The following is a 72,089-nucleotide window of genomic DNA, read 5'->3' on the forward strand; positions in this document are numbered from 1 at the left end:
GGAGATGTATGGTTATGACTCATTTAATTGCCCAATAGATAAGGCACTGGTCAAAGATAGGATCATTAAGTTCTGTTGCTCATACTTGGGTCTTGCTGATATCAACATATTAAATCAATTTTCCCTTTTATGTTGAAAGCTGTTCAATGTTAACCCGCACTTAGCTTGCCAGTTTCATGAGTTATGTTCTTAGCTATTTCATGTTTGTGATTCCTGGTTGAATGTAGAAGATTTAAGGGTTTTATCTGCTTCATATTAGATTCAGTGTATGCTTTGACAACTGGTACCATATAAAGAATCTACAGGTCTACCCGCCTAGGTTTTGCAGAGCCTGAAGTAGAAGAAGGGTCATGCCTTATAGTTGGCCTGGTGTATGAATGGATGTGTTGATAATGGGAGTTAGCTGCCCCTAGATGCATCTTGTTCTCATCAGGGTAATTGGAAATGGGTAACGTTTTCAAACACCAACAGTCAGAAAGTTAATTATGAGACAAACACATTTATTAAGTTTTTTCTTGGATTTTCTTCTTTAGTATGGTACTTTTTTTTGTCAAATCCAGATGATCTTGTTTGCCTTCCAGGGGGCGTAATTTGCTCATTTTAGCTCCATTGTTTAATTTTTAAAAAGCATCAAAATGCTCTTCTTGAGCACTTTCCAGATTTTCTTTTCTTTTCATCAGCAAGAATCTTAGGTACACATGATCTAAGTTTGAAGCTTTTATAGCTTTTACTTTCTTTTCTGGCTTTTAGATTGTACTCGAGTTTGGTTTCTTGAATTGCAAGGGAGTGTTTCTTTGTTTCTTTCTATCATTTGTATCAGAAAACCAAATTCTACAAACACAAAAAAAAAATCCCTTGATGCATCTTTTGTCTAGTTCTGGAAGATCACTAATAAATAATAAGAAGTTAGAGCAATTGAGGCACAACTCACAATATGGTAGACTCATCTTTTGTTGAGTCATTTTCTCCACACAATTATCACCTCTAGAAAGCTCGTTTGACAAGACTTCTTAGGTCACAAGGGTTATGGTCCTATTTAGATGAAGCTCAACCTTAGTTAACACACCCTTTTGAGGTTATGCAACATATGAATAATATGGATTAGGATATGGGTTTGTTATCTTTACATGCTATAAACAGTCTTCACTTTCATCCCCATGGTTGTATCACTCTTTAGGCTATATTGCTAAAGTTTCAAGGACATTTTGGCACCATCAATGAGTTTTGAGCACTTTAGATTGAGGAAGAGTTGACTTCATTAGTACCTGATTCCTTTCCCTCTATTGAGGACTTTCAATTGAAATTCAAATAACAAAGATATTTTCTACAAGGTTGTGGCAAGAACAAAATTGATCAAGAGTGTATTTACCTGATTCTATCAAAGTTTTAAGGGAACTTTCAGATTTTCTCATCTACTTTTCACTCTACTATGGATTCTTTGGGTCGTAGATTCACCATGCCCACATTCGAGGTTTTTTTTGTATGATTGGTTGACTAGAGAGAAAGCCAAGCTTATATAGTTGGAATCTCTATCGGTATCAAAGAAGGAAGCATTGGTTTCTTAGACATCTATTTTGGGGCTATGGGTGACATCATCATCTTAGGAGATTTTAATACATGGACTAGAGATCTCTAGACCCCCTAGTATGACCGTGGGTCCAATTTGATTTGTACTATAGAGAGGGATCCTACTAGTATGGAGCTTCAACAATTGTCCAAGGATCATAGTGGGCCTCTCTTGCTATGGTTGCCACCTTCTCTAGCTCTGTGAGTCCTATGCCCTAGTGATTCTGAATGGCCTCTCTTGCTTCTTGGGTTTTGAGCTTTTTACATGTTGGCCTCATAGTGGGGGTGCAAGCATGGTTGATTACATCATCATTGTTGCTTCTTTCCTCCCCTCCATCCACAAATTTACTATCTCCCATCTTTCCTTCGCTGATCATGCCCTTCTTAGCCTTTCAGTTTGTGTTTCTTCCCACCCTTTACCACCCATCTCTAGTCACCCTACTTAGATCCATCCCCTTACCCATTTCTGTTTTGAGGATAGTGATCAAGATCTCTTCATTTTTCATTTGAGAAGATTCCTTTATCCTGCTAGCTTCACAGATCATAGTCAAGTGGCCACTATGTTTCACTCACTAGCCACCATGATTTGGGAGTCAACTCTCCTCTCTATCCCCCACCACTCCATTCCCAACATCCCCACATCTGTTCGATGAAAAACTTGCCCTATGAGCCAGTGGTTTGATGATACCTGCAAAAATTTCCACCATTCCTTGTGCTTGGCTTTCAATAATCATTCCCCCACTTTCACCAATTTATGACTCTCTTACAAATGCTTTTTTCGCCATAAGAAGCGATTATTTATTGCTTCATAGGGTAGATCACTTTGCAACACACTTATTCAGTGTCCCAAGATGTTTTGGCGCATCATGTCACCCAGTGCACCCAACCCCAGTCCACCCCTAACCTTTGCTTCCTTTCGTCCCATGCCTCCATGTTTTATGACATCCTGGGTCAGCTCACTCCCCTTCCTAGCCCACCCCCCATTGTCACTTGTTCTCCACCTCCAACATTTACAAGGCCATCAGACTTATGAGATGCAATAGGGTGGCTGATGAGGAGGGTTTTTAGGCTGAGCTCTTCAAGCTCGGTACCATGATCCTAGGCCCTTATCTCTCTACACTCTTTAATAGAGTGGTTTGTTTTGGTTTTTCAGACTCATGGTCGAGACACATTATTCACTTGATCCATAAATCTGGGTTGGCCTATGATCCCAAAAACCATAGGACCATCATGATTGGGCATACATTTGCCAAACTTTATGCTACAACATTGAATACTATTTTATCCAATGAGCTTGACAAGAGGTATTGCAGGGCTAAGGGTTAAGCAAGATTTAGGGTGGACTACTAGACCATGGATCATACCTTAACACTACAAACTATTATTGAGGATGCTTGACACCACTCAAAGAAAGTCTACTATTGTTTTGTGGATGTTTGTAAGGCTTTTGATTCCAACCTCAGAGCAAACCTTTTTTAGAGACTTAGAGATATTGGCATTTTTGAGATCTTACTGACGATTATCATGAGGTTATATGAGACACTAGTTGGTAGACTCAGGACCACAGAGGGCTCTCTAACCCTATCCTGAGCACCAATTGGGGTGAAGTAGGGCTGCCCTCTCTTGCCCACCTTCTTTGGGATCTACATTGATAAGCTCGAGGCTTTTCTTATTGACTCCATGCTTCCGAGTGATGGTTGTCATCTACACTAGGTATTGATCTCCATCCTTCTCTTTGCTGATGATGTGGTTCATCTTTCTTCTTCTCCTGAGGGTCTCTAGAGGCTTCTGGATAGACTTGCATCTGTTTGTGACATGAGACAGTGGGTCATGAATGTTGGGAAGACTTGTGTTATGGTCTTCAATAGTCTAAAGACCTCGCATCTCCATTTTCACTTCTAGGATCGGGAAGTTGAGATTACATCATCTTACACATACCTTGGGGTTAAGCTTTTTGGATCTCATTTCAACTTGAGATTAGCCATTCCACCTTAGATTAGTAAAGGGTTGGGTTCCCTTGCCATGCTTGAGAGATACTACTTCAGACACCACTTTCAAGACATATCATCTAAGTTATCCCTCCTGGATTCCTTAGTAAGACCCATAGTGCTATATGGTTCTGTGGTATGGGGTCCTTCCCTTTTAGACTTGGATTGGGTCATGATCGAATGCACCCAGACTTTGCTCCTCTGTCGGATTATCAAATGTCATAGATCTACCCCCCATAGTGTTATTTTGACTGAGTTTGGAGCTCACCCATTTAGGCTTGCAACCATTTTGACTTGATTTGTCTTCTTCATCATTTTTGTGGCTTTGCAAACTCGGTTGAAGGCCAACATAGATACCCTTACTTAGCCTACTACTCTTTTGTTGCTATTGCAGACTCTAATCCAACCACTAAAGCCCACTATTGGTATGCTCAGGCTACTATCTTGCTGAGTTTAGTTGGGATCAACATCGACCATCTCCCTCCCTAGCAGTTCTCATTGGACACGCTTGCTCATCTCCTCCCATCTTAGTAGGAGTTGAACAGGCATGTCAGACTTGACATCTATAGGTAGTATATTATATGGACCTAGGTTGATCCTCTAGGGGGACTACGACCGAGGATGGCTTTTTACATCGAGCACTTCTTAGATATTCAAGATGAGATTATTATATGCCCTAAGTACTTATACATATATTGCATGCACGCCCTGCGTATCTTGCTTGGTTCCTTCAGGGTGGGCCTGCACTGACTCCAGATCTAGGTCGATCACCATATTGCTAGAGAAAATAAGGTGTGTAGACTTTGTACCTTAGCAGAGGCAGAATTTGAGATCCATTTCCTTTTCAGATGCCCCATATACTACAATATTAGAGGCAGATTCTATTGTCTCTCTAGAGATTGCAGATCCCTCTTAGATTTTTTTAGGTACATAGATCAGCATTGCATTGTGCTCTATCTCTGTGAGTCCTTATAGCTTCACGACCATACTTTTTAACTATAATTTCCCAGGAGTCAGAGTCGGGCATAACTTATTATGACCTTCTTCTCGCCCTTAGCTCTGGGTCAGGGTGTGAAGTGACCATGCAATTTCCCTAACATGGGCCATTCCGAATCGGTGAGACCTTGCAGGGGACCATTTTGCCAACAACACTCCTTTCATAGCACGTAGCCTCACCATAGGGCCTTTGGTAGTTGCTAGCCATATCGATCGTTGTTGGACTTTTTACCTTCGAGGACAGATACCTAATCTTTTCCATGATATCTCCTGCTTTCTTCTTCATTTATTGTACTTGTTCTTTTATGCACCGTATGGTGCTCTGTTTGTTAACTATCTTCTTGGTGTAAGCTTCCAGTCCCATAGACCCAAGTTATGGTCTTTTGTTAGACTTTAATAAAATTATCTTATCTATCTTATCTTATCTTATAAGAAAGAAAGAGCCAAAAATGAAGCCCAAAAAAAATTCAGCTTGCAGTGAGCATTCCTCCAAGCCTCCTCGAAAATTAGATACCAAGAAATCCACTCTGAAAGGTAAATCTTCTAAGTCTAGCGAGTCTTCCTCCAAGACTAAGAAGTTTACATGTTGTTACCACGTATATTTTTCTTGTGTCCTAGGGCGATTCAATTGTGAGTCTTTTCTTAATCATGAAGTTGAACTTGAAGTTTCAATTAACTTCAATTTCAAATTCGAGCTCCCATCTGTCTCCCATATGTTGAAGTCCATTTTCTTACCCCGAATTAGTCTTGGTGAAGTCGAAGTCAAAGTTGAAGCTCGATCATCTCAAACTTCAACTTCAACTTCGATGTCAATTTTGTATACTAATGCTATGTTTTCATGCAGGCTTTCAATCTTTGAATTAAACAGTAAGGTGGGTCCCAATAAAGACACTTCCAAAGGCATGCAAGATAATAAATAAGAATATTAAGGTGGCAAGTGTTCTGATACGACAAGATTTGACAAAAAGGAAAATTTGTCATTTCATGATGACATGGAGTATTAATAGGCATGCAGACTTGATGGGCATTTATAACAAATCACTCAGAGGGTCTTTTTCGATGCGTGGCACACAAATAGTAATTATTATATTTACTTACCATATTTGTACTGCAATTTTCTTTGTAAGTTATCCCTTAAATGCATTTGTTTTGCCATTTCACTTCTCGTTTCGCCATTTGCAAAAGAAATTCCAATGCCATATAGTAGGTAGAACAAATTGTAGGCTATAGCTCTATCAAACTGTAAGTGTGCCATCATAACCCTCTGTAATTTCATTTGTGCTTGCTTTGTTTTAAAATATTTCCATTTGTATCTTTTTGACCTTGTTATTCCATAGTGAGCCATGACGTTATTTCGTCCCAAGATGCCCAAATTTGAAAAGCCATTTCTGTTTAGCTCTTTGCCTAAAATTTGTGACACATTTCTGGTTAATAAAAATTTAACCAACATCATTGAAAGAGCCAGAAACACCCAGTCAGGTCCCATTTATCAAAGACTAGCTAATAGTGGGTTGCTTGAAGCCGCTGCCTTTCCTATAACATTCACATGCCTAGAGCTAGTTATTGAGTGTGCAAATCATTATGACCCTAGCACAAGGTGTATCAAGAAAATTTTAGGGGAAGTCATAGTTAAGATTAACAAAACCAGTGTTTATTTGGGCCTTAGGATTCCTCACAAAGAACCCTATGGACCATGGACGTTTGAGGAAGTAGAATGCCTATATGCTGAAAGGAAAAGTAGTTATGATAGTAAGGTAGACTAGGCTTGGCTTCTAAAACTGGTAGAGGGTGGTTCAAGGTTGCCAAAACCTTTAACCATTAAGCATTTCATAAAGGAAATTGCAAACATTGTGCTTTTGTTGAACAAAATTAAGGGAAATGAACATGCATTTCATTGAAAGTCTTGAATGTATTTCTTCATCCAAAAGATTGTTGAAGGAAATAAGTTCATTGATTGGGCTGACCTGATTGCTGAGAATTTGCACAAGGGTTTAGTGGCCGTCAACAACTTTGGTCCATTTTTCTTGTCCTCCTATTTGATTTAGATCCTAGCAGTGTCTAAAGAATGGGAGAACCTCCGACATTCACCTTGGACCGATGAAATGCCCATTTACTAGTATTATAGTGATCTTCAGGAAGCTGCTTTGTGTAAGGAGTTCAAAAGGGTAAATGACGTCTTTCTGGGAAGGCTAGTCTTTGAGCTTTAGGGTGATGAAAATGATAGACTATCTGAAGAAGCCATGCAAGCTATACAAGTCTATGGCTACTGTTACATTCAATTTCCTAGGTTCACATATTTCAAGATGGGGGGTTTTTCTGGTGAACCATTGAAGTTGCCTCGCTACTTCTTAGGCTCTATAGTTTTATCTGAAATGTGCAAACAATTTTTCTCTGTGGTAGAGTCTTTTGAGATTTCTAAGAGGTCTTCTTCTGTATTCCTTTCTATTGAAATTGGACATTATAGATGTCTTAGCTTAAAACAAGCTATGTTAACAAAAACATCATTGACCCGTATGTGCTTTAAACCCTTCTCCCCTCGGGAAGATTTTGATTATATAGGTTTTGTTAGGAATAATGTTAAAAATGTAGTCTCTCTTGTTCAATTTCCAAAGTTAGAAGACTCTTGGACAAATTGGCCTAATGAATTTGAAGTAAGGAAAAGACTGTGGTCGGGACTAACTGTTAAACAAATCAATATGTTTAATGTGGATCTTGATACATGTGGGCTGAAAGAAGAGGATTCTGAAGAGGTGCTTGACCTATTTTACATCAACCAAATTGAGTGCATGCCTATTCCTGAAATTGATTGGGGAAGAAGAGAAGAGGATGATGTATTCTCTCACACTAAGGATGTGCTGGCAAAGACTGCAAGTGGGTTAAAATTGAAAATTATTGCCATCTCTGACTCGACTCAGAAATTTTCAAAAAGAAAAAGTAAAAAGGCTCCCCAAAAGCAAAAAGTGATCACTAATCAAGATATTCATGATCCTATTGCAGGTTCAGTTGAAGTTGAAGCTGAAGCAGTTCTAGAACCACTTCAACTTCAAGTTCAAGAACAGACTCCTAAAACTAAAAGGGTGACCTATTCAAGCACAAGGAAGGCATTGACAACCAAAGGCAAGAGTTTAGTGACAGTTGATCTCGAGGTTGTAGAAGAACCACCTATGGCGGACAATGTACTTGAACCTCAGAAGTCACCAGTGAATACTGAAGGCCAAGAGAGTAATCTCACCTTAGCTAAATTCTCCCCTACCACCAATAAAGAACCAGTCACACCTAAATGGTTAGAGACCTCTATTGAGAAGAAGCGAAGCATGGTTCCTCTTTCCATGCTGATTGATGATTTAGTCAGTAAATGTTTGGGAAAAATACCTAAGGTGAAGAAAGCAAGGACTAAATCAAGGATCAAGTTTGATAAGAATTCATGGCATTGTTCAGCTGAAATAGCCATGCCACCGGATGGAAGCTCACACGAATCCCTAGCTCCTCAGGACTACCAGATAACAAAGGTTGATTTGGGAAAGGGAAACTGTGAAGTGGATATGGAATTCTTTGAAGCCTCTAATAAGAAAATTGCACACAGAGTATGGAAGGATGGACAAGACAAACAAGAGATGAAGGAGACAATTAAGAGTATGGCATAGTATATCAATGCCATCCTTCATCCTGAGGCAAAATCGATCAGTGAGATGTCAACAATTGTTGGTGTGTCCTCTACAACCAACCGACAATCTCTTGAGAACCTGCACAAATGCAAAGTAGTTGCAAAAACAATAGGGGAATGGGTGCAAGGCGTCCCAGATGACACCGTGAAACATATAGGTCTCCTGGATAAGGCTTCAAAAGAAATATCAATCATTACTAAAAAGGTGGAAATGAGTAATGAAGGATATGAGAAGAAGAGAAACAATTGGGCAAAGGTAGTGATATGGCTAGAAGATATCCAAGAGTTTGGATTACAGAAATTCTAGGCCAAATGTCTTGTGGCAGGTTTAGATGAAAAAGCCTTGTACGTGATCAAAGACTGTATTGAATGAAGGAATGAAGCATTAATACAGGGCGTGAATGAAATCAAAGAAACACTACAAGAACTTAAGGTCATACACCAGATAATTCAAGCAGACCTTAAGTGGTCTGTCAAGTAGTTCATAGGTAAAGAGGAGGATTCTATTGCCCAATATGAGGAAGTGATCAAGGAGGTTCAGAAGAAGTTCCAGGAACTTCAAGACAAGAAAGTACCAAGCAAGATTTTTCAAATGTAGCACACATTGAAGCCATGCTAATAATTAATCTGAAACACTTGGAAATGCATCAAGAAAAAATAACAGAATTGAAGAAAGAAAAAGAAATCTGGAAGCAGCGGCTTGCCTACATCGGTCTGCCATATCGGTCTATTATTTCAGCATTCTCAAATGCCTACGAAGCATGGAAAGTGGCAAGAAACATGGCTAGCAGGGATGGTGCTACCTATTAAAAGAAATAGTTACACATAGTCGCTTAGTGGTTTTTTTTTTTTGTTATTTTACCTTTCTTGTATTTTGGTTAGCACAGTTGTGTTAACCAAAAGACTATTTTACTCCTAGCGGGGTAATTTTGGCAATTGCCCAGCCCCATGCCTTATAAATATGTAATAATTAGTATGACATAGGGTTAACCTCTAGCAGACTGATAGACAAAACTATTTTTGTTTTAGGTATAATTTTAAGTTTTAGAAGTAGCATTTCAGAATTCTACAAATACAAAGAAAACTCTGCAGTTTGATTTTGTTAAGAGTTTTCGAAGTAGATACTGCTATTTGCTTTTTTGAATTAGTATTTCTATAGATACTATTTATATAAAAACTCTGTTGTGTTTGTTATCAATTTTGAAGTTGTTAATTCAAAATTTGGGAAGCTATGAGAAGTGAGTTTTATTGAATCTGCCTGCTCGATTTCTTAATTTTCAATTACGTGGATAATATTGATAGTTAAAATTGAGTGGTTCATTAGCATAAAAATCTATTTTATATTGATGAGATAGAATAAGTTGGTTTAACATTGTCAGCAGATTGTATTTTGAAAAGATCTTTCTGTTGAGTTAAAAAATAAAAAATCTTTATTTGCAATAAAGGTAGTTGCGCCTATTTTATTGAAGAAACTTCAAGCAGAGAATTCCTTAGTCTTGTATAGGAATTCATTTGTTGGTATACTTTTTCTCTGTTTTGCATAGAAAATCATTTGAGAAAAATTGTTTACTAACAGTTTTTGGCGACTCCATTGGGGAAGACTAGAAATGGTTTTACCTCATCATGAAATTTTCCTAGTACTTCAACTAGGCTTAGGGTTTGACAATACTCAAGAGGACATTATTTCAAATCTAAGTGCACAAGCCTGGAAACTCAAAACAAGCCTAGACCAGTTTACACAAGTTAATGAAGTACTTGAAAGAGAAGAAGAAAGGGCCGGACTCATCAGAGGTGTACCAGTTGCTAATGAAGAAGCAATAGTCAATAGACTAGTTCTGGGACCTTTTTGAGTGTTGAATGTTTGTTCTATTGTGATAAACTGGTTAGTAAGAAATACATTCGAAGTGAAGAAAGGGGTTTATTGATCAGTCTTACGAATTTGTAAAGAGTCTTAATTTTGCTCCTGATCTCTCTAATAAATGCAAGAAATCGATTAAAAGCAAAAGTAGGCCAACATCTCCTCAAAAACCTACCCCTGTAAATCTAAGCCTTCAAGCCCTAATCTTACCAAGGACATTAGTACATTTGAGTTTCATCCCACCAAGAATGGTTGCTAACCCGTGGGGTGCACAAGTAGGTCCCTTGACCCTTGGAGCTAACATTAATCCTCTTCCGAAACGTGCTAGAGAAGTATTACCCGAATTCAATGGAGATGGGAAAAAATCTACTGATGAACATCTCAATGCCTTTAACACTACATGTGTAGTTCTAGCTGTTGCTCATGAAGATGTAGCTGTAAGGCTGTTTGTGCAAACTTTAATTGATGATGTTGCTAATTGGTTTCACCATCTCCCACAAGGGTCCTAGGGTGAGATGTGAAATGCTTTTGAAAATAGGTTTAAATTTGCTGATGATGAACATACTTTGCTCCTCCAATTGACCTAGCTAAAGAAAGAAGTACATGAGCCCATGAGAGATTTTGTAGGAAATTTGAATTAAATACTGCATAAAATCCCTGCCACTAAAAAACCTAATGCAGAGAACCACAAAGGTTTCTTTGTTAATGCAATGCCTCCAGATATCAATTTTCATTTAAGGAAAGACATGGTAGCGGATGTTGATGCTGCTCAAAGATTACCTGTTGAATTAGAGGATGACCTTTTAGCCCTAGGAAAGTGGAAATGAGAAATGTAGACTTAAAAGTCACAACCATCTACTTCAGAAAAATCAAACCCATTAGTTCAGAAACTCATGAATGATGTGATGACTATTAAGAAGAAAATTCCTAAAATGAACACTCAATACCAGGATATTCCAAGAAAATATCCAGGTCAAAGTAGTGCTCAATGAAACAAAATTAATTTGCCCCCAAATCAACAAAGATTGCAGATTGAAGCTCCACCTAATAAAAATAATGTGTGTTTTTCATCTTACAAATGATCATGAGGGGAGTTCTTGTCCTAAGAATATAAGATATCAACAACTTGAAGTAGAAAAAGCGACCTTAGCTAATGTGAAAATAGAGGAAGAAACTTCTAAAGAACCTGGCAACTCCATAAACTATTATCTTGAATATGAATTTGATTCTGACAGAAGTGGTGATATCCTTTTAACCTTAGAAGGAACTGCATGTTCAGTTTGAACCCGTGGGTAGAAGGCTGCTAAAGCTGATGATTCTAAAAATAATACAACCCCTACCCAGACAAAGGAATTAAAGACAAAGGGGGAAATTGAAAATAACTCATGACCTATGCAATCAAAGACACCCCAAATCTTGAAAAGGTTTGATCCTGATTCCTCATTTGACATTGTTGAGTTTTGTAAAGCATCTAAAATACAGATTTCCCCTGCTAAAAACCTAAGAATGAATCCTGGAGAGCTCAACAAATTGATTGAATATGTTCATCAATCCTCCCTTGACTTAGCAACTAAACAAATAAATGAAACCAAGGTCTCAGAGAACAATGAAATGTCTGCTAAGAAAACAAATGAAATTCCTTAGGCAAAGAAACGAGAAACCCAAGCATCTAATAACCAAGAAGGGATACTTGAACCAAAAAAAGTCAGCGCTAAAGCCCCTTTTTCTCAAAAACTTGATCCCTTTTATGTATCCCTCTTCCTCCATGGTTCTAAGCTAAATAATTGCATCATAGATTCAGGTGCTTCTGACAACATAATGCTAGCTGCAGTAGCAAAAGCTCTTGATCTTCCTTTAACTAAAACCTTTGGTAGTGCTATTCCATGGATTCCAAGCATGTCCCTTTAATAGGTTAGACTAAAGATGCCCAAGTTTCCTTAGTAGCTTATCCTCAGAAAAGAATTAAGCTTACTATTTTAGTGGTAGATATTCCTACCAGTTATGGTGTGCTTCTTAGCTGAACTTTCTGCTGAGACTTGGGAGAGGAAGTTAAAATGGATTGGTTTCAAGCTATTATATCTGTGGGGAAAAAAAAAAGTAACCTTGTTACCTAAAGCCAAATCCAAATATACAGTCTTTCCATTTGATGATCCTAAATCTCAAATCCTTTATCAAGAAACTGATTTTGCTAACTATTTGATTTTGTCTGAAAATGAGAAAACAGGTGAGAAAGTAGAAGTTGAAGACTCACTATGGACTTTAGAGTTTGATGGGAGCTGCTGCTCTAATGGATATGGGGCTGGCATAGTACTAATATCTCCTAATGGTTAGAATTTTCCTTCCTTTTACAAAATTGCTTTTGAAAACACCAATAATACAATAGAGTATGAAGCCTTGCTTCTAGGAATAGAAGAAGCCAAGAGAAGAAACATTAAGCTACTAAAGGCAAGGGGAGATGCTGAACTAATAGTAAAGCAAGTTAAAAACATGTTCTTAGTAAAGAATCAGAGACTGAAACATTACAAGAATCATGTGTGGGATGAGATTGAGGATTTTGAAGCCTTTGGAATTGAAGCGATTCCTAGAGAACTAAATGATAAAGTAGACTCTCTAGCAGTATCAACCTCTTTACTGATTCCTCATCCGGACTCCATAAATAACAAATATTCAGTTGAGATCATCCATAGGCCCAGTGTCCCAGATGATAACAATTCATGGCAAGTATTCAAGGATAATGCTCACATTAATGCTTTTTTACAAAGTATTGAAAAATTCTCTACTAATTATTTTGAAGGTTCAGATTCTGAATGTAGAGAGTTTTGTCCTGATCTCACTGATGAAAGTGATGTATTACAATTAAAAGGAAATGTAATACCTAAAGGCCTAGTTGAGCTTGAAAAACTTTTTGACAGGCGAGACACTTTTTTCGTCCAAAACTTATCACCTAAAGAAGATAGAGATCTAGATAAGTATAAACAATAACATAGAGATCTAGATCCAAATACTGTCAATTATCATAATAGAATTATAAAATTTACATCTAATATGCCCCACTATAAGGCTTTCCTGGTTACAACCAAATACATAAGCAATTACAATAGTAATTTAGCAAGACCTCACAAGATTCAAATCCTAGCTAGCCCAGATCCACAACCTAGTAGAAAACCCCAAGAAGAATCTTAACTTAAGCTCACAAGCCACCAAGCAACCTTCTTGTTTCCCAAGCTCCAACTACTAGCTTTGCTCTGCTGAGCTACTCCTCTCTCTAGCTGATTTCGTTCATGCTGAATAACGAATAATGAGAAGATAAGATCCCTACTTATACCAAACCAAGCCACTAGTTAGTCTAGCAAGTTACATTAAATAAATCCTCACATTAAATAAATCCTCAAACCACAAATTACATTTAAATATAAAATTTTAAAATTATTATTATTATTATAATTTTTTCTTCCAATTTTTGTCACTTTCTCTCTCCTCCAATTTTTTTTTAATTTTTAATTTTTAATAAATAAATCATGCCCCAGTTTATTTTTTGATGCAAGATGCTCCTACATCAGACTCCCTAGGAAGAGGGTATGTGCAAGATCATGGTCGACCAAACTATGGCCTTAAGTGGCAGTGAAAAAATAGCAAATCAAGGTTATGTCAACTTGATGTGTAATTTTAAAATGGTTATGGATTTTATATTAAAAATTTGTAAGAAAAGAATTTGCAGGAAATTGAATTTAATTTCTAAAATACTAGGCCTTATTTGGAGAAAAAATTATTTGATTGGTCAAAATTTCGGATTTTAGTGCAGTACTAGAAAATTTTCAAGGCAAAAATAAAAAGTAGCTGTATGTCTAACCACCTTAATCAAAATTAAACGATAATTAGAGATATAAAAAGTAGGCTCACGCCTAAATGTGATAGATATTTTTGGGTATTTTTATTCTAAATAAATAATTAAATAATTAAATACGAATTTTCTACTATACTTTTTTTAGAATAAAAAAACTCGCTTATTTGACCATGTTAACTAATTAAAAACTTCACAAAATTATTTTTTTTCCTATTTTTCTTATACTAGGCGAAGCATAGAATGTGACACAACTTTTGGATTTCAAAAATGTTATTCTGTTTGAAAGTTATACCTATTTTTCAATTAGTATGTCAATCAACACTACAAACATCTTCATTAGAAATAAACTAATAAATAATAATTGAACTCATAATTTGACAGCAAGTATATTGATAGAATCTTGAGAGGGTTCTCAAAAACCCATTTTCATTTCATTGCATTTGGATGAAAAAAATGTTGTTAGATGGCTAGTCAAAGTTCGAATGTGAGGAAAACAAGACTCAAACACTTTTTTTGAGTTAATGAAATAGGTTTGATAAATACCAATCTACGATCTAGTACTCAAAACTTGGCAAAAAAATATAAAATATAAAATTTGAGATATTGGGGACCAATTGTATATTTTAAACCAAAAGTCTTACAAACATATTTAAAGATGTTTTACATTTAAGATATAATGATATTTGAATATTATTATTTTATTATTATATAATAATTTTTATTGTAATAATATTATATATGGTATTAAATATAATTAGATTATTAGGATCATAGTACTATATATTCTTATATAGTATTCTATATTATCTATAGTATTATAAATATTATCTATATATTATTATAGATATAATATTAAAATTATATTATTAAATATACTGCTATAATATATACTTTAACATAGTATTAGAAATTATTACATAGTATAATATAGTTCATTAAATTACAATATGTCCCAAGGTGTCATAGGAACCCTAGGGTCATATGTTGTGATGATATTGGCTGAAGGGGATCGTAGGTTACCTTTGACCCATATGATCGATTATAATATCTCCCTAGGGATCCTCAGACCCCTAGGGACACATGTCGTGGTCGTAGCAAATGAAGGGGGACATAGATTAGCCTACGACCCCCTTAACCCATACGATTGATTACAATACGTCCTTATGGGTCCTAGGACCCCTAGGGATACATGTCATGATGAAATAGGTTGAAGGGAGTCATAGTTTAGCCTACGACCCCATTTGACCCATACAATTGATTAAAATATGTCCCTAAGAGAAAGAAAGCCAATTATGTCTCCTTGGTATCCTTTGTAATGACTCCCTCATTGCTGAGGCCTGATAGATAGTAGGATCTTACCTTTATTCTGCATGTTCAGGCCCTACAATTCTATGGGTAGCTTGAAAAACCATGACTCCTTAGGTTAGCTTGGTAAGGCCTACTTTATTGATGAGGGTGACAAACAAATTGAGTTATGGAACCAATTTTTTGGTTAACAACCCCTTGATTTCCTTTGCTAACTACTCCTTTATTGATGAAGTAAGTTAATTTCCCTCAACTACTTTTTCTAGCCTCTAGGTGAAAAGGAACATAACCACTTAGGGTCCTTCCCAACATAATAGCTTGAAGTGTCCTAGGACCCCTAGGGATAGATGTCATTATTAAATGGGTCGGAGGAGGTCATATGTTAGCCTATAACCCCCTTTGACCCATATGATCGATTGCAATATGTCCCTAAGGCTGCTAGGACCCCTAGGGACATATGTCATGATGAAATGGGTCGGAGGGGGTCACAGGTTAGGCTATGACACCATTCAACCAATACAATCAATTTCAATATCTCCCTATGGTCCCTAGGAACCCTAGGGACACATATTGTGATGAAATGGGTCAAAGGTGATCGTAGGTTAGCATACAACCCCCTTAGACCAATAAGATCAATTACAATATGTTTGTAGGGGTCCTAGGACCCCTAGGGACACATGTTGTGCTGAAACGGGTCAAAGAGGGTCATAGGTTAGTCTACGATCCCCTTCGACCCATAGGATCAATTACAATATGTTCCAAGGGGTTCTAGGACCCTTAGGGACACATGTCATGATTAAATAGGTGAAAGGGGATCGTAGGTAGCCTATGACCCCCTTTGACACATACAATTGATTACAATATGTCCCTAGGAACACATGTTGTAATGAAATGGATTGAAGGGGCTTGTAGGTTATCCTACAACCCCCTTTAGCACATACAATCAATTACAATATATCCCTAGGACTCCTAGGAATATATGTCGTGATGAAACGGGTCGAAGGGGGTCATCGATTATCCCACGAATCCCTTCAACCCATACAATCAATTACAATATATCCCTAGGGGTACTAGGAGCCCAAGGGACACATGTCATGATGAAATGAGTCAGAGTATAATCGATTAAAATATGTCCTTAGGGGTCTTAGGATCCCTAGAGACACATGTCATGATGAAATGAGGGGGTCATAGGTTAGCCAATAACTCCCTTTGACCCATACAATTGATTACAATATATTCCTAGGGATCCTGGGACCCCTAAGGACACATGTCATGATGAAATGGGTTAGAACCTATGACCCCCTTCAATCCATATGATCGATTATGAAATGGGTCAGAGGGGGTTGTAAGTTATCCTAGAACCCCCTTTGATCCATACAATTGATTACAATATGTCCTTGGGGGTCCTAGGAACCCTAGGAACACATGTTGTGATGAAATGGGTTAGAGGTGATTGTAGGTCAGCTTACGAGCCCCTTCAACCCATAAGATCGATTAAAATATTTTTGTAGGGGCCCTAGAACCCCTAGGGACAACCTACAACCCCCTTCAACCCATAGGATCAATTACAATATGTTACTAGGGGTTCTAAGACCCCTAAGGACACATGTTGTGATTAAATAGGTTGGAGGGGGTTGTCGGTTAGCCTATGACCCCCTTCGACACATATGATCGATTACAATATGTCTCTAGGGGTACTTGGACCCCTAGGGAAACATGTTGTGATGAAATGGGTTAGAGGGGGTCATAGGTTAGCCTACGAGCCCCTTCGGCTCATACGATCTATTAAAACATATCCCTAGGGGTCCTAAGATCCCTAGGGACATAAGTCATGATGAAATGGGTTAGAGGGGGTTGTATGTTAGCCTACAACACCCATCAAATCATATGATCGATTAAAATATGTCCCTAGGGGTCCTTGTCATGATGAAATGGATTAGAGGGGGTCATAGGTTAGCCTATGACCCCCTTCGACCCATACAATTAATTAAAATATGTCTTTAGGGATTCTAGGACCCCTAGGGACACATGTCAAGATGAAATGGGTTAGAGGGGGTTATAGGTTAGCCTATGACCTCCTTAGACCCATACGATCAGTTACAATATGTCCCTAGGGGTCCTTGGACCCCTGGGGACACATGTTGTGATGAAATGGGTTGGAAGGGGTTGTATGTTAGTCTACAACCCCCTTCGAACCATATGATTGATTACAATATGTCCCTAGGTGTCCTAGGACCCCTAAGGACACATGTTCTGATGAACTATGTCAGAGGGGGTTGCAGGTTAGCTTACGACCCCCTTTGACCCATTCGATTGATTATAATATTTCCCTACGGGTCCTAGGATCCCTTGGGACACATGTCATGATGAAATGGTGTCGGAGGCAGTAATAGGTTAGTCTACAACCCCCTTCAACCCATACAATCTATTACAATATGTCCCTAGGGTTCCTAGGACCCCTAGGGACACATGTCATGATGAAATGGGTCGGAGGGGGTTGTAGGTTAGCCTATGACCCCCTTCAACTGATATGATCGATTACAATGTTCGTAGGGGTCCTAGGACCCCTAAGGACACATGTACTGATGAAATGAACCAAAGGGGGTTGTAGGTTATCTTATGACCCCCTTTGACCCATACGATCGATTACAATATTCTCTTAGGGACACATGTTGTGATGAAACAAGTTAACCTACAACCCCCTTTGACCTAGATACAAGCGATTACAATATGTCCTAAGGGGTCCTAGTACCACTAGGGACACATGTCATGATGAAATGGGTTAGAGGGGGTCATAGGTTATCGCAAACCCCCTTCCATCCATATGATGAATTACAATATGTCCCTAGGACCCTTAAGGATGCATGTCCTGATGAAATGGGTCGGAAGGGGTCATATGTTATCCTACGACCACATTCGACCCATATGATCGATTAAAATATGTCCCTAGGGGTCTTAAGACTAGTGCTAGGGACACACGCCATGATGAAATGGGTTGTTGGGGGTCGTAGGTTAGCCTATGACCCCATTCAACCCATATGATTGATTACAATATGTCGCTAAGGGTGTTAGGACCCCTAGGGAAAAATGTTGTGGCAAAATGGTTTTGAGGGTATCGTAGGTTAGCCGATGACGCCCTTCGACCAATACGATCAATTACAATATGTCCCAAGGAATCCTAGGACCCCTATGGACACATGTCATGATGAAATGTGTCGAAGGGGGTCCTAGGTTAGCCTACGACCCCCTTCGATCCATATGATTAACTACAATATGTCCCTAGGGGTCCTAGGACCCCTAGGGACACATGTCCTAATGAAATTGGCTAGAGGGAGTTGTCGGTTTTCTTATGATCCCCTTCGACCCATACGATCGATTACAATATGTTTCTAAGGGTTCTAGGATGCCTAGGGCACATGTCGTGATGAAATGGGTTGAAGGGGGTCATAGGTTAGCTGAGAACATGCCATCATTAACATGTTTGAGTTACTCATCAGTCATCAACTAAACATGAATGAAGATCACACACATGTATAAGTCAATATAGGTTAAAATTATTCTATTATAAAGATTAACTTTAAATCAAGTATACTGTAACCAAAAATGTATACATGTACCGACACAAAAGGATCTCATGGCTCTGCATGCCCCTCCTCTCATGCTAGGGTGTGTTGTCTTTGTTGGCACGTGTGCTATATCCTCATCCCCAAATAGAGTCTGATACTCAGAATGATCACCAATAGGACCCAAACAAATATTCTTGTATGTTATGCAAATATGGGGCATACAAACATTGGATGAGCTTGTCGATGATGAACTCGCACCAGCATCATATTAGGATGACTCTAATAGCTTGAGAGCTAGCTTGTGCAATGATATTAGGATGTTGCAGTGGAGGAGGGGGGAGACATCAGTAGGGGGGACATAAGCTCTAGCTTTCTTTTATTGAGAAAAGGGTCTATCATGAGGAGCTCCTCCTCCTACACCCATGTTAGGTCTCATGCTCCAGTAGTTCACCTTGGGGCCCAACACAATTTTATCATATAGTTTTTAAATGAAATAGAAAGATCTCATGCTCCAGTAGTTCACCTTGGGGCCCAACACAATTTTATCATACAATTTTTAAATGAAATAGAATGGGACCTCTAAATTGCTGTGTGGATGTTTGTCAAAAACTATCCACCAACGATCCCAAAAGTTCGTACACATAGCCTTGTTTGAGCACCATTTAATTGTTAATTTGGGGTTTTTGCATTCTTTTTTACCAATTTTTGGGTGGGTCCCAACCTCATCATATTCCAACCCATCATCAAAAATGGCATGCAATTGTTCACGCTAGTGAAGAGAAGTATTTAGTTCATCACCATGTGTCTCAATATTATCCACTATGGTGTCTAATGTGGATAATATGAGAGCCAATGTAGGTATATTTATATATGTGGCTTGAAAACCGCTCAGTTTGGTAATTTGTTCTTGTATCAAATCTTTAATTCAAGGAGAGTTTTGAGGGGGTAGTGGATCATTTGGTGGAGGGTTTCGAGGAACTCTGTTTCATGGCTCAGTGTTATCAACATCAATTGCGTCAGCCATGCCTATTAAATTGTAAAGAATCCATTAATTACTATTTGTATTAATAGTTTTTAATTAAAATAAAAAATCTCTTATTTTTATTAAAAAATGTAAATTTAAATATAATTCAATGAAAACAATCAAATAAACAAAAACAAAAACTTACTTGAGGGTCCCAAATCCATGCCTGATTTGTAGTTGTATACCCAAAATGGGGGCAAGCAAACACCAAAAGCAAACAAAAAACAATAAAAAACAAGCGCTCAAGTTTTTTGGTTTAAATTTGTTGTTGCAAGTTTTGGGTACCCGATCTTATATCAGATACCCGATATCAGATTGGGTATCCAATATGGGATCGGGATTAGATACTTGAAAATTGTTGGTATCACCTTGTTGCTTTGGTATCAGGATGGGTAGAAAAAAGCTAGAGTATATTTTGAAACACTTTTGGACATTTTAAAACTCCACTTTTTGCACAGTGCCACTTTTTGGCACACCATGATCCTGCACATAACTTAGATAGAAAAGTATGTCCCATACTTTGATGTTGTACGAAATTTCTCCAAACAACTTCATCTTCACTAAAGGTTTCCAATCCATCCCAAACAAATATGAAATTAACCATCTACACTTGATCCACTCAAACATCAAAATCGAATGAATCTGAGTTACCCAATCAACATTCTCACTTCTAGGAACAAACTAAATGTAATGCTTCACCAACAGTCTCTGCAACTGATCACAACCAACAATAGTAATATCCTCAAACATGAAATCCATGATAGCAACACCATGGAACTTCAAAGCCAAGTTAGCAACATGTAATCCCAAGTCCACAATAAGAGCAACATTTAAATCCTCAACCATGTCAATCACAGGCAACTCAGGAACACACAAATCCACAGTATCATGTAGATCCTCAACCACATCAACAACTAGTGAATCCACACCAACAACATCCAACTTCACATCAGTACCAACATCCATATCCTTCAACAAAATAATGTCCAATAATAGGTGAATCCAAAATCGTATCCACATCATCAACAATATGGAAATCCATATCAACCATATCAACAGTAAATGGTGCATCCTCAATCATCTTTGCGACAACATATGAATGTATATCCATATCAACAGCATATGCAAATCCTCACAACTAGAAATTTCATCACCTACAATAATATAATCTGCAACTTCAATGTCATATCCATCTAATTGACCATGAAAACAAATCTCCTTTCCTGTCTCATCAAGGTTAGAAATCTCTTTGGTAAGCTCAAGTATCTTAACAATGGCCACAAGTTGCTCTGTAGGTATCATATTAGACTCCACAAATTGATCAACAAAACCAACCACATACCTTTTTAGCTTTAGCGAAGTCATCCTTTACCTTTTCCTCAACAAAAGATTGTCTTCATCTTTTAGCAATCTTCTTAATCAGCCAAACCACTCTCTTCTAGACTAGTAGACTCGAGCTCTATAAATATCTGCAAAACTCAACTATCCCTTTGTTAACTTGATCGGTCAAACTAGCTTCCAACTGAGCTGATGTCTTTAAAATCTTCTTCTCCACTACGTCACGAAGATCTACAATCATCCTAGGGTTCAATCTTCTCCGAGGCATCTTCCAAGATCTTCACAAACCCTTCACAACAAATCTTCAACTAGATCTAATCTTCACTCAACAATATCGACATGTCATCTTCGCAACCATTCTCTATATCAAGATCTATATGCAAGTCCTCTACAATTGTAAGTCAAAACCACAATCTACTACTTCACAATAAAAATATCTATGACTCTAGAAAGAACAACCCACCAAAAGATCAAACTCTGCTATGATAATCTTTACCCCAGGTGCTTGTATAAATCGCCTTAATTTCGGCCATTTTCCTAGATGCTCAGCCAAACTTTCTCTAATACCACTTGATGCAGTACAAGGTAGGAGAATCTCCCAAAAAAATGTCCTAACCCCACAACAAATGACCGCATAACAAAAGTATAAACAATAACACAAATATTTAGATCCAAGTAATACCAACTCTCATAATAGAATCATACAATTTACATCCAATATGCCCGACTGTAAGGCCTTCAGGGTTACGACTAAACACATAAGCAATTAGAATAGTAATTCTACAAGATCTCCCAAGATCTAAATCCTAGCTAGCCTAGATCCACAATCTCTTAGAAAACCCCAAGAAGAATCTAAACTTGTGTTTGCAAGCCACTAAGCAACCTTCTTATTTTCCAAGCAGCAACTACTACCTTTGCTCACAAACTTCTCTTTGCTTAGTTACTCTTCTCTCTAGCTGACTTTCTTCATGCTGAATAATGAATAATGAGACGGCAAGACCCCTTACTTATAACAAACCAAGCCACAAGTCAGCCTAGCAAGTTGCATTAAATAAGCCCTCACATTAAATAAATCCTCAAGCCACAAGTTACATTTAAATCTATATTTTAAATTATTATTATTATTTTTTCTTCCAATTTTTGTCACTTTCTCTCTCCTCCATTTAAATTTTTAAATTTTTTTAAAATAATATATCATGCCCTCTTTTATTTTCTGATGCAAGATGCTCCTACATGAGTCTGTCATGGTTACCCCACCTTGTTAGCTGGTGCAAGTAGTGATGTTGCTAGTTCTTCTACTGACGCTTTAGATGATGGTTGTGATATTGATGTTTCTACTACTAGATTGCTTTTGTCTTCTGGAGTACATGGTCCTTCAATTAATTGATTGGTAGATGAAGGATAGCCAACTTTAGATGTTGTTGATCCTACTAGGATTTGATGGACCTATGAATGGTCCTTCTGATACTTAAGTCTCTATTGATCCTTTTTTTCATGCTTGTAATGACCCTCTCTTGGTTCCTTTTGTTGGTCTTCCTTCCCAGGCTATGAGATCTTTTATGCTTGATTCAATCTCTTGGTATAATGTTTCTACTAGGGTGGAAGAGGATTGGATCACAAACAAAAGAAAATATAAATCTAAATCTCCCCAATCCTCTTTTTATATGACCTTTTATTCCCATAAGGAAAGGACTAAAGGAAAACCACGTAGTTGGTTATGATTGGGTAGGGGTGTTGGTATTTCATGGTTTTGTTCTTCTTGCCATGCAACATTTTGTTTTGGTGGTGGATGTTTTTCTAACTCTTACTTGTCTTGTCTTTGTTTTGTTTCACTATGAGAGTATCCTTGAATATATTTTGACATGGATTTTAGGTCCTTCTAGAACCATAAGTGTTTACCTCCAAAAAAAACCTTATAATATTCATGGAGGTGATTGTATGCAAGTAAGATAACCATGATTGTTGTTAACTAATGTATGCATATTATATTAATTATTGAATTTGGCATTAAAAGTAAGGTCAAAAGAACAAAGTAAATTAGTCATGATTATCACTTACGTTGAGCAACAATGCTTGGATGTTTCTAGTGAAGAAATTCATAGTTTTGTACATGAAGAAATAACTAACACTTTAAATTTTCTAGCTTGTGTTAAAATGTAATCTTTTAATTTTCAAACTTGTGTTAAAATGTAATAAAGCAAGATAAATGAAATACCCAGACAATAACTAGTAGAATAATTTGAATTGTAATTTGACCATTTATGCAATTTGATATTCTTTACAATCAAAATAAAAAATTATAATGTGTAATAATTTTGAAATTAATATTCTTTCTAAGTTTTATTGTATTATTCATATTGTAAAAAATAATTCTTACATTTTCGTTAATTTTTATCTTTCTCTCTATTTGTTTTTAAAATGCTTTATTTTTTTAATATAGAATTCATGAAAGTTTATAAAACATATAAATTCTATTGAGTTATTCCCATAAGATTGAAAAAACTTGAATGAAAAAATCAAGTTGGAGAACTTGTTGAACAAATCCATAGAAGAGAAGAATATCAACAAACTTGCTCTTTGTTGGTAAACAGATTGTCCTTCTAAATAAACTCTCAAAATGCCCAAATTTGAAAGAACAACTAGATGCCAACAGTTGGATAATCTATCATGAAATTGATAGATTTCCTCTAAATTGGAAGGTACAACTCCCTTATAAAATGATATGCAATGAATTTGTTTATTTCCTAAACTAACTGGGTACGTTCTTAACCCGAGAACGAAAGAGGAAAACCAAGTCAATCCTAAGCAAGATTAACTCAGGCAAAATTTAGATCCTAAACCTAGCCAACTTCGAGAACTCACACATCTTATGACTCCTCGACATTGGTGATGCAATATGAATTCAATAAATGCAAATACAAATGCAATGTAAATGAAATTAGAATAGAAGGTCATCTATTTTGGTTCCTGTAATAGAAATGGCTGCAAACACTTCTTATCCACAACACATTTGTTATCCAATTCTAAGGTGTAAGATAATACCCAAAATCGATTAATGCAACTCTCTGATTGCGAATAATAATAAAAACACCTTTTGAACTCTCTGATTTAACAAAAAATCTCTCTTTATTATGAATATAGTAAATAATGATGCTATGATTGTTATTACTTACAACTCAGTATCAAATCTATTACAAAAATGGAATAGAAAACCCCCCAAATGCAAGAAATGAAAATTACAAAAAATTAAATGCTCCTCTCCCTCCTCCAACTCTCTCACTGTATCTAGAAAAGAAAAGAAACCCCCCTTTTGTAAATGAAAAGGATTACAATAAATAATGGCATCCCATGACTGTTCTGATTCTTCTATGACCATTCGGTTCTTCTGGCTCTTTGGTTCTATAACCATTCAGTTTGTAATTGATTCTTGGTCTATTCACATGGCTTGTATCTTTTGAGTGGAAAGTTAATTCTTTCACATAGATGTAGCCTTGAGATTTTCAAGGAAAAATATTATTAGCATTAAACTCAGTGATTGATCCATTCAGAAGGATGCATATATAAGATATATCGCCATCTTGTTGACTTGAAGCACTCCTTGTGGTGGCAATATGAAATGGTACCATTAAGCCATTTATTGGTAATAAAACATCCTCATTCTTGTGATCAATCTAAATCATCAATTCCTTTGATGAAGGAATTTCATCTATATTGTTATAGGCATCCAAGTCACACGGAGATTTGCAATTACCCTGAGAATCACTTGAATCAAAACTCCCTCTAGGGAACGTTCTTGCATTCTCATCACTCTTTTGTCGAGGTACTTTGGCCTGATGTCATCTTTGTACATCCTCTTCGATAGCCTCTTGTTTATCAGAACTTGGAATTGCTTTTACTTTTAGGTTTGAAATATTAGACTCTGTCCCATTTGCATCAACTTTAGGGCTTGGTCTCATTTCAGATTCTTCTTCATCATCATCATTAAAAGAGTAAAGAACATCTAAAATAGATTTAGAGCAAGTAGCAGTTGCAACTTTTGGCCCTTTATGTAACAATCATCTTCAGAAAAGAAACTGATAACTTAATTTATTTAGCGACTTCATGCTATATGTCTGCAAATATTTGATGTTCTAATCACCTTTTGGCTTTTGCGTAGCATACAAGATAGTAGAATTGCCTCTCGAGTTCCTTACTCCATTAGCATTTGTGACATTCTTGGCAGCTCATAGACATTTCTAATCTGTGTGAATCATGTAGAAGTGACAGTTATCCACTGTAATAGATCTAATTAGTGAGAAACGTGAAAGGCTCAGCGTCGCATTATATTTATCACCAAATTCATCTGCTTGCAATTCAGTGCATCTTCATTGTTGATATCCATAACACCGGTTATAATGAGTTACTAATTTATATTTTAATGTATGGTCTTTCCATCAAATAGTTTGTGACCATCCTCTATAAAGCTACAAAACCCCTTCATTTGGAATTTGCATTCATGACAATGCTCGCATTTCACCGAATGATTGGAAGACAAAATCTTCACCCCACCATCAGGTACCCATCATGTGAAGTTCATTCCATGATCTCTATTTCTATGTTGCAAACATTCCAACACCATTTGAGCTGGTTTGTACGCTGTGCCAATGAGCATGTGTCGGGTTTTCATATGTATACTTTTTGAATTTTTGTAGGTGGCTGGTGTGTGTAAGATAGTCCTGTCATCAAATTTTGAACTATTTTGAAGCTCTTGTATCTCCATTGAGCTAACCACCTGATGTGGACTATCGACATTTGGTCAAACATTTGATCATATTCCTCATGTCGCAGTTTGTTTATCCTTTACTCCCCAAATAGAGCTCTGCAGATATTCTTTCTCATTCACATTATGTAGGATAAGTTGGGCTCTGCATGGACTACTGAAAGCTCGGGCTTCTCTATCCAAACAAAACTGCACATCTCCTTAGGCCTCCACCACAATTTTATATACTCCTTTCTACTATCCCAAAACCTTGTAGTGGATGCAATGCCAAAGCCTAAATGCTTTAAATCGGTCCCATTACTCGATTCTTTTCTTACAGGTTTGGCGGAAATTACCTGAATTGCTTTCCTGTAAGAAGCGTAGCTCGTGTTCTTAACATCACCAATATCACCATTCTCGTTCTTTGTAGCATTAAGACTTCGCATTGCCAGAGGCTCGGTAGTGTTGCTGCTGCCGCTAAATCTTGCATAGACTCCAAAGCCTTGGCTAGCGTATAACTGATATCAAATCCACCTCCTCCATAAGCCATGCTATATGAAAAAAGATATTTTGTAGATGGGATTCCGATAAGCTTCCAATATAGTAAAACTTGCGGTGGTCATATTTGGAAAGAACCTTGACTAGATTATCGTCCCCCATGACAAACCAATGTGCGTCAGGAAAACCCATCCTAAATGTCTGAGACACAATGCGAGATATCCTGATGGCAGATCTGTGGCCATGCTTACTACAGTAATTGGAGAAACCTGTGGGATAATCAATAATGAAGTCATGACTTCAAATCACATCACCCTTGCATACTAGGAGAGTATCCTTGAGTTGTCCTTTCTCATTATTAACACCTGGACATATAATGTGACTGTTGAGCTGCTAGCATTCTCGTCCCTTCTTAAAGTGATTACTTCAATCAAAGAGCCTTCAGAGAATTGCATCCATAGTCGTGTATTAATAAAGAGACTTCTTTCCAAAGTTCTATTGTTTGGACCTTGCTCAAAACTATAAACAATCTAAGATGCGATTCAATCTATGACTATCTATACTCTGTTGCTAAAAGCCATGCTAGCACATATGCATTCATTTAGTATAAGAGAGGTTACAACAACTAAATGCACAAGGAATAAAATTTGAAACTTCCAAAACCAATTCTGTCAATGTGTTATCCATATGTAAACTTTCTGAATGCTTGAAAATCATAATCTCCAACCATTCTTCTACTAAAAAGATCATTACTTGAAAGATCATAATCTTTGCCAGATTAGGGGCTACAACTTACCCAATTAATGAGACCTTGAAAATGTCCCACTCAGCTTAAAACAAGATGGCAAATGAAGGGAAACCTAACAAAGATTACCTACCTATAAAGACTTAGACCTAGACACCAGACTGACTTGATGACTATATGACTCAATATTGCCAAAAAAATGGGTGACTTAAAGTCAGGTAACAGCTGGCTCCAACTAGGGAATATGTACTGCAAAGTACATAGAGAATCCAACATCTCTGGTTAAGCAAGTGCCTTAAGCATTGGGTTACGGAGTTTAGAACGAAGATCAATGAGGAAGTGCATATAGAAAGGGTGGAGGGGAGCATGGAAAACTGAAACAAAGTGAGAGAAAACAACAACAACAACCAGGAAAGAAGAAGCTACACTAGACACGCCAAAACTGAGAAGGGAACCTATTTACAAAAGGTGAGGAGACCTCACCAATAGGACCACAAGCAAAGAAAGATTCATACATGACCATTTATAGGAAGAGAGAAATATGAACCTTTTTGGCACAGAGGAGAATGCTTCACCAGCTTGCAACAACATTGATATCCTGTTGCCAATCCTTGACTGCTGAATTTGAGTCCAAAAGCTATTTGTGATATAGTATCCCATAGAACTTTTCCAAATAGCCATGCCTCATCATAGATTTTTGATCGCTCTGTACTTTTCTGCACACTACCTTTCACATGTTCTCTCATCTTATGTGAAGGAGAAAACAACCCACTGGATTCTACAAACATCACTGAATCGTACTTTCATCTGTTTTCCTCAACCTTTTAACTTTTAACAAAGATATCAACATTCAAATCTAGAATGGAAAGATTAGGATATTCACTTTTAGTAGAAATAATTGCATTAAAACTAGGATGGAGAACTTTAGAAAATTCTAGCAACACTGCTTGAAAACACTCACATCCATTTACTTCATTACCACCTTTAGTAAAGATATTAATATTCAAATCAGGATGAACAAAATCAAAAAATTGAAAAGCCTCTGGAAGTGAAGCGACATCATACCAATCACAGGTACTATCATTGGTAACTTCAGACTTCAAAACGGGGTTGAAATAGGAGTATTCCTCATTACTCACAGATTCTAACAAACTTGAAACATCTTCTTCATCTTTTGCATTTGTCAAACCTTCAAGATGTTCATCTGGATTTAAAACCTCAATATCTAAATCGACTATGGAAGAGGGCTCACATATAATGGGCATCATGACTTGATTAAATTTTGTTTCAAGACTGGAAAAATCTTCATTTATTTCTCTATCTTGCTATAGTACTTCATTCACATTTGATACCTCTTGTTCAAAATCCACTGTTGCATTAATTTCTTCATCAATATTTTTAGTAAGGTGGTTGTCAGAACATATCTTAGCCTTTTCATTTGGACATATTTGATCAAGATCATCCACCAATAAATCATCTTCAAAGCAAAATGTTTCAAAAAGCTGATCTTTACCAGCCATAACGAAGGAAGACTCAATACTATTATATTCTTCAATGACATCAAATTTTTTTTTTTTTAAATAATCCATCAGCCTTGGGATGATTTTCAGACCAACATTTTGAAATATCACCTGCATTATTTTCATCCATTTCACAAATTTCATCAACATCAGGAAAAGCAAATATAGATACATCTTTTTCAAATTTTCTTACCTTTCCTTCATGATCTTCAAGAATCTCCATAGGCTAGAAACGTTCCTTTTGCCGGTGCCTCTTCCAAGGCAATTCATTATCACTTTCATCCACCTCATAAGAAATTACATTCTCAGATTTAGTATGATGACCACTAAAACATAATGCAGCCAGCACATTTGTTTCAAGATAATTTTCAGGAAGACAACAATTTGAAGCATGATCCCCATTTATTTCTCTTTCAATTTTGGTTATCAACTCTTCGACCATATTTTCAGCTTTAGCAAAACATGACCTCACTTTCTTTTCAACATAAGACTCATCAAGAGAATTAATCATTACCTTTTCTTCAAAAAAAATAAATTCTACCATGGGGTCCTTGTTGACCAATCTTTTATCACTATGAGGAATACCCTCGTTTGCTGACAGTTGTACTTCTGGAAACTAGGACATCTCTTATTTTTCAAGAATCGAACCACTGGTTGTCATGGACTCTTCATTTTGCTCACTGATTATATTTTCTTCAGAAAAATTCTCTACAACCTTAAGTGATTCAACTAAGAGGGATGATTCCTCATTGTGCCTATAAGCAGTATTATCTTCAATCATTGATTCCTCACTCATTTTAACAATCAATGCAGTTTCTTTGGCTTCAATAATTTCATCATCTAAAATCAAAACTGATTCTTTTGCTTTCAATTCAGGAAGTGATTTTAGATTCATACCTGTTGATTCTTGAGAGAAATTGAAATCCTCCATAATTGCAGCTGAACTATTGATGGCGTGTTTTTGGTGTTCAGACACATGTATACCACTTTCAAAATCTTTTTGATTATTCTCATCACTAGGAGAAGAAATCCCCTTTTCACCCTCAACTGATGAATCTATTGGTGAAACTAATGATTCCAAAGGAAATACTGTTGAGAAACAAGGGATCAAAACTACCTTTTCTTCTTCCTGTGATGATTCAGGCTGAAAATGCTTTTCATGCTGATTACCTTCTTCATGCTGATGGCTCATCCATGGTAACACTGAGGATGAAGAAAATTCAGGCTTTCTCAAAGCAAGGAAGATGGGATGACATAAAGCATCCTTTTTAGAACTTGCATCAGTGCTTTTCTGTCTGAACTCCTGGAGAACATAGAATCTCTTTTCAATCAGCTTCCACAATTCTCTAGATCGATGGTCTTGAGCTATACTTAAGTTATTTCTTGTGGCATAGCTGACACTCTCTTTAAATTTTCTCTAGAGTTGTTGCAGCATAGGATCATCATCAATCACAATCTCTTCAACAAATGGCGAAAGTTTCTTTTTATATTTTAAATCATTTCTCAAAGGAATTTGACCTTGATACATTTCCTGAGATTATTTGTACAATAGAGTAACATAAATCTGTATAAACTTCATCAAAGTAACAAGAAAGAGAATGATGTTACCTCAATCATGAGCAACCAAATTTCTAGCAAGTTCTCTCAAAATCTGTTCTAATAGGCATGATCTTTTTACAACGAAGTCGCCAATCTCTGAGTAGCAGAGAAAATTAATATTGTAGCTTGAAAAACCAAAGTATTCTTCCTCTTAGTCTCCAAAAATATGAGCTGGGAACCTTAATGATATGAACTTTCAAATCTTTCAAACGTTGATATAGAATAGTTTCTTTTAAAGACACAGAGTCGCCAATCTCAAGTAGAGATAACAATAATAAACTAAAAAAAAAAAAAAAACTCTAGCACCGATCTTCTTATCCAAGTCCCCAGCAGAGTCGCCGAAAATCAATTCATATTGCATCACCAATGCCGAGGAGTCATAAGATGTGTGAGTTCTCGAAGTTGGCTAGGTTTAGGATCTAAATTTTGCCTGAGTTAATCTTGCTTAGGATTGACTTGGTTTTCCTCTTTCGTTCTCGGGTTAAGAACGTACCCAGTTAGTTTAGGAAATAAACAAATTCATTGCATATCATTTCATAAGGGAGCTGTACCTTCCAATTTAGAGGAAATCTATCAATTTCATGATAGATTATCCAACTGTTGGCATCTAGTTGGTCTTTCAGATTTGGGCATTTGGAGAGTTTATTTAGAAGGACAATCTGTTTACCAACACTCTTGAAATAAAATAAGAAACAAATTTTTAATCTTTAGTTTGATCCCAAGGACAAGGATCCCTACTTAATTATGCCACCTCTTGTAACATATAAATGTTAAAAAGGTGAAAGCAACAAAAACATCATGAGTGCATGGGATCAGTTCTTATTTTTAGTCTACTTGATATTTCTCTATTTCAAATGTTATAACATTGAATACTATTTGTACTAGTTCAATAGTTGATCACAAATGAGAATAATTTAAGTTGTAGCTCCTTATAATGCATTTATGTTTTGATAAACTATACTTAAAGGGGAAAAAATCCATTTTGGATTTCAAATCATGAAATTTTATCAGATAAGAGGTGATGGGGTGAAAATGCTAGAGGTAATTTTAGGATGTGTTGTATTAATTATTTGATCTGATATATGAGAGATGAGATGAGTATTGGAAACACGAGCTTTATTCATTTTAAATTGAGAATTATATTCAATTATTACAGTACTAAAATTTTAAAACTCATCTATGATCTAGATTTGACAAATTTATTAGCACTTGGGAAGATATCTTTTAGTTTTTCTATTAAGATAGTTAATAAAGCTGATTACAACAAAATGCCAAACAAGAGTTTTGGATAAAAGAGATGTAAGCTAGAGCCTATCATTTATCTATCCTATATGGGAAGATGTAGTTGACATTTCTTGTACAATAGAGCCACCTATCTAGCTAGAAATGCTATATATATATATATATATATATATATATCAATTAACACAAGAATTTTTTGTAATTTATATGTAAGACAATTGGACCAAGTCTTTGAAAAATTATCTTAAAATTATATGAGTTATAATATATAAAATTATTTATATTATTTATGCTAGACATTTTAGAAATAAATTAAAGTTGTTATAAATAATAGTAGATTTCATCGCATAAATAATATGAAATATGTAATGAATTTTATTTTGACATTGATTAATCTATAGAATAAATTATATCATATTATCTATACATGTAAAAATAAATTTAAAATAATTAATTACAATCTTGAAAGAAATAAAATTAATATTTTAGTAAAGACAATTTATAATAAAGACCCTCATTGTTATTAAAACACATTCAACAAACTATTCCTCTCTCGCTAAAACCAAACTTGCACTTTCTATGAGATGATATAAAAGAATAATAATAATAATTTATTAAATATAAAATAATAATAATAATAATTTATCAAACATTGTACCTAGGCCTGCTGTTAGATTTTTTTGTTTAATATATATAAATTTATTTATGAATATGAGCTGTTTAAACTTCATTGACCAGACGGCAAGCAATGATGTACTTATACATGGCGGAAGGATATTCCCACTTCGAATTTGAACAAAACGTCAATTCCAACGGTTCCACGGTCGAGGCAGATTTTTGTCACCCAAAATTGTAATCATCGACTGGTGCCCTCCCTTTTGGTTTTTTCGGGCCTCTTTTAGTGTTCGTCTCTGGCGATACCGAGAAATATGACCTGCTTAAACTTCATTGACCAGACAGCAAACAGTGATGTAATTATGCATGGTAGAAGGATATTCCCGCGTCGAATTTGAACAACACCTCAATATCAAAGGTGAAGCGGTCGAGGCAGATTTTTCTCAATAGAAATAGTAATCATCAATATTTTTAATCATTGATTTGTTTTTTCGGGGCTCCCTGACGCTAACAGTATTCTTTTCAAGTGTTCGTCTCTGGCGATACGAAGAAATATTGGCAGAAGAATTATTCATTCGCAAAATTCAAAATAGCCAGCTGCGTTGTGAAAGCGAGAACACCAGCTGTCCTATAATACCACACGGAGTCCCCTCTCTAACAACGCACAATTACTCCATCTTCTGCTGCCCAATTTGAGGCAAAATGATTCAAGCAAAGATGTTGGATAAGCCTTGGCTTGTGGCGGGCAAACATGGCTGTCCGATAAAGCTTTACAGCGATGGATCCGTCGTGCGGGAGCCAAATCCATTCGAGACTCTCTTCCTCAATGAGAAAAACAATTATGGGCACGTCCCACACAGAGATATCGTGTTTGACGAGGACGCTGGTTTGTGGGCGCGGCTCTACATGGGAGTGCCCGAGACGAAAGAGATGAGAGTGCCGGTCGTCGTGTATTTTCACGGGGGAGGTTTTTGCATGCTAAGCGCCGCCACCCCGATGTATCAGCGCATGTGTCAGATGTGGGCCGCCAAATTGGGGGTGATCATCGTCTCTGTGAATTACAGGTTGCTGCTATCATTCTTAAAACATTACATTAAAAAAAGAAGAAGTCATCTATAATTATTTAACACAGTTAACTAAAGAATCAAGTTTTGATGTGTTATGCTTTAAGCCCTCCAAATTATTATAACTGTTTAACACTTTTAGTTTAAGCCCTCCAAATTATTATAACTGTTTAACACTTTTAGCTTAAGAATAAGAATCAAGCTTTAATGGATGATTTTTGAGCCGTCTAGGTTGGCGCCTGAGCACCGCCTTCCCACCGCCTATGAAGATTCGATTGCGGCCCTGTGGTGGATGGACAGAGACGGCGCCGCCAGAGATCCGTGGCTGCGCTCTCACGCAGACTTTTCGAAGGTGTTTCTGGCGGGCGACAGTGCAGGGGGGAACATCGCACACTACGTGAGCGTCGCATGGACGGCGAGGAAATTTGTGGAAATGAAGATCAAAATCAAGGGTATGATTTTGCTGTATCCTTTTTTCGGGGGAGAAGAGAGGATGCCGTCGGAAACGGAAAAGGGGTCGTCGATGTTGAGTGTGGAGAGTTTGGACGGCATGTGGAGGATGGCGCTGCCGGCGGGAAGTAACAGAGATCATCCTTTTTCTAATCCGCTTCTTGAACCGGAAAAGATGGGGGCTTTGGAGATTCCGCCCGTTCTCTGTGTAATTGGCGGGCGTGATATATTGAGAGATAAAGAGTTAGAATACTGCGAGGCTTTGAAGAAATGGGGGAAACACATTGAAGTGCATAGTTTTGCGGAGGAAGATCATGGGTTTACTGTCATGAAAATGGAAGGCCAAAGCTCGCTCCAAGTCCTCGGCCTCGTCGCTGATTTTGTCGAGGAAATATCATTTTCCTTAGGAAATATCAAAATCTAATTTTTTTTTTTGGGTATTATTTATGTTTTTAGTTTTTCGTATTTTCGGAAATCTTTGAGGCATTTCAGGATTTCACGACTTCCAGAAATGTGTGGCGCTGTTTTAAACTTTCCAGTCCTGAACATAATACTCTTGAAGATCTTCCTAACGAAGTTAATAATTCACAATTTCTTTCTACGAATAGAAAGTAATGACTTCTTAAAATAAAATCTAATTTTTTATATAATATTTCATAGGTATGATAGTTTATTTTGTTATTAATTAATATGTTGTCTTTCCATTTTCATTTCGAAAAAATATTGAAGATCTTTGGGATCCATAGACTTTGTATAAAATCCAATTTCAAATAGAATGATTCACTTTTTGATTTGCAAAACTAGTTGTTAAATTTTTATTATTTTTCAATTAATTACAATAACATAAATGTCACACCAAGTATTGTAGTCCAAATTATTAATTCAAATTAAATGAACTTCAAAATTTCCTTGAACACCTTTTAGTCTATAATTTTTTTTTCTCTCAACATGAAATATCCATCACAACCTTGTGCCACAACGATATTAGCTGTTTAAGCCATACAATAATCATAGAAATAATTGAATTTCTACTTATTAAATTGATTTTGTTTCAACTAGTTTATTTACTTTATTTTATTTTGTGCCGATTTCAAAAATAGAGGGGGTTTTGAGTTTGCATGAGAATGACAAGAATTGATACTTCTATTTTCTTTTGTTGGAATTATATAAGGAGTTGGGCATGAGAGTTGGACATCGGCATTCTATAATTCACCTTTTAAATTAAATCTTACAATTAGTTGTAAAAGTTTACATTGTGATTGTTTAATGTTTCATTTATTTTCATAAATTGTCAAATTATAGTGGGATATAAGAAAGAGAACTTTCTCTTAGATCTCTTTTTAATCATTTTGTATGGTGATTTCTCTTGTAATGTTGTATAGAAATAGATATGAGAATTCATTTTCCTTCTACCTTTCTCCTATTTTCTATTGATTATTATTGTAACTAGGTATGAGATTTACTTATAGAAGATTAGGATTATTTTGAGACCAAGAGAATTGTATGTGTTTTCACAATTTCCTACGATATCATACAATTTTCTAGATACCAAACTTTTTAGTCAATTTTCTCTTTTCAAAGTATAGTTTAACACTTCTATAACTATTTTGATTTGGAGCTCCAAAGATCATGTAAAGTAGCTAGTTTATATGAAAATATTATCTTTTGAGGAACTAGATCAATACTATGGTATGTCAAAACTCAAGTATCTGAGCTAACTTTATATGGTTATATATTTTTTTAATAAGAAATCCTCATTTAGCAATATTAAAATTTATTATTGATTGATATAATGAGTCTTGCATATGAACACAATTTTTCACATACATTCTTAATTAAATAATAATTACTATCCTTATTATTATGGTTTTATGAAATATACATCTAACTAAGAGGTTGATTTTATTATATAACGGATGATCCAAATCATGCATGCAAAATATATATTTTGAGACATGATTTTGATTGCATACTTCTATAACATGTTCCAAGAAATATGGATATACTTACTATGTATGAAATAGAATAATCAAAGTATGATATGATGGTCAAAATTATAATGTGCACAATCAACCAAACTCTTTTTTAAGACATCAATAATCAATAGTGCATCTATAAACTATAGTGTGCTAATATTTTTTTAACATAATTGGTTGTGGTTGAATAAAACTTCCACTAATACCTTGTGTGTTGGGAGATACTCAATGTTGTTCATGGTTTAACAAATGAAGTTCTCACCAATTAATCCAAACACCCAAACTTGATTTGATCTAGTCTTTAAGAAAATGTTTTGAGGCATAACAAAATGATAATATTATGCTTTTTACAACTCAATCCATCCAAATACCTATTGTTTATTAGTGAATGTAGAAAGCCAAATTTAGAATCAAGGAAAGGCTTTTTATTACAAGGGTTCATTTTACTCTTAGTTAGCCCCTAAGTTCTCTAACTTTAATGTGTTTAGTGAATGGTTAATGTTGATACAAAATTCTACACCCCTTCTTGAGGAGTGACCCTCAACCAACCTTGTGTAACATGGAAATAGCCTCCAACTATGGCACTTGTGCTGTGAGGCTGAATCACCAGAGAAGGCCAACTTCCTTACTATTAGGGTGCACCTAAACTACTACTCGAGAGGGAAAGGGAGAAAGAGAGCATAAATTAAATGTAGAAATGGAAAGAGGGTGATGCACCGAGATAGAACATGGTTACAACTCTACCCAAAACTACACAAAACATCAATAAAGCATTCAAATACATCAATTTTGACTCTAATCCACCCCCAAAGAACTCACATGTAGGTTGGAATTAATTAAATGCTGAAAAGAAGGATATCTTCACAACACAACACTTCACCAATAAATTAAACACAACAAGCAAACCTTAGAAACTAGAAAATAAACATTCACTACAAGGAAAGATACATCCACAAATAATAAATGGCAAGAAGAGGTAAGAAATAGAGCTATTTCATTAATGGAAGGACAAAGTTATAGAGCATAATGCTACTGCAAAATATCGACAGAGAAGAACCCTGAAAACATATTTACAACTTCCTTTTAAAGAGTTTAGGCATAAATATGATGTTTACATTGAGTTCAAACCCCAACCAGGTGGAGTTTAGTTGTAGAGAAGAGCAATAACTGAGAATCAGAATAAAATCTGATCATGAAGTGCAATTGTTGCTAGAAGCGACAAGAAGAAAAAAATGATGCATTGAGCTATAAGAGGTCAAATCTCCAAGGATTTGATCACTTCATGCATTAAAGATGCATGGAGTGCATTGGCACCATGGAAACAAGGCCCAAGAAGTCACTGGCCCTAATGGTGTGCCACACACAAAGAAAATTGCAAGGATAATAGGATGTGTTATATGCTTGCAACATGTAGGGTTGATCACGGGGGGAGGGGGTGTTTGATTTCCTTAAAATTGAATGCTGGCCATCAATGAAAATCTCCCATTGAAATGAATGACCTAGATACGGTGAGAATCTCCTCCAATGACAAATCAAAACATAGTCGTCGATACAAATCTTCCCCTCGAGATGGATGACCAAGATGTAGGAGAATCACCCTCAACAAGAGATTAAAATGTAGCTGTCGATCAAGATGAGCTTTATTTCTAGCACATGGCTGAGATGTGTAAATACCCCAAAATTGGCACATTGTCATACTAAACCAATTTTGGTCTACTAATCAATCTTAAAGTCCTATTTTACTAGGAAATTCTAAATTTTGATAATCGCTACTTGAATTAAGTGTCAAATGCAGAAAGTCCCTAATCTGCATTAATTACATACTTTATTTAATTCCTAAGTCTAATTGAATTAACAAAGGTAAACCTATTAATTAATTAATTTAATTATGAGTCCTAACACTTTAATTATATTAAATATTACTCCTTTTGCTAAAATACACATTAAGGAATTAAATGTATTTAATTTAATTTAATATATCCTCATTTTAATTTATTAAATTTAATTATTCAATTAATTAAGATTATGCATTTATGAGGTCATATTAAATTTTATTAAATTAAATATACTCTCCAAATCCTCTCTTCAATTTAGAATGGAAACTCTGAGTGAACTAAAATTAGAACATGGATTAAATTAGTTAACTCTTTATTCCACTCAAAAGTAATCAGTTAACTTCATTTGCACAAGGAAATTTCCATTCTAACTAAATCTCATTTCTAATCTTGACTGTTCATCCAAATTGATCTCAACCATTGATCAATTATGGAATTCTACTTAAGAAACCCTAAACTCCTCATTTAGGTTGGATACACATGAATTATATCAAAGTAATGCTGAAATAATCACTCACTTATTATATTGATAGCTTTTTATTTTCTTGCATTTTAATCTCATTTTAGCTTTAAAATTCATTCATTTAGATTAAAATGCTCTCTTTATTTATAGATTAATATTGCATCTAATTTAGCTACAAAATCCTTCATTCTAGATGTCTGGTTGCTAGGTTCTTGATGTGAGAGCAATTAGCAAAATCATTCTAGTTAGGAGGCAACAAATCGACTTGTTGGACATTTCAAAAGAACAATCCCATGTTCATTTTGGGATGATTCTCTAGATAAGGATCATGTTGAAGTGTGTGTGAATTATAGAGGCCCACATTTCCTACTCACATTTCTGGTGCCCACCATGGGACAGAGAAAATCAAAATTTCCACCCTCATTTCTTGTATTTTCTGCTTATTTTTAGCTTTTTGCCCATACAAAACATCATTTTCTTGCATCGGAAGTCATTCCCTTGCTCAAGAAAATGCCAAATTTGTGTTTCCTCATGTGGCTTATTGTACTTTCTCATGTGAGAAAACATAGTTTACACTTCCTCGTGGGGTTCACTGCACTTTATTGTGCCATTTGCTATGTTTCTTCACGTGAGACTTGACACCTGTAAACTAAAAGTCTGCATTTTTGCTTTATTTTCATGATTTCTTTGATCTGATGACTATTTTTGTAGCATTTATTTGATGATATCTAACCTCTGATAGAACTTAACAATGGTTTGCAAGATGTTTGTCAAAGATTTTGAAACAATGACTCTAATGCTTTAATTGCAGGACTATTGTCAAAGACCTTGAAGTGGATATTGCTAATGGTTTGATTGCAAGACACATGTCAAAGAATAACTCAAGCAAACATTCTATCTTTTTCATGCTTTCAAAACATAGTTTAATAGGGCTTGTGAACTTTTTAGGGCTCTAGGAAAAGTAATAGGGGAGTATGCTCTTTGCTACTTGGAAGTGGTTCCCAAGAGTAAATAAAAAACCTAGACACCTTTGGAAGATGGTACCTGAGGGAAACAAGAAAGTTAGTGGTTCTCTTATATGAGTCTTTTTTATGAAGAGATGATGATTTCCTTTTAGGAAATCAAAATCTCGAGAAAAGACAAGTTGGGATTGATAAGAAAACTTGGTGATGAACATGTTTTATGTGTTTGGTTAAGGTGACAAGGTAGAGGAGTATGCTCTTTTTCCTTGAGGGAAATCATAAACTTAGACCCTTAGATTTGAACCACTAGTTCGAGTCAACCTTTAGAGGGCCCCTCAAAGTAATCCAACCTATAGGAACAACCCAAGTGAGCACACACCTTTCACCGATGATTCCAACTCACTATAATAAAGAAGCATTGTAGAGAGAAAGACTCCAAAGCCATGTTACTTTCCTCTTCTTCATTCTGATATTGCATATCAAGAAGAGGCTCTATATGTTGCACTAGCCGGTGTTGGTCCTAGTCTTGCTAGTCAAGTGTGTGCACTTATAGATGCTGGTGTGGGCTATTGGCCTCAACTTCATTTGCAAAGCCACTGGGGGTTAATATGAATGGAAGCCAAGTAAAAACCACTTAGTTAATTGCTACCTAGTTCACCTCTGAAAGGGGGCATAATCTTTGCCCAAGGATGGGGAAGAATCTCTCCTATAGATACTCACCATAAGCATGTACCTAGATGTTGGAAGGTGGTATACATGCTTGACCCCTACCACAAGGGTGCTCATTCAACATATATGTTATTGAGTCCTTGGAATACACCAAAAGCATGGGTGCCCTCTAGTTGGGTGACACAGTTGTGTGAGGTGAACACATGCACATAAGTTGTGAGACACAGGTTTTTCTTCCTCTACCATTTTTGGTTATAGGTATAAAGAGAGTCTTTTTCAAGTTTTTAAACTTGTCCAAATATTTTAAATAAACAAAAGATCAAGACTCCCCCATCCTTCTGAGTTGCTTTGTCATTAGTTGGATTGTTTGTGACTACTACTTTCTTCCTGTGTCTAAAAACAACCGTCTACTTGTAAAACCAAAACTATGTCCAAAATCTAAAAATTGTGTTGATATCTACTTGAAACTTGTAAACACTATCAATCCTCTATTTAGAAACTGTCAAAACCATTGAAAATCTCTTTAAGTTTAGTCAAAGTTTAATTGTTTGGTCTTTTTCTCGCTTCTAGTTTTACACAATTTTGTGTGAGAAAATGGTCTCCTGGTACTTCCTTATGGGGTTCTCTACAGTTCCTCATGCCCTTATGCACATCTTTGCATAAAATCTTACCAAATCCTATCTTTTTCAGTTAAAATCTTATGTTCTTTGGTCGAAAGTCAAATCCTCACATAGCTCTATGCAAGTCCTTGTGCAAGAAAATTGGTGTAAAATTGTTCTAAAACTTTTCCTAGTTCTTTTTACTTTCTTGTGCAATTCTTTGGGAATCTTGATGCAAGATCTTGTCCTAAAATTGTCAAAAAAGCTTTGTTGATTGTGTCTTCTCACCTAGTTGTCTGTACTTCCTCACCTCATGTGAGTCTATCAAAATCTATCAAAATTAGTGAGCTATTTTGAGTTCCCTCTTCAATAACTTGATCCAAGTCTAGTTTGTGGTTATAAACATTATGCTATTCCTCTAACTGCAGTGGGCTTATGTTCTAAAAATTGGCTGTCACTACTTGAAACATGTACATCAAAATGGCTAGCAATAAATACACTTAGTCTAACATTCCTAGTGAGGAAGAAGGGATTCTAATTAAAAATATGAAGAAACAAATCGAAACAATAAGCACTCATCTTCAAAGACTAAAAGAAGAAGAAGACACATCATCAAGTACATTCTCCTTATAAAGTTATTCCAGTTCCTCTAAAGACAATGAGCTATCAACTTCTTATGATGTTGAAACCAAACCCTTGGAAAACAATGTACCCAAGAAATCTCAAGGTATCTTTGAAAACAAACCTTGAGAATTTAAACCAAAGTGCAATTTCACATCTTTGGGAAAAACTTATGAATTAACCTTGGAAGTACTTCTTGAAGAAAAACTCATTATTTTACCTAAGGTCACTTTGGTGTGAGTTTCCTTTATGAGTAACTATTGTGCCTATCATAGACATAATTTACATAAAGCTTCACATTATAAGGAGCTAAAAAAAAAGATCCAAGATATCTTTGATAATGGCATAATTCAAAAATCTAAGCTCTCATCTACTAAATATTCTACTCTCAAGAAGGATCAAAATCATGAAACCAAGTCTAGTAATGGTTTAAATGTGACACTTATCTCTTCCAACATACAATCACCTTTTAAAGCGTCCAATCTTTCCAACACATATTCACCAAACAAAGAACATGCTACTTCCCCTATTGACTATGTATACCCTCAAGGACTAGCTTTAAAAGAAGCTCAAGCCACCAAATATTGTGCTACAAGTCTTTTCACCACCTTCACAGATCACATGTCTTCATGCCTTGCTATGCCTATGAAGTCCACTCCAAGTAATTTTCCTTCTGAACTTCAAGAGCCTATTATGTAGAATCCTGAAATAGGTTTGAATATAGATTTAGATAGTCTCTAATCCTCGAAATTGGTCTCATCTCAAGAGGGCTACTTAAATGATGAAGAAAAAAGTGTTGATCAAGACCAAGATTCCTTCATCCCCTTTTAAATCTTCCTAGATCTTGTGCCTCCATTTCAAGAGCCACATAGTCCTCCATATCCCATGTCATGCACCTCTACTAAGGAAGATCAAGATATTCCTTCCACCATCCCTAAGGAGATTATTAAAGAGCAAGAGAAGGATACTTTTCATATGCTACCTACAATTCTTTTTGAAGAGAAAAGTGTTCCCTCATCCTTTTGTTTTACCTTGCTACATTCACTTCAAAACTACACTCAACCTTCAAATACTCCTGTCAAAGGTATTGCTCCTATAATAGTTACTCATAAATCTATTGATGGCTTTAGTCATGTTTCTCTCTCTAAAGATGCTAATATCCTTACTTGTGGTCTGTTCACATTTTCTAAATTTAACCTTGGTCCCTATCCATCTAAGATAAAACATTCAAGTCTTCCATCCATATTGGTACCTTATGTTCCTCTATCTCCTACTTCTATTCTAAACTTATTACACGTTCCTCCTACCCTACCCCAAGATCAAAAAAGATACACATACTTGAAATCTTCACATTCACCTTTCCATCTAAACTAGTCATATTGGCCTCATTTATCCACAAGTCGCAAGTCCTTTGGAAGCAATTTGGGTGATCAATTCAAACATAGGTGCATGAATCCATCTTCAAAAGTTCATTGTGTCTCCTCTAATCCACATGTGAATGTTAAGAAGGAAAAAATACAAAAGAGACCGCAAACGTCTACTATTCAAAGAGCTCAACCAAAGAAAGTGTGGGTTCTTAAATCTATTATTGAAGAAATGTGTTCCAAAGCATCTAATGAAAAATCAAAAGTTATGTGGATTCCCAAGTCTCTTTTGAAGGACTCGAATATTGAAAATAAATAAAAGTTGACATTCAAGCTTCCAAAGCCTTCTACTCCATCTTCTTCCCAACATCTTCCTAAAAAGGTTTCAAAACCTTCTACTCCACCTTCCTCCAAAAATGGCTTTGCTGCCTCATATATATAAGCCTTAATCTATTTTATCCATTATCTCCCTATCATTCCATCACCCTTCAAGGTGTGTGTCAATGTTGATCTTGCCTAACACCTCATCCACCCTCATGAAATCCTCTAAATCTTACGCCTACTTGCTATCGTTGCTTGTTTTAGTCTTCCAAAGCCAACAACCTTATCCTCCATCTACCTCTCATTTTCCTATCATTTCTCTTCCATTACCTTATCAACATCTTTGAGTGTACCTTGATATGGCTTTGTCTTATCATAACTTATCTTTCTTATAGGTGTGCCATCTAATTTGAGAAAGCTTGAGCTCTTTTTGAAAATAAAGCAAAATAAATTAAAAAGAAAAATAATTAAAAAATGCCTTGGTGAAAACCACTTCTTGTGGCACCTTGGATAAATACCATGATGAAAACTCGGTAAACAAGTATCGTGCATAATTCTTCCATCTATAACATCCTATCATGATATTGCTTATCCTTTAGATATCCTTCTTATCCCAAGTCACTCACTCATAGCCTCCATTATCCTTAATTCTAATTGTATTAGCCTATCACTATCCTATCCACTTGAACCCTTGGTCTTGATCAAAAGAAAAAGAAAAAAATGGTTTTTAGAGGGCTCTTTACATGTCTACTCTTTTGGATTACTTTCTCTCATGCCATAATGCTATCTCACTCATTGACTTTCATTGATTATCCAGAACCCACTTCATATGGCTATCTTACATTTTTCCTAGCTTGGGTACTCCTAGAGAGCTAGTTCTTGAGCATCGCTTTCACTCGATTCATAGTCCTTTCTTATCAATCTCTGCTTATCCACCAGCTTGCTACTACATCTTGTCCTACACCTTGCTAGACACTGGAACAAAAATGATATGATCCTACTTGAGAGCTAGTAATCTCTAAAAAAGTTCTAAAATTTTGAAAATTCCTAAAATAGTCCAAAAATTGCAAAAAGTCCTTAAAAAAATCATTATCTTGGTGATAGAAATAGGCACCTTGGTAATACTAGAAAATTGAAAAATGCAAAAATACAAAAAAATTAAAAAAGAAGAAAAGTGCCATTGATTAAAACCCAGCAAACAAGCATCATGGTAGTAAAAATAGGCACCTCTTGTTTCAAATGCTACATCTTACAATGCATCTTTTGGCTCTTGTACAATTACTTTCTTGCTTTCACTTGTATCCATGGATTGAATCTTGTCATAGTCTTGGGGGCAACACCCATCTATCATAGATCTCTTTAGCTTTAGTCACCAGTTGTTCTGACTGTGTTTGCCTACTATCACTTGCTTCACTATAGAGATTCCTCTCAAAGAAGATCTCTTAAGCTTCAGTCACTAGTTTTTCTAATTGTGTCTTCCTACTATCTCTTGTGTCACTCTATAGATTCCTCTCACAAAAGATCTCTTAAGCTTTAGTCAACAGTTATTCTAACTACATCTACCTACTATTGCTTGTGTCACTCTCAAGATTCCTCTCATGGAAGATCTCTTAAGCTTTAGTCACTAGTAGTTCTAACTGTGTTTTCCTACTATCACTTAGTTCCTACTGAGATTCTTCTCAATGAATATTTCTCTTTGACATTAGTTACTAGTTGTCCTAACTAAGTCTATCTACTATCATCCTCTTACTGAAGATATTACTTTCATAGATGTTCTGAACATTGATACTTGACATCAATCCTATGACACCAATACTGAAATGAAAACATTGACATGGTTTGTGTTTTTTTGAGATTTTGTTTGCTTATTTTGTTTTTTGATTTATCATGTCTCTTTGAGAAACTCAAGGATGTCCCTTTTGACTATAGAAGCAAGGACTAGGGGAATAATATTTTTCTTTCCTTTCTATTTTTTGGTTTAGTTCCAATGATCTGAAACATCCATATAAAAAGGGTGTCCACTATAAGAGCCCCTATCTCATATTAGATGGCAATGTGTACTTTGACTCCATTTATATAGACACTTTAGTGAGATTGGGTCTTTTCCTTGTTTGTTTGAGTGAATTCTCTATGCTAGAGTAAATACTGATACTCGTCCTGCTAAATGAATGTATGGGTCACTGCAAGTATACTTAGCACACTTTTGTCTTAGGTTACGAATGCAAGGGTCATTGTAGACATAATACTTATTGATTGCTTAGCATCTAAGAAGGATCTCTTGTGTGTCTGGTGTGTCTTCACATAAGAAACATTCTAGTCATCCTAGCATCTATGCTCTGATGCTTATTTTAGCTTACTACATCAAAAGGGACAAATGTTCTAGTCATCCTAGCTTCTTGTGCCTCGAATGCTTACATTTAATCCTGGCAAAACTAGGACATGTGTCATATTCATATTCTCATGATTGCAATGTCAATGAGAATTGTATGACATTTGTGGGTTTAGTTAAACACTTGGTGATGATAATTCTATGAGTTTTGTAACAAGACTTAGGGTTCCATCTAACATAGGGTTGCATTGCATACTCCACTTGCATAAAGCATAGTTTGATCACTAATTTACTTGCATCTTTCAACATGAGAAGTTGTTGGTTTCTACAAAGTATCATGTTTCTTCACAACTACACAAATGATTGATTAATCACCCTTTTGGCTACTTTAGCTGCTTTGAACCCATTTTTGGGATCAAATTCAAAATCTGACACACTTCAACCACTCAAAATTGCATTTTAAAATTTTGGGACTGATGTGATTGGATGCTTGTGCAGTCCATTTTTTTATTGATACTTTGTGAATCTTGGAATATTTTCAACCCACATATTTCTTCAGGTTTTCCAAAATTTTTGGAAAATTCAATCGTGGTCATATCTTGGTCAACTTTGGTCAAACTTGGTCTTTTGGACCTTGAAATCACTTCAATTTGAATTCAAATCTTCTTTACGCTCTTTTGATCTATTCTTCTAATTCATTGATCACTTCACTATATTCCAATCTACTGCTCTACATCACTGTTCTAGTGTGTCATCATTTGATTTCAATTCCGAAGGTGGCAGAATGATTACATCATTGAATCTTTCAAAACTGGCTTCAACTCAATCTAAATCTTATGTCCTTATCACTTAGGGCATCTCATCACTTGGGGCATTTTGTCCTTCTCTATTTGGTATCATATGTCATCTATCTCATCTTTTGATCGACTAATCAATCTTATAACAATCCTTGTCATAGTTTGATGGATAGGTATCGGGACATTCTAACCTCTACTCCTAAGGATCAAGCCTCATTCTGGGGATGATTCTATGACTCATGATAGGTCTTGTTATCTCTTTCATGGACTAGTATTCAGGTGTTCTATCTAGACTCTGGGGGATTGAGCTCCATTCTAGAGATGATTCCAAATCTTGCTGGGGATTAAACTTCATTTTGGACATAATCCTAACTCTTATTGAGAATTAAGCCTTGTTCTAGGGACAATTCTAAGTTCTTTCTTTCGATCACTATTCAATGGACAGGTATCAAGACAATCTAATCTTGACTTCTAAGGATTAAGCCTCATTTTGGGGATAATTCTATGAATATTGATTAATCTTGTCATCTTCTAATGGACAGGTATTAGAATAGTCTAACCTTGGCTATGAGAATTGAGTCTCATTCTAGGAATAATTCTATGAAGTTCAACAATCTTTGGTCTATCAATTTTGGTATATAGGGTTCCTATCTAGATTCCCAAAGGTTAAGCTTTGTTCTAGAGATAATCTTAAAAGGCTTATCAATCTCAGTATCTAGGTATTCTATCTAGATTCCCTAAGGTAAAGCTTCATTCTAGAGATAACCTTAAAAACCTTATCAATTGGTCTTTGTATCATCAATTTTGGAACCAATCTCATTTCTTGATTTATGTTTCATACTTATGATTTCTTTGAATCAATGTGCTGCTCACACATCCATTCAAAGAGTGACAAATGTAATACCCCAAATTGGCACATTGTCATGCTAAACCAATTTCAGTCTATTAATCAATCTTGTCCTATTTTACTAGGCAATTTTGAATTCTGATAATCGCTACTTGTCTTAAGTGTCAAATGCAAAAAATTCCTAATCTGCATTAGTTACATACTTTATCTAATTCTTAATTCTAATTAAATTAGCAAAGGTAAATCTATTAATTATAATTAATTAATTTAATTATGAGTCCTAGCACTTTAATTGAATTAAATATTACCCCTTTTGCTAAAATACACATTAAGGAATTAAATATATTTAATTTTATTAAATAAATCCTCATTTTAATTTATTGAATTTGATTATTCAATTAATTAAGATTATGCATTTATGAGGTCATATTCAATTTTATTAAAATAAATATACTCTCCAAATCCTCTCTTTAGTTCAGAAATGGAAATTCTAGGTGAACTAAAATAAAAAAAGGAATTAAATCAGTTAACTCCTTATTCTACTCAAAAGCAATCCATTAACTTCATTTGCACAAGGAAGTTTTCATTCTAGCTAAATCTCATTTCTAATATTGACCATTCATCCAAATTAATCTTGGCCATTGATCAAATCTAGAATTCTATTTAAGAAATCCTTAACTACTCATTTAGGTTGGATGCACATGAATTATATCGAACTTATGCTGAAATAATCACTCGCTTCTTATATTCATAGCTTATTTTTTTCTTGCATTTTAATCACATTTTATCTTTAAAATGCATTCATTTATATTAAAATGCTCTCCTTATTTCTAGATTAATATCGCATCTCATATAAATTAGTATTGCATCTCATTTAGCTATAAAATCCTTCATTCTATATGTCTGGTTGCTAGCTTCTCGATCTGAGAGCAATTAGAAAAATCATTATTCTTAGGAGACAACATATTGACGTGTTGGACATTTCAGATGAACACTCCCATGTTCATTCTAGGATGATTCTCTCGATAAGGATCATGTTGAAGTGTGTGTGAATTATAGAGGCCCACATTTCACATTCACAAGATGCAGCGAGGAGACTCCAAGATGAGCCAAATCCAATGACCGTTACACAATTCTGGGCTTTGGAGCCTCGCAGAGACTCAGTGGAGTGAAGGAATGCCGAAATGGTGATGTGTGGTAACGTGACACAATTCTAGGCTTCAAAGCATTGAAGGAACAAGGCAACCTAAGGAAACACCAGAATTGTGACACGAGACAACATCTTATGATATTTTGGGCTTTGGATCCTTCCAGAGACTATTTATTGGCAACACATGGCATCATCATATGTTTTTTCAGTTGACAGAATAGATGATGATATTTGAATCTTTTGTTGATTCTTTACTATTGATCTGTGCATGTGCATATTAGGCAACTTAAGTGTCAGAGATGGGATCCTCCATGTGGCACAATTTTGGACTTTGGAGCCTTGCAAAGACTCTGCAACATGAAGAAATGCTGGAATGGTGACATGTGGTAGCATCTTGTCTACATGTGTATGAAACTCAGGACCCCACCAACTACTAATATGGATATTGTGGACCAATTGCAGACAACAAGACTCTATCACCTACAGGCCCACCAGAGCCAACTTGTTTGGAATGCTTAGCATACGTGGTGCAATTCCAGACCTTAGAGCCTTGCAAAAGCATCATAGCATGCAAAAACACTGGAATGGAGATGCATGGCAGCATCTCACACAATTTTGGGCTTCAAAGTCTCCCAGAGACATTGCGGTATGAGGAAAGGCTAGAATGGCGACATGTGGTAGCATCTCACACTTTTAGGAAGATGGACAAATAACTCACAAAAAAATGGGAGTTGTTGGATATATAAGTTAGAGTCAACCCAACCAAGAAGAAAATGAGCCAGCTTGACAAAAGAAGAAACTGCAACTTGATCAATGAAGGGACTAAGCTAACATGAAATGTTAGCCACCAATTAAAGCACAATGTTAACCGTCTGCAAAGAACTTAGCTCATTCAAGGTTTCTTTGATCAGATATTAGTGATGGGCTAAATGGGGGGCAAAAATGGCCAATAGTTAAATACAATAGACTAAATCATATAATAAATTACTCTAAATAAAAATATTAAAATGAAAGAACAATAGTTTGGGTGTAATTATATAGAATTATTTAGTGATGTGTGACTATGTGCATGTTTGTATATATTATGGTTAATAAAATAAATGTGTACCAATTTGGATTTTAACAATGATGAGAGAAAAACCATTTAAAATTGTAGGGATACACTCCTTTATAGTGAGATTGACCAAGGGAAATGAGTAAAAAAGTAATGAAGAAGAGTCAAATGCATAAAAAATTAAGATAATAATAAAAGATATCTACTAGAATTTGGACATTATTTGGGTGTCCAAATTTCAAACAATACATATGCATGGGTACACTAGGATATAAATCAATGGAAATGCATGCATTTATTGAGTTGTACATTAAAAACAAGTGTTAACTATGCAATGTCTTTAAGAAGTGAAATTTTAGCAAAATACAATACAAAAAATGATTAGAAAAAATGTTTTGATTAGAGGGAATCATTTTTAATTAATTATAAAATAGTGTTTTCAATTAAGAGTTAAGATAGGTTTTTTTATATGGCACCCAAAACCAAAAAGGTTTAATTAGATAGAAAATAGCGTTATTTAAAAGAATAATTGGAAAATTAGTTGTAGACTCGTTTCTTTGATAGAAGCCTCCAACATTGATTTGTTAGACCTCTAAATAATCATCATGCTTAGTATGTAGGATGTATTAGGAAAGTAATTTTGTAAAAGAGACATTCATAACATTCGTATGGTGTTCTACACTCTCTAAATATTATGTGTACTTTTAATAAATGGGTTGGATAATTCTAGGGATATGCCAAATCAATTTTGAAGGCTCTAATGAAAGAAAAGATGATTCATCATGGAATTATCTTGCATGCCCATTTGATATAATTTGTAAAGAAGTCATCATAAAATTTAAGTAAGGCGTCATATTTTTTTGATATTAAAAAGGAAACAAAAAATGGGGGCTGATCTAGAGAACAAAATGCTATAAAATAGCTAAAAGTCTGAACCAACACATTCTTAACCTACCCCTTTTCTTAATATTAAAAAAGACCTAAACCATAGTGTCCTATAATCTGTGTCTTATAATAATAATAGCCATAGTAAAAAAACATATACAAAGTACCAATAAATATGTAAAGTCTAAAAAACCATAAATAGAGCCCCCCTGGGTTGAGTGCACAAACTAAAAACATAAAAATATAAACTTAAAATAAGAGAGATAGCTCTCCTTTTCATTCCCCTTACCATCGAGTTCATCCCAAAGTACCTAGAGATAGTAATCTACCAAAAACCTATATAGAGATCTAGTAGTATCCACGCCAACATAGCCACAAGACCTTCCCTCTTAGAATGAAGCAAGTGCAGGGTAGAAATCATAGAGTGCATAAATTTAATCATAAATATGACAACCTCATCAAACCTTTGTTCCACAATATCTTGTCTCTCTTGGAGTTTCTTGATACTCTTCTCTAGGATAGTGAAATCCTTCTTTTACCTCTAAGAGTCACCACTAGGGGCCACTACCCATCTTTTGCTTTCTCTTCTAATGTTGGGAGGTAAGAAATGTTGTTCTCCTTAGCATTTGTCTCCATAGGGGTATCAACCCGATTCTTGAGGGTATCAAAGATATGGTATGACATGGTTGTTAGTATTTAAATTATTTTCTTCTTGGTTGAGTGTCTTGTCTCCACAAGAGAATTATAGTCCATGGTAGAATGACCATTCACCTATGTCTCCACAAGAGAATTATAGTCCATGGTAAAATGACCATTCACCTATGTCTCCACAAGAGAATTCTAATCCACAGGAAAATGGTTATCTACGTGTGTCTCCATGGGAGAATGATAGTTAATGGGAAAATGGTTGTCTACATGTGTCTCCATGGGTAAATGGTTGTCCACTCATATCTCCATTAGAGAATGGTAGTACATAGGAAAATGGTCATCCATCTATATCTCTACAAGAGAATGGTAGTGAATTGGATAAAATATGGATGATGAATAGGGTTTAAAATAATGCACATGAAAGAGACCCCAAACCCATATTTTACACATAAATATAAATTCTTATGATATGGGATGTAAATATAGGAGATTAATATTGAAATGAGAAAATAAAGGGTACTTACCTCTGAAAAAGATTTAGTTGAAAACCTTGTCAAACAGTCTCAAAAAACATCAGTTTTATATCCATAAACCAAAATTGTGAGATCTTCAAAACCCATAAATCATTTTCTTTTTTGTAAGTAGGTTGACCTTGACCTAGATAGTGGGGCACAATTGTACCCTGGGGCACAATTTTACCCTGGGGCACAATTGCACCCCCAAAAGTCAACCTTGACTTGCATTGCTTTGACAAAATTTTTGTTTGTGGATCTTGAAAGTTTGACAAAAAGGGTATCCAAATCTGCAGTTTAATTTGTTGTTCCACACCTGTACCTACAAGAAAAATAATTTTGTTTATTAGATTGGGGGTTTTCCTTGGTCAAACCTTAGTTTGTAATTAATCTTGAAATACAATTGAAATTAAAATATGAATAAACAAAGTAAATAGAACTATTCACCTTGCTTCTATTGAAATCCTTGTGGAGCATTCGAATTCTTGAATCCACAACTATGGATGCACCAAATGAAAGTAGAAATGTATGTAGGATGTCTCAAATCAATGGTATTAGATCTTCAACACCAATCTTGAATGGATCTTGGATTGGGAAGAAGCTTGAATGTAAATGGATGAATCTTCAACAAGAGGGCACCATAGATCTTGAATCCTTCGTTGGCTATTATTGGATCTCCTTGATGAATTGAATGCTTGAATACTTGATAGTGAAAGAGTATAACTTTCTCCCATCTCCTTATGCCTTGTTATGCATCCATAGGTTACATAAGATGAGAGGAGGAGACTTCCTTATATAGAGATCTAGGACACAAACTTCTAGAGAAGGCCGATATAGGAGCATTTAATCTCAATTAACCTCAACCCCTAGAAATGGACCTAGATTGAATGAAATTTAAGAGTTTTCCATTTAGGAGACCAAAAAATCTGACCCAAAAATGAGAAAGCACTTCTTTCCAAAAGTCAACATACAAAAATCATGGAACCTTGATATTTGGACCTGGAGTCATAGACGAGGTCAGCCCTACCCTAGGTCATGGATGAGGTCAGCCCTATCCCAAGTCACAGATGAGTTTAGCCCTGCCCTAGGTTAGGGATGAGGTCAACCCTACCCTAGGTTAGGGTTAAGGTCATCCTTGACCCAAAAGTTAAGAATCTTAGGATTTCAGTCCAAAATGCTAAAAAATTGTAGAAAGAAAGTGGAAAATGGGGCAAAATAGGGGAAAAAAATAGATCCAAGTCAAATACCCATTCAAGGTGCTTGGCATGACCCTAAATCACTTACTCAAAGGGCTAAACCTTCTTAACATGGAAGTGCTTCCATTTTATGATGATACATTTAGCCCCCACTTTAGAATGAGTATGGAATTGATGCAAACTCTTGGTAAAATAGATCATAATGAAAATACAATCTTATTAAATCAAAGGAAGAAAGAAATCCTAAAGCCCCCAAGTACTCAAATTTTTGTCAACTCCAAGATTACAATAAGAGAGACATAGCTAGAAAAAAAAGGCAAGAGGGAGAGAGGAGTGACTAGCTCGCCCAGTAAGATGTGTGTATCTTACTGTGAACCAAAAAAAGGATAGGATGGCCCACCAAGAAAAAACTTGATAGTCACCCCATAAAGTTATGTGCCTTCTGGCTGATTTGTGCATGTATGTAGTGCATCTTCTGATAGATTTTATAAAGTGCCCATGGATCTATATTCTGATATTACCATAAAGTACATTTTTAAAATGCATATTTCTTCAAGATTTAGCAACTTATATGAATTACCTTCCAAATGTAGACACCTAAATTTGATTACATTGCTTTGGTAATCCTATTTAGTTATCTCTAAAGGCATCATTAATTAAATTCCTATTTAATTAATCATCTATAGTCCTAATTGATAAATCAAATAACCTATTATTTATCAATTAAATCCTATTCTTCTATCTAAATCCAAAATCCCCATTTATTAAATAAACCTATTTGATAAATAAAAACCCTCAAATCTAATAACCCTTAACTTATTCCTAAATCCCCTTTTTAGCCTAATCCACCCCATCCACCCATACTAACTAAGCTTAGTCACTAACTCACCCACCCTCATGAATGCCATCCACTTGGAAATCTCTAACATCCCTAATCTAATCCTAAACCCAAGCCTAATCCACCCCCTAATGTTGTCACATTCCCTAAGCAAGCTTAAGACTTTCTTAAGCCAAGGAAAGTCAACAATCTCATCTCCCTCCAAAATATCCCAACCACCCAAAAATGAATGCTCTTACAAAAGCCATAAAGACTCTTACAAACTCTTACAAACCATAATGAAGGGTCTTTATGAAGATATTATCCTTTGAGCCTCCTTTGTTGACTCATCCTTCCCCTTTCCTCCATCCACTCACCTTGTGACATGTGTCACTCCCTGATTGGTGCTAAACAAGCACAATCCATGTGCTTCCTTTTGAGTGCATCCTAGCCCTCCTTAAGCTTTCACCTTTCCTTCCATCTTAGCCCTCCATCCCTCAAGCCCTTAGCCTATAAATTGAATCCCCTCCCAAGCCTTTTCAATCACAATCCATCAAGTAAAGTTATAATGCCATTTTGAAGCCAAATCCATACTTTTGCATGCATCCACACCAAAAATCTCAAAAATCTCCATTGAAGTTTAGTTTGAAGCTTGAGCATACATCCCAAATCCTATCAAATAGACTCATCCCTAAATCAAGTGACCATCCTCATTGGCAGAGCCATTCCATGGCTCATATTCTCATTTGAGGGTTTCACTTTGTCTCTCATATATGTTATGTCTTTTATGCTAGTTAATGCTTTGTTCTTTTGATAGATTAGTATGACTTGCTAACATATTTCTCATATACATTTTGGCACGCCCGGTGGGACCCCACTATGGCTCATTTAATCATCCATTTTCATCTATATGTTGTTTTTTTTAACCATCTAATGTTTGTTGTTGTTTGAGTGTGTTGTAGGGTGTTTTGCTTATTTTTGTAGGTTAAAGAACGCATTTAGGAAGAAGAAATACCATCTAAAAATTTGAAAATAGCAAAAAATTAAAAAAATTCTAAAATTTTTTTGGGTTTTTCAGCTTTTTTCTCGCAGTGTCGTCTCCGCAGTTTGGCGTCTGCGCCTGTAAACTATTGTCTTCATCGGATACTTTGTCGTCTGCGCAACCAAATCAGCGTCTCTATAGTTTGGCGTCTTCTCTTGGTTTTCTATTCTCGGCGCCGCCACTAGACTGTCGTCTGCGCATCCTCAACTATCGTCTCCACAAATCCGCGTCTCCGCCAGCTACTCTGTCATCTCCACAACTTGCTCTGTCATCTCTGCCGTCGCCAACCCAAATTGTCGTCTGCAAAAATCCATGTCTGTGCAAATTGACGTCTCTGCTTGTCACTTATTTTTTTGTGCCGCAAATCTGACCTGTCGTCTCCGCTCTGTCGTCTCCGAATACTAGTGTCTCCGTAGTTTGGTGTCTCTGCTTGGTAGACTGTCGTCTCCGCCTGTCACTGTTGCACTTTTGCTTTAAAATCTTTATTTCCACACTTTGTAGTAAAAAAAAAAGAAAAAAAAAAAAGAGTATAAATCAAAATTTGACTTTTAGTGGTTCAGTAGGATTTAGACCATTTAAAACATTTTTACGCATAGGAAAAACAACAAAAAAGGTCTTCTTCAACATCAAGACAATATCCATAGACGACACCAAGTCCAAGCCAAGAAGGTCACAGCTCCTATGAGGCCATGAAAAGGACAAATGCAATGAGATATCATGCAAGAAGAGAAAAAGTAACCCTTACGAGGGATAGCACAAAATTCAACTTCCAATGTGAGAGATTTATCAACCATGGAAACCCAATGTCCAACAACAAAATGGGTTATGATCAAGACATAGATCCTCAATGTAAACCATAATTTTCATGTATGATTGGATATCACATAATAGATAGATATTGCTTAACCAAGGAAAATTGGATCCTAGAAAGACAAAAAATAAGGAGATGACATCCTTGACCCCCAAGCATAGGAACAAGAATGAAAGGGGACCTATTATATTGCTCACAACACTATTCAAGACAATGAGCCCCAAAAGATTAAGCTAACATTGTTTACATAGTGTGGAGTTCCATAATACAAACATAAATATTATTTAAAGAAAATAGGATTGAAACAAAACTCATTGCCACATGTTATATAAATAACCTTACTATCAATGAGCTGCCTACTCTTATAATGTAAAGCTTGACATTCAGTAGTAGAGTGATCATGAAATATATGATTAAAAAAGGAAGAGTCTTCAAGTGTGGACTACATTTCTTTTTGCTTTTAGTTCTAGTAACCATCTTAGAATGAAGGAGTTTAAGAAAAATAACTTCTTGGTGAAAATCCTTCATAGGTTTATCATGTTTTGAAGTATTGTTTGAGATGTTGTTAATATTTATTTTGTTGAGGATTAAATCCCAATACATAAGAATACTTGTGCTCCCCATTTTTTAAGGGCATTTGAATTCCCTATTTATGCTTACAACATGCTTGACTATTAAATCCTTGTTTAACTAGGAAATGATAACTAGGACCATAATGAGAAGCCATATCAAAAGGAGTATATGGAACTTCATTAGTCACTATGTCATCATTAGTAGGTTTGACAGTTTCATTGTGGATAGAAGTAGCAACAAAGTTGTTATGAAATACTTTAAATAGAAGTTAAAAATCGTTGTTCAAACTCTCTTTGTGGCTTTGTAAAATCAAGATCAGAAACCTTATGCTCTCCAATAAATGTAGGAGTAAAATCCAAGGTTCCCTAATCATCACCAAGAAAAACATTAGAGGAAGAAGAATTACTACTAGAAATAAGAGTAGTGTGGTTTTGAATATTCAGACAAGGATTTGGAGCATCATTTGCATGAAGTGTATACATCTTGTTGTTATTTATAAACTTGACTTTATAGTGAAGGGTGGAAGGGATATCATGCATCTCATGCAACCAAGGTCTACCAAAAAGAAGGTTATAATTGAGAGGTCTAGGCATAACATGAATAGGTGTCTTCAAAATGATTACACCTTCTTTGATAAGTAAGGTAATGATTCCCAAAGTGTACTTAGAAATGTTATCAAAGCCACATATAGGAACATTATTAGGTTGAATAGTTGAAAGATCAACATTTATTTCTTTGAGCCTGTCCATGCTACAAACATTAAGCCCATATCCATTATCAATCAAGGTCTTATGTATGATGCTTTTATTGATAGTAATAGCCACCATAAGAGCATTATATTGATTTTGAACTTCATTAGAAGGTAAATCCTTTTGAGTAAATACAATGTTAGGAACACTCGAGGTAGTATGCATGCATTGCATGAAGTTATTGATGTTCTGTTGATTAGGAGGTGGAGTGGGAAGAGTTTCTAGAGCTTTTCGCAAGGCTTCATAGTAGGTAGGTGAAGTTTGAAGAAGCTCCCATAAAGAAATCCTGGTAGGGGTATTTTTTAATTGGTTTATCAAATCATATTTCTTGCTAGGAAGTTGGTTTGGAGGAGGAAGAATGGGTTAAGAAGGTGGAAATGAGGTGGAAACCACCGGATTAGGTTGAAGGTTTCTCCTTGTACAACATATGTGAGCTATAGAATCTTGGTCATGAAAAGACTCTAAAGATTCCATAGGTTTTTCTTTGATAGTAATGTGAGGACAACCTTTTATAGACAAAAAAAGGTTATGAATAAACCATGTTACCCATCTCAACACTAAAAAGAGATTCATAGGAAGGATGAAAAGAAGACATCTTAGGAGAAGATGAATTAGAATTTTTATTCTCCATAAGATCGTCACTAAGAGGGAGAGCATTAAGGGAAGTCATATCATTCTCCCCTAATGCCTCATTGTTGGTGTAAATAAGTATTTACTATTTAAACTTACTTAAGTTTACTTGGTTTAATGCATTATTTTATTATTTATTTAGGTGAGACATTTAGGAATTTGCATACTCTCATGAGTTGTCATGTTGACAACATTGGAGTAAGAAACTCTAATTCAACACATGCTATCTACAACACTAGAGTTTGCATCATTAACTAAGGTGTCATGTAGACAACATAGTTATTTGCACTCAAATTTTAGCACATGGTTTCTACAACATAATTTTGCATGCTACACTTTTGTAGGCTTATCCTCTCATCACTCGTGCTTAATGGGGGATAACCCATATTTGGTGGACATGTGCCTAGTTTTATGACTTATCATGTTATTGATTTCTATGCATTCTAGAAGCATTCCATAGGCCTTTATATATAGGTACTCCTAGTGTACTTTCATATTGAATATTGAATAAATATATCATCATTTTGATCATACTCTCTTTAGTCTACTATTGTGCTTGTGTTTGAGTTTCTTGGTCTTGGGTGAATTATGCCCTAAGGCAAATTCTTACATGGTATTTGAGCTCAGGGAGATTTTCTTCACATAACCATTCGAGACTGTTCATGCTTCAACAACTAGACCTAAATCCAGAGAATTTGTAGAAATTGGGAGTGTCTAGTGCCAAATCAAACCTCACCATTGCATTTGGAACATTGATTCTATGAAAATCAGCTATAAATTTGCTTATGCTGGGCTAAAGTCAATTGTGAGGCAATTTTTTTTTGCAAAGTGACACCTAGAGGCACCAATTTGCAATTTGGGTATGGTTGTTTATTCGATTTGTTAATTTATTTTTAGATCTAAATTAATTTATTCTCTATATTATTTTTTTCAAATTTGTGGGTATTTATAGATTTTTTTTTTTGTGACCAGACAATGGTGTAAATTTTTGGCATTTACTTTACACTACGCACTGCTCACAAATTCTCACCAGTGAGTAGCCAACATCCAATACACCATCGGCCAAGGTAGCTTTCCTAGCAGCTTTGCATTACAACCTCTGGCCTTTTCTTTTAAAGACCAATGAGGTCTATCCCACAAGTAATGTGGGATTAAAACCCCTACTCTGGCTCTCGTCAAATTGTCTCTAGAACTAGACAGAGTAAGTTCTAGCCATGTAGCCAAATTTTTTAGTGTTCTCATTTCTATGCCATGTGCACCAATCCATGCCCTCCCACCATAGCAGGTTACACTCATCTACGTCAACACCAAAATTGTACACATGGAATTTTCCAACTACAACATTAGCCATATCCATTCAATATGTGGTGACATAGTCAACATGCTGAATCAATAGTCTGTACTGTGACATGCAACTCTACCACATATACAAATTTTGTATAGTCCATATAGTTCCATACATGCTGATATCATCCCGATGTCACATTGACTTCATCACAAGGTCTATGTACACTGACATCATCAGTTCATGAGCCTAAATTTGATGGTCATCTAACCATCATCTAGGGGCAAAATAGAACTACTACGATGATGATATGACCATTAAATTTAACCCAATCTTTTGCTGATACAACCCCTCTCTAGATTGATTTTTGATTTTGCAGTCCAACTTTGGGAGGCCATATCTTAGTCATCTAGACTCCAAATTAGGTGTAATTTGTTTTGAATTTGGGTAGAATTTCCTAAAGTTTTTTAGTGGTGTAGCTCTTTTCTAGTTTTGGTACATGGATTTGTCAAAAACTGTGCCTTTTGGCAATTGTACCTATCTAATCTTTCATTTTGAAAATTTAGATGCTCCGTACGAACTCATCTGGACACAAAAATAGGTTTTATTTTCTTTGAAAGTGCGTTATTTTTTGTCTACTTTCTAGATCTACAATTAGATTATAGAGTTGTGTGGATAAAAGTCTCATTTTCAGAATTAGGTCCTTTTCTGCATTGTAATACTTAGATATATCTTTAGAATTGTTGTATATTTGAGATACATTGTAATTTTCTAGTTTTGAACTCCATAAGGAGGTTGTAAAAAGCAAAATTAGAAGTCCATGAAGGCCAAAATTGGCAAGTGGCCATTGTAAACACACTACATATAAAGTGCCAAAAGCATCTTTTTTGGGGGGGTTTCTTGATTGAGTGAAAAGGGGGGTGTTCTTGGTATTATGTTCCTCTTTTTTGCAGTTTTCTTTTATTTTCTACATCATGGAAAATTTTAAGTTTCAAAAATTAACTCCACATAACTATGCTACATGGTCCATTAAAATGTGGTGTCATTTAATGCATAAAGGAGTTTCTCAATATGTAGATGGTACCCTTCCTAAACCAATAGGTGATCAAGTATCTACTAGTGAAATCAATGATTGACAAACAATGGATATGAAAGTAATATTTGTTTGGGGGTTAAAGAAAAGATCATTAATCAGATTTAGAAGTCTTTTACATCCAAGGAAGCTTTTGGTAACCTCCAAAATCTATATGGTAAAGTGTCTCAAGAGGATGTTTTCAAAATATAAGATGAGCTTGTCCCTTAGATCCTAAGACATTTGATTCCATATAGGATTTTATGATAAAGGTGAATGAATTAAGAGAAAAACTAGATGATTGTGGGAGTCATATTAAAGATGATAGGTTAATCTATCTCATTCATAATAAGCTGCCATCTGAGTACTCCACATTTGTTTCTACTTATAAAACCTAAAAGACTACATTAGGGTATGCCTATCAGAAAGTTTCTTTTGATCACTATGCTGAACTATTGTATAAAGAAGAAAAAAAGTTGAAATCAATGAGGATTCTCAATTCACCTAATTTTAAAGAATTGGTGGCCATAATGAGGGTTCTAAAAATTCAGTTGGTCAATCTTCAAATAAGGAAAGGGTAAGAATAAGAAATGGAAGAATAACAAATTAGAGGATGCAGAAAAGGCAACGCCATAATCAAATCAACAAGGCAAGTCTTCAAATTCAAATATGAAGGGAGAGAATAATAAGGACAAGAAAAAGTGTGCTTATTTTAAGAAGTTGGGTCATGAAGAACATGAATGTTATCATAAAAAATATTGATGAGTTGATGACTATCATGAAGAAACATAATGTTCCACTACCAAATGCTTGCAAGGAGAAAGGGTCTTCTTAAGATTCAAAAGGAAAAAGAGCAAGCACTCATGGAAAATTCAACTTCTTCAATGGAATGGATTATTGACTTAGGTGCCTCATATCATATGGTTCTTCAAAAGGAGATTTTTCTTCATTGAAGCAGTCGAAGGTACCACACAACTTTGTAGGAGATGATACAAAAATGGAAGTTGAAGGGAAAGGAAATGTGGAGATGGAAAATGGAGAGTTCAAAGGTGTTCTCTATGTTTCGAACCTATGTTCTATTCTCCTTTCAATTTACCAAATCACTCACCTTGGAGATGGTCATAAACTTGAGTTCCTTCCTGACTCAGTAAAGGTGCATAGTCTAAAAGATGACTCATTGGTTGTAGTGGGGAAAGTTAATCATCACAAAAGGTTTTATTCTTTCTCCCACTTTGTGCCCAAGTCTCCTTCACAAGCCTTGTTGAATCAATCCAATTCATAGATCCAATTATGGCATGAGTGGTTTTGTCATCTTGCCTTCCACTATCTTCAACAACTTTTCTCAAAACACATGGTCAAAGGTCTACCTAACATCAACTTTTCTAAAGGTCACTATTCAATAGGTTCAGTGGATATGCATCTAGAGGAGAAGTTAACCAAAGGGAAGTCTTCAAGAGCATCAATTTTTCTTTACTTGGTTCACATGGTACTAGCAGGTCCTTTTGCAATGACATCAGTAAGCCAGGGTCACTACATACTTACTTTCATTGATGACTTTTCATGGAATACTTGGGTCTACTTTCTTCATCACAAGAATGAAGTGTTGGATAAATTTCTAGCCTTCAAGACTCATGTCGAATAGAAATTGAGGAAAGCTATCCAAGTTCTTCAAATGGAAAATGAAAGAAGATATGTAAACAAAAGACTTAAAGACTTTTGCAAACTTGAGGGTATTGATCTTTAGAATCCACCAGCATTCAATCCGCACAAGACAAATGTTGCAGTATTGAGGATGCAAACTCTTAAGTCTATGGCAAGTTGTATGATATGAACCAAGTCTCTAGATCCATCACTTGAAGTCAAAGCTATAAGCAGTACCAATCATATACTTAATAGGTCTCCTCATAATGCATTAGATGGAAAGACACCTTTTGAGGCATGGTGTGGCAGAAAACCAATTGTGAGTCACTTTAGAGTCTTTAGTTGCCCAGCATGAGAAAACATATCTTCCAGGGAATGCAAGGCACCACCACCTTAGCCTTGTACTTTAATTGGATATGAAGATGGTGTGAAGGCATACAAACTTATGAATCCTAAGACGCATGAGATATTTATGGAGAGGGATGTTCACTTTGAGGAAAGTTCACCCAGCTTATCCTCTAATCCTCTCCACACATTATACATTGTGGAAACTAATAGTGACACCAATGATTGTACTTCAAAAGATTCAAATACATGGGGTTATATTGATAGTTGCAGTGAGAGGTCATGACATCAACACATTCCACATGCATATATTTCCATAGTGATAGGTCCAACAAAGCAATCTACACCTAGTCTTCTAGCTCTAGCATCAGAGGATGACTACATAGTAGATATTTCATGTTTGTTTGTTGAGTCATACATAATAGATATGGGGGACATCATTGATGATATACATCTTCTCTTTGATGGAGAAGATCCTTCTTTAGTTATTGTGAGAGCTCACTCTGACCCTCATGTCCATTCTCTACACAATCAATCTTACAGGTTGATGTGATTGTGGATACTTATGTACAACAATTGTAGGAGGTCTCTTTATCATCTGAGGAGATAGTATGTTCTTTGGGACAGGTTCTACATTCATCCTTGATAAGGATAGTTGAACAAGTTTCAGAGGCATCAGTGATCATCAAGATTCTTTCCATACACAATAAAAACATCTCATTGGTACCTATGGTATTGTTTCTTCCAAAGGGGAGGAACAATATTCAACATTCCTGGATGAAATTCTACATCAAAGAAAGTATCATTGATCGAAACTCTTCATTTGGGGGGGAGACTATCTTGTCTCTCTTCTTCTTCTCTCTTGTGGGTGGGACCTTTTCCTGTTTTGGGATAGTGTTCTTCTCACACTTCTCTATTGTATATATGTGATGTATGTCGTAATGGGGGGGGGGGGGGGGGGGGGGGTCTTGATTACTCCATCCATCCATGCATCTAGTTTTTTCATCTCTCTTTTTGGGGGAGGACTTTTCCCATGAGGTTTTCCCTCTTTCTCCACTTTATAAGAGATTGCATTTCATTATGTACATGGGTAACCAACATGGCCTAGTAGCCAGGACCCATTATGCATTTCATCCTAGTTCTTGTGAACTTAAGTGCATTCCCCTAAGTTGTACTTAAGGGGTAGTATTGATGTAAATTAGTATTTACTATTTACACTTAAGTTTACTTAGGTTAATGCATTATTTTATTATTTATTTGAGTGAGACACTTAGGAGTTTGTGTACTCTCATGAGTTGTCATGTTGAAAACACTAGAGTAAGCAACTCTAATTCAACACATGCTGTCTACAACACTAGAGTTTGCATCATTAACTAAGTTTTCATGTAGACAACATAGTTATTCACACTTCCATTTTATTACATGGTGTCTACAACATAATTTTGCATGCTACACTTTTGTAAGCTTATCCTATCATCATCATACTTACTACCGTGCTTAATGGAGGATAACCCATATTTGGTGGACATGTGCCTAGTTGTATGACTTATCATGTTGCTAACTTCTATGCATTCTAGAACCATTCCAAAGGAATTTATATATAGGCACTCCTAGTGTACTTTCATATTGAATATTGAATAAATATATCATCATTCCAATCATACTCTCTTTGGTCTACTATTGTGCTTGTGTTTGAGTTCCTTGGTCTTGGGAGAATTCTGCCCTAAGGAAAATTCTTACACTCATCACTATAAGTAATCTCAAATGGAGGTAAAGCATTTATAATATCCACATAAGAGAAGTGTGTGTAAGAAAAGGAGTTATCATCATGTATGAATATGTCATCCATTAATAAATTACCCTCTTGTATCAAAGCTTCTTTGTGAGAAGGGGATAAATCAATTCCTTTATTGAAGGGATTAGCCACAATGGTTTCATGATGAAGAGAGTAATCAACATCCAAATCCAAAGGTTCATTCCAAAAGGAGGATTATCATCCCTATCAATAAAGCACGTTAGAGGAGCGTCATAAATCTCTAAAGATAGATCCCTAAAGGTGAAAGAAGGTAAATTATATTCTAAATTAGGCTCATAGAAAGGACATATATTAGGATATAAATTAACATCAACCCTCAACTTATGTCCATAAAGAGAAATATGAGGGAGAGATAGATTAAAGTCATCTTCTTTCTCTATATATCATTACAAGATAATTCGAAAGAGAACAAAGAAACATCACACACACTAGGAAATATCATTTTAGGTTTATCAATATTACAAATAGTGGAATATGAAGGCAACCATGCACACATCCTAAGATAAAATTGAATTGGAGAGATTGTGGAGGAAAGTGAAATATGAATAGGATCAATGGAGATCTTACACAAACCATTTTCATCCTCACTATGATATACCTCATTAGGAAATCTATCATCTTTTGCAATAAAAGCCTCATCAAAGTATTAAAAACAATAATCATACATATTGAAATACTAAAAGCATGAAAATGTAAATGTTTTTGTATTTTTAAAGAATTTTACAATTTTTTTTGTATTTTTGAAATACATATGAAAAAATTGAATTAGCATGCAAGATTTAACATAAAAGATAAATCTAACACTGACAAGATAATATAAAAGGAAATTTAACACCACAAAACATAATAGGGCATCTAATTCCACAAAAGAAAGGATGGTAAGTTTGTTGAGCTCACCACAATGAATAGGATAAAATATGAATGATGAATATGGTTTAAAATAATGCACATGAAAGAAACCCTAAACCCATATTTTACACATGTATATAAATTCATATGATATGGTATGTAAATATAGGAGATTAATAATGAAATGAAGAAATAAAGGGTACTTACCTCCAAAAAAGAATCAACTGAAAACCCTATCAAATAGTCTAAAAACTATCAATTTTGGCATTCTTGAACTGAAACTGTGAGATCTTCAAAACCTAGAAATTGTTTTCTTTTCTGAGGGTAAGTTAGCCTTGACCTAGATAGTGGGGTAGAATTTTACCCCAAGGCACAATTGTACCCCAAAAGTTGACCTTGACCTATACTACTCTGACAAAATTTTTGTTTGCAAATCCCGTAAGTTTGACGAAAAGGGTATCCAAATCTACACTTTAGTTCATTGTTCCACACCTATACCTACAAGAAAATAGTTTTGTTTGTTGGATGGGGGGTTTGCCTTGGTCAAACTCTAGTTTGGAATTAACCTTGAAATATAATTCAAATTGAAATATGAATAAACAAAGTAAATGGAATTATTCACCTTGATTATATTGAAATCTTTGTGGAGGATTCAAATCCTTGAATCCACAAGTATGGATGCTCCAAATGAATGTATAAATTTTTGTAGGATTTCTCAAATAAATGGTATTAGATCTTCAACACCAATCTTGAATGGAAATGGATGAAGCTTCAACAACAGGGCTCCATAGAGCTTGAATCCTTTATTGGCTATTAATGGATCTTCTTGATGAATTGAATGCTTGAAGATGGATGCTTGAATACTTTGATGCTTGATAATGAAAGAGTATAACTTTGTCTCATCTCCTTATACCTTGTTATGCATCTATAGGTTAAAGAAAATGAGAGGAGGAGACTTCCTTATATACACATCTAAGGCACAATCTTCTAGAGAAGGCAGACATAGGAGCATTAAATCTAAATTAACCTTAACTCCTAGAAATGGACCTAGATTAAATGCTATTTAAGAGTTTACCATTTTAAAGACCAAAACAACTGACCTAGAAGTGGGGAAACACTTCTTTTTGAAACCTAACATCCAAAAATCATGGTACCTTGAAATTTGGACCCGAGGTTAGGGTCAAGGTCTGTATATGTGAAAATGTGGCCTATGCTAACACACACACTTCAACATGGTCCTTATTTGTGGATTCATTCCGGAATGAAAATTGAATTTTTCATCCGAAAATCAGCCGGCAAGGTGACCTGTTGCCTTTTATCTAAAAGGAATTACTTGTTAGATATCCTTAGATTTGAGGTGTTAAGCAACCAGACCTTCTACGAACGGAGGATTTAAAAGAAAATGTGACTAATCTATATGAAAATGCAGATTAATCTAGAATGGAGTATGCACGTTTAATCTAACAATATGTAAAAGAAGATTATGCTAAAATGTATGCATATTATGCTAAATGAGATTAAACTAAAAAATGAATATCTTATGAAAGTAATGAGCTCAAATGAATGCACAATCCAACAGCAATTCGATGCAAATTCTCATTCAACCTCCCAAAATGAAGAGATGAAGGTCTCTTAAATAGACTTTCCTAGAATCCATCAACGGTCGAGATTGATTTCAATCAACAGTCAGGTTTGAAGATGAAGTTTAGTCATAAAGGAAGATTCCCAAATTAAAGGGAATTAACTAACTCAGATCTAAGTGTAAGAGTCAGTCAATTCAGATAGACTTTAGTGTAAAACCAAATGATCTGGGTCACTTCTAATTTGATCAGCAGTAAACTGAGAATTTCCTTTTTTGAACTGAAGAGAGATTTTTGTGAGATATTTAATTTAATAAAATGAGACATGCTCTCATAATTACCTTTTCTATTTAATTAATTAGAGACACTTTTCTTATTTAATTAAATAACTTCATTTAATTAATTAGGAATGGCTTCCCATTTAATTAAATAACTTTGTTTAATTAGGAATGGCTTCCCATTTAATTAAATAACTTTGTTTAATTAATTAGAAGTAAGTTCTCCATTTAATTAAATAATTTCATTTAATTAATTAAAATAGGCACATTTATTAAATTAAATAAATTTAATTTCATTGTACATTAGCCTTAGGATATAATTTAATTTAATTAAAGTATAAATACTTAGTAATTAAATTAAATATTAATCAATAGGTTTAATGTGACTAATATGAGTAAATACTATATGAATTAAATAATAAGCATGATGAATTAATATTAGTGTTTCCTGCATTTGACAATTAAGTCAAGTAACGAGTAGACGAATAAGAATTTGCCTAATGGAATAGGACTTTAGGATTACTCAGAAATGGACCAGAATTGGTATTATGGAAATGAGCCAATTTTGGGGTATTACATTTTGCCCCTCTTTGAATAAATGTGCGAGCAACACATTCAATTCAAAGAAAATCAGAAAGCATGATGTGAAGATGAGATTGGTTCCGAAGTTGATGACACAGAGACCAATTGATAAGCTTTTAAGGACTATCTCTAGAACAAAGCTTAATCCCAAGGAATCCAAGTAGAGCACCTAGATACCTAAGATTGGTAGCATTTAAAAGACTATCTCCAGAATGGAGCTTAATCTTTAAGGATTCAAATAGAACATCTAGATACCTGAAATTGATAGCATTTAGAAGATTATATCCAGAACAGAGTTTAATCTTCAAGGATCCAGATAGAAAACCTAGATACCTGAGATTGAAAGCATTTAGAAGATTATCTCCAAAATGGAGCTTAACCTTCAAGGATCTAGATAGAACACTTAGATACCTAAGATTGATAAAAGATAATAAGGTCCAATCATGAGTTGTAGAATCATCCCCAGAATGAGGCTTGATCCTTAGCAGTCGGGGTTTAGACTATCCCAATACTTGTCCATCGAACTCTGAGAAGAGTTGTTATAAGGTTGATCAATTGATGAAAAGATAAGATAGATGGAAAAGATTCCTGATAGAAGGGAACAAGATGCCCCGAGTGATGAGATGCCCCAAGTAATAAGTATATAAGATGGGAACGAGATGCCCCGAGAAATAAGTATTCAATGATGTAATTGTCCTGCCCCCTCGAGAGCAAAATTGAAAGATGACACACTAGAAATATGATTTGAAGCAGTATATCATGAGATATAGAAGAAATACGAGATTCAATAGAATATAGAAGAGATCAAAATGATCAAAAGAAGATTCAGAGTTGATTTGAAATGATTGCAAGGTTCAAAGACCAAGGTTGAGTTGAAAAGATTCCAAGCATCGTAAAGTATCAAAAAAATTTGGATTGCACAAAATTTTTTAAAATGCATTTCTAGACTACTTAGGTGTGTTAGATTTTGAATTTGATCCCGAAAATGGGTTCAAAGAAACTAAAGTAGCCAAGAGAGTGATTAATCGATCATTTGTGCAGTTGTGAAGAACATGATGCTTTGAAGAAGCCAACAATTCCTTGTCAGAGAAGGTGAAAGTAGATTTTCAATTGAATCGCATGCTTATGCAAGTGAAGTATGCAATGCAAGACTATATTAAATGCAACCCTAGGTCTAGTTACGAAGCCTCAATATTTAATCATCACCGGATGTAGAACAAAGCTCTAATGTTATACAATTCTCACTGACATTACAATCATGGAAATATGAATATAACATATGTTATTGGTTTGTTGGGATTAAATGTAAGCATTTGAGGCACAAGAAGCCAAAATAACTGGAACATTTGTCTTTTTTAATATAGCAAGTTAACATAAGCATCAGAGCATAAATGCTAGGATGACCTAAATGTTGCTTGCATGAAAGGCACACCAAACACATGGGAGATCCCTCTTATGCTAAGTATTCAGTATTCATTCTGTCCACAATGACCCTAGCATTCGTAACCTAAGACAAAAGTGTGCTAGATATACTCACAGTGACCCGTATGTTCACTTAGTAGGATGACTATCAGTATTTATTGTAGCATGAAGAGTTCACTCCAAAAAACAAGGAGAAGAACCAATGTTATTGGTGTATTTGTATAAAAGGATTCGATGTACACATGGCCATCCAATACAAGATGGAGGCTCTTATAGTGGACACCCCTCTTATAGGAATATGTCAACTAATTGGAACTAAATTGCAAACTGAAAGAAAAGAAAAGATCATGCCCCTAGTCATTACTTCTCTAGTCGAAGATGACATCATCAAGTTGCTCGAAGAGATATGATAAAGCAAAAAAAAGAAAACAAAGAAAATGCTCAGCATATCCAAACAAGTATGTCTTTTTTTTGAGTTCAATGTTTTGGGATTGATGTCAAGTGTCAATGTCCAGAACATGTTTGAAAGAAATCTCTTCAGTAGGGTGACCACAATACGTAGACATAGTTAGAATGACTAGTGACTGAGGTCAAAGAGGAATCTTTATGATGAAGAACCTAAGAAGGACTGAGTGATAGTAGACAGACACAACCAGGATGACTAGTGACCGACGCAAGAGAGATTTTCCAAAAAGAAATTTGGAGACATGACCTAAGCAACAGTAGGCAGACACAACTGAAACAATTGGTGATTGTTGCAAAAGAGATTCTATGAGGAGAATCTTGAAAAGAGTGTCACTAGTGATAGTAGGTAGACATAGTGATGACCACTGTTGACTGTCAAGAAGGAGATTCTATAAGGAGAATCTAAAATAGTGACACTAGCGACAGTAGGCAGATGCAATGAGGACCACTGGTGATTGTCGCGAAGGAGATCCTATGAGGAGAATCTCAAAAAGAGTGACACAAAGGGGGAATGCCCTTGAGCTATAAGAAGACTCAATCCATGGATACATGAGCATGAAAACCTGGAAAGTGAAAGCATGAAAGTGATTGTACAGAATGGCTAGAAGATGCATTGCAAGATGGAGCATTGGGAACAAGAGGTGCCTGTTTACCAGGTTTTCACCTTCTTGGCAGGATTTTTCTTTTTTTGCTACCATGATGCCTATTTCCAAGTTTTCACCAATGCCACTTTTCTTATTTTTCAATTTTTTTGTATTTTTCTCTTTTTGTATTTTTTGAATTTTTGAGATTTTTCACTTTTTTTGGTGTTACCAAGGTGCCTATTGCTAAGTTTTCACTAGGGTAACAATTTTTTCAGGACATATAGATATGTACAGAGAGCTCGCGAATATTAAATCAACTGTAAAACCACTTCAGGTGGAGAGTGTTGACAGGCTCTTTAAGAACTTCTCCTTTGGTTGGGGAAAGTTGATAAGTGCCAGATCCATATACTATAGTAATGATGTAAGGACCTAGCCAGTTTGGTTCAAACTTTCCCTTTTGCACTTGTTGTTGATTCTTAGGGTTCTCTCTCAGGATGAGATCATCCAGTTGGAAGTCACATGGCCTGACCCTTTGATTGTAGGTTCATACCATTCTTTGTTGATATGCTCGCAGATGATCACATGTCACTTGTCATCATTCATATAGTAACACAAGCTCTTGAAATTGAGCTATCCTATAGTCATCATTAGTGATAAGGCCTTTCATAGAGATTCTCAAGGTAGGACTGTCGACCTCTATTGGGAGTGCAACATTCGCCCCATACACCAACGCAAAGGGAGTCGTGCCCATTGGAGTTCTGATGCTTGTCCTATATGCCCACAGAGCTGGATTGATCCGGAGATGCCAGTTTCTCCTTGATTTGTTGACTATGCGATGAAGAATTTTGAGGATCGCCTTATTGGATGCCTCAGCCTGACCATTACCTTGGGGGTAATAAATGGAAGACCAATGTTGTGTGATCCTAAATTTCTTGCACAGTTCCTTGAGGCCTTTATTCTTGAATTGTCCTCCATTGTCAGTAATGATTGAAGATGGTACACCATATCTGCAGATGATGGAGTTTGTGATGAAAAGTGCTACAGTTGTTACCATTAGCAACTATGAGAGGTACTGCCTCTACCCATTTCGTGAAATAATTTATAGCCATGATGATGAACTTATGTCCATTAGAAGAGGTTGGGTGAATCTGCCCCACCAAGTTGAAGACCCATTGTTGAAATGGCCATGTTGTAGTAGAGATAATCAACTCTCTGGCTAGAGCATGAATGAGATTCTGGTGCAGTTGACATTGCTTCCAGGACCTAGCATACTTAGTAGCTTCTTGCTCCATTTTAGGCTAGTAGTAACCAGCATGAAGGAGTTTGCGAGCTGGTGTCAGGCCATTGGAATGAGATCCGTAAATTCCTTCATAAACATCAATTAGTGTGTGTTTGGACTCATTGAGTTCTAAAAACCTAAGGAGTGTTCCATCGAGACCTCTCCTATAAACATCATCAGCAATAATGACATAATGTGAAGCATTATGGATTAGGTAATGTTTCTCATTCTAAGTTAGACCTTTTGGAATAGTTTGATTACAAAGGTAGGAATAGATGTGATGGTAGTAGGATGATTCTTGTCCTATAATAGAATAGATCATCTTGGAATCAGGTGTGTCATAGGCTGGGTAGTGTAACACTTCCACCAAGAACTCAGGTCAAAGATCATTTTTAGGTATTTGTAGCAGGGAGGCCAGAGTGGCCATGGCATCAGCTGCTTTATTATCTGCTCATGGAACTTGCTGGAAGGTGATGTGTGCAAAATACTTCTTCAAGTCATCAACCATGTGCTTGTAAGGAATTAGTTTCTCATCCTTTGTTTGATACACATCATTTACTTGGTTGATAACAAGTTGAGAGTCACCAAAGATGTCTAATTGATCCACTCTCCATGCAGCTGCAATCTTCATGCCATTGATCAAAGCCTTGTATTCAACAATGTTATTTGTACAAGGAAATGAAATCTTGTACACTTTGGGCAATGAGTATCTCTGTGGTGTAATAAAGAGTAATCCAACACCTGATCCTTGTTGCATGAAGGACCCATGTATGGTGTGTGAGTGTCAGAATTGACTCATCTGGGAAATCAATGTTCATTGGTAGAAGACTCTAGATGGGTGCCTCAGCCAGTTGGTCTACAATTGCCTATCCCTTTATAGCCTTGCGTTCAACATATTGGATGTCAAACTCACTGAGTATCATGACCCATTTAGCCAATCTTCCTATGAGGGTTTCCTTACTGGGCAAGTACTTTAATGGATCTATTTTAGCCACAAGCTGTGTACTGTGGGCAAGCATGTAGTGTCTCAACTTTTGGGAAGCAAAGACAACTGCCAAGCAAGCTTTCTCAATAATGCTATAGTTCTTCTCATAAGAGACCAATATTCGGCTCAAGTAATAAATAGCTCTTTCTTTTTTGTGATTGTCTTCTTGAGCCAATAGGATTCCTAGAGATGTTTCAGTGGCTGAAATGTATAAAAGAAAAGGCTTCCCATGCATAGGAAGCATCAGGATTGGAGGATTGACAAGATATTGTTTGATCTATGTTAAGCTTTGCTCACAATCTTGGCTCCAATTGAATTTCACACCCTTATGTAAGGTCTTTGTGAAGGGTTATGATCTATTCACCAATTGTGAAATAAACCTGTGAATAGATTGAAGCCTTCCTTGCAGTCCTCTCATCTGACTAATGTTCTGAGGTATGACATGTCCATTATCACTTGTACTTTCTTTGGATCTACTTCAATTCCTTTTGCAGAGATGATGTATCCTAGCAACTTCCCTAATGTGACACCAAATGCACATTTCTTAGGATTAAGTTGAAGACTAAACTTTTCCATACGATCTAGGATGGGACCCAAATCTTGTAGATGAGTATTGCATTTAACACTTTTGACCAAGGTATTGTCAACGTAGTCCTCCATGGTTCTATGCATCATGTCATGGAAAATTCTAGTAATAGCCCACTGATATGTAGCACCAGCATTCTTTAAACCAAATGGCATCACATTCCAACAAAAGGTTCCCCATGCACATGTGAAAGCCATTTTCTCCTGATCTTCTGGCACAATTTTTATCTGATTGTATCCAAAAAAACCATCCATAAGTGAGTACAACTCATAGCTAGCCATCATGTCCACGATGAAATCAATATTAGGGAGTGGGAAGTCATCTTTAGGACATGCTAAGTTAAGATCACAAAAATCTGTACAAACCCTGATAGATTTATCATGCTTGGAAAGAGGAACAATATTGGATATCCATTCAGCATAATCAATTGCATGGATGAAACCAACCTTTAGGAGTTTGTCCAATTCTGCTCTGACAAGCAATGCAATGTGAGGGTGCATTTTTTGAAGCTTCTATTTAACTGGTTTGATGCCTAGTGCTATGGACAAATGATGCATGATAAGAGCAGGATCTAATCCTGGCATGTCAAAATATGTCCAAGAAAAATTTATTTATTTTTCCTTGAAAAAGGCAATGAATTGTTCCTTCTCTTTAGGTGATAGTGACTGGGCCAGATGTATCATATGAGGATGTTCTTCTGTGCCTAGATTAATTGGCTGCATCAGCTCTATTAACACTGATGATCTCTCCCAAAAGTGACTGGGAAGGACATCAAATATCTCATCTGCAGGCACCTCAGAGAGGTTTTCACCCTTGGATAAGTCTTTTGTTCTTACTTTTTTGGGATCTG

The 72,089-nt window shown here is 35.7% G+C and overlaps 1 protein-coding gene across 1 annotated transcript; it reads left to right on the forward strand.

Annotated features, from left to right (window-relative positions):
* Nucleotides 1-32,656: 32,656 nt before the first annotated feature.
* Nucleotides 32,657-34,231, forward strand: LOC149563576 (strigolactones hydrolase CXE15-like). Its single transcript, XM_089824033.1, has 2 exons — nucleotides 32,657-33,170; nucleotides 33,402-34,231. The coding sequence occupies exons 1-2, from the start codon at nucleotides 32,809-32,811 to the stop codon at nucleotides 34,042-34,044; spliced, it is 1,005 nt and encodes a 334-aa protein (XP_089680159.1). The 5' UTR covers nucleotides 32,657-32,808; the 3' UTR covers nucleotides 34,045-34,231.
* Nucleotides 34,232-72,089: the final 37,858 nt, after the last annotated feature.

This window comes from Cupressus sempervirens, chromosome 4 (assembly GCF_028749045.1).
Source record: "Cupressus sempervirens isolate cs-2001-9-10 chromosome 4, ASM2874904v1, whole genome shotgun sequence".
NCBI lineage: Eukaryota > Viridiplantae > Streptophyta > Pinopsida > Cupressales > Cupressaceae > Cupressus > Cupressus sempervirens.

What these genes read in the sequence shown, in the direction of transcription:
- LOC149563576 (XM_089824033.1), top strand. Translation starts at nt 32,809, where the DNA reads ATGATTCAAGCAAAGATGTTGGATAAGCCTTGGCTTGTGGCGGGCAAA. An exon ending in ATCGTCTCTGTGAATTACAG is followed by an intron (nt 33,171 to 33,401) that starts GTTGCTGCTATC and finishes TGAGCCGTCTAG; the next exon opens with GTTGGCGCCTGAGCACCGCC.